A 67,961-nucleotide genomic window follows, 5' to 3' on the forward strand; every position below is an offset into this window, starting at 1 on the left:
ACCTCAGTGACTAGTCTTCAGAGAACCATTTTGAAGGTCTTACAAAGCGTAGGATTGGCTTTATTCCTACGTCTTATAATTCCGTAAGCGAGCTAAAGAAGGGCCTACCTTAAAAGCCTGCTTTCATGTTGATCAAAGCTGGGCAACTGCAGAAGAAGTGCTCTTCGGTTTCTTCCTCTTCCACATCTCTGCAACTGCTGCAATATTCTTGTGAGAATATTCCTAGTCTTGAAGAGTTCTTGCCAAATAGCTAATGACCGGTTTGTTACACAAGCCGTGAGTGACCATCCGTGCAATATCCTCTCTTGAGAGGCTGAGCAAGTCTTTCATCTTTTTCCTATCTATTTATGGCCATAGTAGCCTGATTGTTCTACAGGTGCCCTCCTCTAGTCATGACCTGTTGGCCTCTTGGATCATGCTATTTCTAAGTTCTGTTTTCACATATGGGGAGATTGGTACCTTCCCTTGCTAGTTCATCGGCTTTGCAATTTTCTTCAATATCTCCCGGAACCCATATGAGGCTGACCTTGAATACTGCGCTAATATTGTTTAGAGCTGCGAGGCATTCCTGCATAACCTTCGATCTCAGTATTACCATGTTCATTGAATTAATGACTGTCTGGCTGTCTGAGAAGATGTTAATCGTAGTCTTCGTTACGGCAAGCGTACTAAGATATACAGCCACCTTCTTTATAGCTAAAACTTTTGCCTGATAAACACTGCAGTAGTCCGGAATTCGAACGGATAATTCCAGCCCTGCTTCTGTATGAGCTTTACAAAGACATAGTGCAGCGAATTAAACTACCGCGGCTCCGCTCGCTTGGTAACGTCGACGCTCCAGCTCTGAAACACGCTGGTGGTAGCAGAGGAAGAGAGAGGCCCCTACTGCGATGGAAAGACCAGGTGGAGAAGGACTTGGTTTCACTTGGCATTTCCAATTGGCGTCAGTTAGCATAGAAAAGAAACGACAAATCCTTTGTTGAACTCGACCAAAATCGCTTAGGCGGTTACAGCGCCAAATAAGAAGAAGAAGAAGAAGTTCTTTAAAGAAAACTCCGTAGCCAACCCTATAGCTTAGATCCGTTCGTGCCGTCCGTGTAAAAATTCAATTCCCCTCTTCAACATGGTCTTGACGTTTGTCATTCTCTTCTTGACGGGATGCTCGTCTTAAAGAGCCTATCGAAGGTTGGTTTAGGCGCAGAGTAGTCCGCTTCTTGGTCGTAACTACCCAAAGAGTGAAGTATGGAAGCGTGACCGAACTGCCGATCCTTCCATAGCACCATACTTTTTAGTCTGAGCGCTGAAGCGGCCGCCACGTATTTTCCCATTAGGTTTATTGCGGGCAATTAGGTTAACACCTCTAGCGCTTTGTTTGGGGTGGTACTTAAGGTGACTGAATTGCATGGAAACGCTGTTGTTTGGACCTTACTAAGTAATTTTAGGTAACTTGCTTTTTGAGTTGTTGGCCACCATGCAAGTATTCCATATAATAGTATTGGCCTGACCACCGAGGTGTTAACCCCCACTTGACTCCGACCGCTTGTTTGCAAGTGTGTAATGCAACGTTGGCCTTCCTTACTCTTTCCTTTGTATTAGGTTTCCACGTAAGTTTCACCATCCTTACAGATTAGCTGGTGGACTATGGCAAGCCTGTGTTTCCTTACAACTACTAATGAAGATACAGTACTGTATTTGGGAATATTTATTTATGTACATATGTATGTATGAGTTTCCATGCTTAATATACTTAAATAAATACGAATGTAAATACATACTCGTATTTTTCATAAATCTCTACATACATACATATGTACATGTGTGCTGAGGTTTTAATTGCTTTCGTGTAGTTAAGAGTAAAATTATCCTACAATTAAAACCAAACAGAATAAAATAGTTAAAAGAACATAAAAAATATAATCTCAAGCAAAATTCAAAAAAAATCATGTTGCTGCCGTACCAACTTAGTTCAACGACATTTTAATTAAGTTATTACCACACACATTTGAGTAATAAACATTCTAAATACACACATAAATGCCATGCAACATATGAACAATAATTTAGTTTTAAGCTTTTTACGCGAGGTGCTCTTAAAATTATATAACTGCAAGTCATTATTCTCGGCGTGGTTAACAAACAGCCTGGCAAACCACATATGTACATGGAACCAGTAGTGGGAAAAAATTTGTACATATATTATAAATATACACATAAATATATACATATGTATATATGTATGTAAAAACGAGTATTTACAAAAACTCTTCAGCTATCCAAAAAACTGGCTTTGAAAAAACCCAAACGCAAGCCTCTGTGGCGCTTTTCTGTAACTTTTTTACCAAATGACAATCGTTGTCGTACGTACATACGAGTACATACATAAATACATAAATATGTCGTAACGGCTAAATTAGTTAGCATTTTTTATCGAGAATTATCAAACGAAATCGCAAAGATACGGCAATGTTTTTCAATTTTCAGACGTAAATACATATCAGAAAAACAAAAGAAAAACTATTTTACATCTTTTCTCAAAAACTACAATAGATGCGCCCATGCGCGCATGCGCATCAAAGGGCAGACGTAATCATAGCTGAAAAATGAACCCCCTTTCTATGCAAAGATGTGCTGAACATTGCTTTCTGCAGTTTTCTGGGCATCTTGGCACCTTGGCCCTCCGGCCCTCCTCCGCTCAGTGTTGGCAGCTCTGGTTGGTTACTAGTGAGCAGCACTGTTAATCGATTTACACTGCCGCTGCACAGTGGTTCAAAACTGGCATTTACTATTCATAACGCACTGGAGCGCTCATCTTTGACTCAATAAGATATTTGTTTTTTAATGAAAGCTTACAAAAAATACAAATGGTCAGTTGTATTTGATTGTGTTAAATTTTGGATAGCAAAGTGCAGAAAAAGTAACAATTTTGAAGAAAATCGATTCTCCAGTGGCAGTTAATAAATGTTACATGATAAAAACTAATTGAAAACAATTGTATAGTTCCTCACAATGAAAAAAAAATTTAAATGTTTTAAAAAAAAATTTCACCAACATAACATTTTTTTTAGTTGTATACGATTAAATTTTAGTATAATAAAGTGCAAGTTGCAATAATAATGTCTATATACGCGAGACAAATTTAGTGATCTATAAGACTTTATATCCAAACTTTTCTAAAACCTAAAAAAAAAAATATTTTTTGGTGAAAATATTATTAACATTTCTAATTTTTCTTGCGAATTTTTCTGCACTTTGCACTAAAAAATTTAACATAATCAAATAAAAATTCAAAAATCTGGTTCAACCGGAATTTTATAAATTTTCATAAAAAAAAAATGTATCAAATTGATTGAAAAGTTGAACATATAATCCCAGTTTTGAATCACTATGCAGCGACCACTTGAAAAATCGAAGTTATCAAACAAATAGCAGTATACAAATACTGCTGTGTGTAACATGAAATTATCGGTAACTGTGACGCATATCCTTTTGAATATTGATTTACAAACTTTTCTGCAATCTGGACACAATTGAAGCTACCCGTAGCAACGCTACTTCATAAAAAAGTTATACAACCCTTGGCCGGTTAAAACTTTTACACATACATTTAGATAATAAAATTGACGCTGAAAGGATAATAGAAAGATATGCGAAAAGGGGAAAGCACAAAGTTGAGTTTGCAATTTATATTAGTATAATCGAAGTTATGAATACTTTGCTAAAATAACGGCAAAACATAGTCCTCTCTTATTATCTAATGAAATCTAAAATGGTATTTTTGAAGTGTATTTATGATCTTTTTAATAGTAGGGGGTTATTGGTTTGGGGTGTTAAACTACGTGTCAGTCAGTGGATCCGCAACTGATGATGGCATAAACTTCCTCCCATTACCCCAGCATACTTGGACTAATTGGGTTCTCGTATTTAAATCCAAATGTCAATCATATATCTTGAGGTTTTCAAACAAGTATATGCGGTAGAGACTGCATTTATGAGCTGCTTTTTCAGATTCTAAACACTTCTATCCTTGGAGTTTTGCCATTGCCTGGCTAGGAGTGACCGGTGTTAGAAAATTTGTTTAGGGCAGCGGATGAAGCAGAAAACCCTCATGTAAGCAGCTAAAAGTACTCCATAGTAAGAGTGTACTAATCTGCTCAAGAATTCATATGCATATGTACATATGTATGTATGTTTGTATGTATATCCACCTGGCACTTCGACACAATAATTGCAACGCAATGACTTGTACTAATAACGCTTAAGAACATTGCAAATCTTCACCACACATCATCAACAGCAATCACTGACAACAACTTGTCACTTGTTATAATCACCCAGTTTAGTGCATCTTTTTTTTTCAAGTACTATATCAACAACGCTTTGTGTATACATATGTATTTATGCAAGGATTAAACAAAAGCAAATTTGATGAAAACATTATGTTAATTTGTTTATTTAAAGGATCGATGCTGTAAATACTTACGAGTGGCTATGGCAAGTAGTAAGTAAAGTGTAAGCTGATTTAGGCAAATTCAGGTGCTAAGCTCAGGCATTATCGGCTGTGAAGAGTCGTTTTTGCGAAACAAAAGATGCAAAATATTTAAGCAGGAAATGGTCAGTCATTCAATAGATTTCGAGATAGGACACTCTCTGTGTGCTTGAGTGTGTGTGTGTGTGTGTGTGTGCAAATAACTGCCTACAATTGAGTGGCCTTTTATTATACAAAATGTGGTGTTAGTTGGCAGAGAGATGGATTTATTTTTGTGTGTGTTTTTGTTATATAAGGAAATGTCCTGTGCCATTTGTTTGGCTGCTTTTGTGTGAAATAACGGTATTGGGATTTAGTGCTGTTAACCTGTCAAATCCTTGAAGAATATATTGAATGGCCGCATGGACGGCGAAGAAAAAAATCTTTTGGCTGACAAAAAACTTATTCACTAATTTTTTTGGTGTGTGCTATGTACATAGGTATGTATGTATGTAAATGGGTATGCATGCAGATATTTGACACGAGAAATATTTGTGTTGTTTGAATTACTCTTATTTTAGGGTTTTGTGCCCAAAATATTTCTGATCTTACTGCAATAGCAGCCAAGATTCTTACCGTTGTTTTTTTTCATGTTCATCGACGCTGCTGATTATTGTGGAAAAAATAAAGATGGGATAGGATAGGATTAAATATACAAATTGAGAAGCAATTGTGCTGAGACAATTGTTGAAATGACCAGTTCGAGTATTCGACAAAAAAAAAATTCTTGGCAGTTGGTCACTGGAGTGATCAGTTATCAGTTAAAAACGCTGTCGGCATCTTTAAAATTTTTTTTCATTCTCCATTTCCACCCGATTGGAAATGTGTCACACAGGGGTGAACAGTGCTGTCATTGTCTACCAAATTTTAAGCTGTTTATTGATTGCGTTCGAGTATTGTTGATGATCGTGCAAAGGGCCCATGTAAAATGGATGACACGTGCTTATAGGTATGTAAATATTAGGGTGGAGCAAAAGAAAAAAAATTCCGATTTCAAAATTCCAATAGTGCGGGAAAATTGCGTAACTTGATTACAGTGAACCGCGTTAAACCATAAGAGATCGGATAATATTTACAGTCGCACCAAGAGGTTTAATGTTTCCAAAAATTTCTCAAACTACACCGCGCGACAGTAAATTTTACGTACAAAACAAGAATACATTCGCGAAAGTATAGGTAAATTTCGTAGTTTGTTTCTCTCTCTGACATGAGATTTTTTTTCAAGGATATATGATTACTTCAAAAAGTTATTTAAAAAAATTCTCTGCAGGGTATCATATAAAATAAATACCTAAACAATTCTGTAGAATTATAACAGAATAAATCTTTTTGATGTATAAGGACGAATGGGTATGGAAAATGTCCTTTACAAGTTTTGTCCTTCAATATCCTCGAAAATTTGCAATAGTTTTTTTTTTAATTATTGTTTGAGGATTAATATACGCACGACCTCATCATCGATTTTCTTCCTGCAAACTAACAATTTTTAGATTCTACAGAATTTTCTCTCTCATTTGATACCATATTGGTATTCTTCAATGCACTGATTTTTCAAATAATTTTTTGAATTAACAATATCTTTAAATTTTCAAAGTCCTTTGAAAAAAAAAATCTTGCCGTCAGTTTCATTACATTTGGCCCATTATGTTTCGTGAGTACTTATATCGATTCTTTCGCGTGTTTTGAAATTTTTTTGTTTTTGTCGCACGGTGTTATGGGTCTATACCTTTCCCTCATTAAATTTTCGTACAACAAAGTGCAAGGTTCTAGGTGAAAAATTCCATTAAGTCTTGATAAATTTTTAGCTGGTGTTACGAATTTTTTTCATATTAAAAATTGTCGAATATACTTTGTAGGGAAAAGTGCGTGGAATTGTCAACAAAAAAATTTGCCAAAAACCATATTGAAACTTGCACTTCATATTAAAATTCATTGGGCTACAAAAAAAGATCTTACTACAACAAAAAGAATCATAATTTGAGAAATTTTTAGAAACGTTATCCGATGGGAGAGCGGGTTCAATATGATCATGTTGCGCAACTTTTCCGCGCTATTAGAATAAGGAATCTAAAAAATTGATTATTTTTTTCGCTCTGCCCTAATATGTACATACGTACGATTATATTTGCATCGATAAACGTTATTGTGAGCACGTTGTACAAATCTCTATATTTGCATGTATACAACCGTAAAAAAGGCGCACAGCCTACTCAGATTATAAAGTATGTATGTATTGCTTTTTCCTGCTTGAATAAAGAAGTGTCAAGTGTCACTCACTTAGGCATCAACAAGCACCCCTTGTACATATGTATACCTGTATTGTGTAAAAGTGTGTGTGTTCTTTTATTTTACATTCCGCTTTGTTGTAAGTCGGGGCTCTGCAAAGTTGTTTGAGGAATGTGAGTGCGACCACGTAACTGTACCTCGAAAATTTCACCAAATCAAAATTTGTTTAAAAAAGCAGATATATTTTTGTAAAGTACTTATAATCGTTATGCTGGCATACAAATATTTTGGAAAAAGTAGTATATTTGAGTTTTGCTTAGCTTTCAAATTATAACAAAAAGTCTGTATTCCAAGACGCTGCGCTGTGCGGCCCTAAGCAAAGTAACTTTTTTTTTAGGAAATCGCTGCTTCAAGTGACCAAAATAGGAATATTTTCGAAACTGGACTGTGAAAGAAAATGGCTCTAAGAACATTTTTCTTAGACCCGAGGTTTACCTATTTTCTAACTTACTTTTAAACTCTTGAAAGTTTTAGCGTTTCCACAATCAGCTTGAATTTTTTCACCTTTTAAAGCTAGTACAGGTATTAATTTTCACTCGTTAGCCACCAAATGTCTTGCCTGTAAAGTAATTGAAATCTTTTTAAATCGGAATAATTCAATTATGTTATTCCCCCTATTTTACAATGACTTGTTGTAAATCCCCTCGTAAATAGTTAAATAATAAATGCAAGCAACAAGCAATTTATTGTTTGTAAACAAGATTTCTGGTTTTCTTTTAAAGTTGTGTATCTTATTACTTAGATCGATAATCGCTGTATAATTTATACTCAATTAACCCGCCTTTTACTTACATCGCGCAAATCACTTTTATGTACACACACACAAGCCATAGCCATGGCTTGGGGATTGCTTTGAGCAAATGGCATTTCAAAGTACCGCTATTAATTATATTTATGTATTTGCATTACGAACACGTGAATGTTGGTATTATTGTTCTTTAAATATATACACAGTACCTAAGTAAATAAATAAATTAATAAGAGACACAAACGAATGTGAAGTAGATTGCTTGCATGAATTTTTAATTACGTACGATGTGAGTTAAACTTATTTGTACTTAATGAGCATTCCTATTGAATAATGTTTTTTTTTCTGATTTGTCTATAATAAATAGTTGTAATTTATTTTAAATTAGTACAAATCACTCACGTGCTAAAAACGCAAATAGATTAAAGGGAGGCTTGCAATATCAGCTCCAACCTACTCGTACATTGTACGTATGTATGTATGTACATATTATTTAGTTGCAAAATCTGTTAAAATATTAAGGTGGGACGATGTTGTTAAAGAGCCACCTGTTCAAAAATCCAATTCAACTTAATTCATCAGTAATGTGTATAGTACACTCAAACAAATGACCACGAGTTGTTTTTTTTTAATATTCGTAATATTTTTCCAGCTACATTTTTTTTGTTATTTTTATATAAAAATATCGTCTAAGCTTTAACCAAAACCGTATAAATCACAGTTTCAAACGTTATACAAAATTTAGGAAAATTCAACAAATTTTCATCAAGATTTCAACTTCTTTTATTTTAGTCTAATGAAGTGCATTTAGCTCGAAGAACATTACGAATATTTGAAGAAAATCAACTCGTGGTAAATTTTTTGAGTCACTGTATGTATATGTATGTCTCAAGGCCGGGGCTGGTTGTTCCAGAGATGACACTTGAGATATGGAGGAAAGTCTTCTGAACGCTTCTGAATGGCAGCATAGGTGGCGCGTTTGATGAAGAAGAACCCGAAGTAATGTATAGAGACGAAGCTCACGTTTCTCTACTTGACCCGGACGAGGTGAGAACAGCAATAAGGTGACTTGAAAACCACAAGACCTTCACGAGCCGACGGTATACGGCCTAAGCTGTTCAGAGCCTGCGGCTGGTCGGGCACATGTACCAGCTATTAAGCACAATTTGGTCTAACGAATACATGCCCGAACGTTGGAATCTCAGTGTGCTTTGCTCAATCAACAAGAAGGGCGATCCCGCCGTTTATACCAATTATCACGGAATAAGCCATTTTAATATTGCATACAATGTCCAGTCGTCGATACTGTGTGAAAGACTGAAGGTCTTTACGAACCAACTGATTGGGCCTTATCAGTGTGGCTACAGACCTGGTAAGTCCACCATTGGCCAGACCATGTCTAAATTTGGGATCCCCACAAAATTGTTACGACTATGTAGACTATGCATCATCAACGTCGCTGTTTGCAGTCATAACTTTGAAGTAGTGAAGGACTTTGTTTACTTAGGATCGAGCATAAACACCACCAATAATGTCAGACTGGAAATCAATATAGTTAAATATTCCGCCTTATTAATGGTTTTAAATACAAACAAAACTTTTTATTTTGTCAATTTTATGAATTTTATTTTTCAAATATTTCACTTAGTTCGCAGTTTTTCAATTGGAACGTGCAGTAATTTTCTTAATGAATTTACAATTTTTTAAATACGCTTAAAACTAGAGTACTCGTACAAAAATGCCTTTTTTGCTTAAGAAAATACTAATTTTAAGTAATACTATTTTTTGCACAAACCTACATATTTGCTTTGATTTGATTGATTTCATTTCTCTAAACGTGTACAAACGTACATATGTACATACATGCGTTATTTATAAATGTCTCTTAATTCTATACAAAAAGTACAATATCACAGCGCAAAAGCAAATGCAAATGAGCACTTGACTTTATGAATTTTATTACTATTTTGATTGTGTTTATTTTTAATTAAAGTTTTGTTCTTTATTGCAATAATAAATAGCTTAAATTTACACACGATACGTATATAAAAAGTTTTTAATTTATTTTTCTTATATGTAGGCTAAAATGTAAGAAATAAATTAAGAACTTTTTTAGAGAGAAACATAGAATGAGAGAGAGAGCTTTAGGTTAAAAACGAGTACTCGTAAACACGCTCACGTGCTTTTCGTTTGTAGTCTTTTCAGTGCAATATTTTTTGATCGATTTTGACTCTCAATTTTTACAAGTATACATACATCATATATATAGATACATATAAGTATGTGTGTGCTAGATATAAACTTTATGAGCAGAGGCGCTCGTGGGGTTAAAAAAAGTTTAAAGATATCTACTTTCACTTTTTTGGAAATTGCCAAAAAAAAATAATAATTTTATAAACTCAAAAACAAAAATTTTAACAACAGATTTTAAGACACATTTTCAAAAAAGTTTACCAATTTAATTTTAAAATTTTTTCCAAAACAAAGAAGTTATGTTTTCAAAAGTATTCTGAAAAATTTAGAAACTAATTTAATGCCTTTTTCTAGAATGTCCACACGTTACTAAAATAGATAAAGAATTTTTAAGTCTTACAAAAAGCTGACAAAAAATGGTTTCAAAATACTCTTCCAGGAATTAGAAAAATATATATAGTATCCAAAAAAGGTTAAATAATTTTTTTTTGTGATAAAAAGGAAACTGTTTTCAAAATTTGTCCAAAAAATTTATTTGCTTATACCTTTTTTTGATAAATAGTGAATTTTTTATAAAAAACATGTATTTTGAAAATCTGACAAAGATCGGTTTTAAAGATACTAGTCCAAGAAAAAGAAAAGAAAAATATTACCAAAAATTAAAAAATTATTGTTTTACAAAAATTTAATAGGGTTTAGAATTTACAATTTTTTATAAAACTGGCCGGTTTTATAAGCAGTTTTTTTTTTAAATTATAGAGATATTAAAATATTAAAAAATTGTAATTATTTTCGAAAAATTTATTAGTTTATATTTTTTCTTTGGCAAAATAAAAAGTAAATGTTTCAAAAAGCTTACATAAAAGTAATTTTGAAACTAATTTCCGGACAAATACTTTCAAAAAAGTTCACAAAGATGTATTTCTAAGTTTTTTAAAAATTGTTACAAGCAAGTTTTTCTATTTTTTTTAATCTTGATAATTTTGATTTGCTTTGAAAAATTGTAAAAAATTTTTTATTAAAAATATTTTTAAAAATTATATTTTTCTTAGATTTATTAATATTTATGACCCGGCAATTTTCTTAAATGTTGTTGAAATATGGTGAAATATATGGAAAAATGTCTAAACTTTTTTGAAAACATTTACAAAAAATCATTTTCTGCACCTATTGAAATAAATTCTTCTCCGCCTTTTGATAATGGCAATTTCTTACCACACCCGTGCCTTGCCTCTGCTCACGTGCTTATAAAGCTTCTGAAGATTATACACATGCTTGCATGTATATTTATTTATTTTGTTGGTATGTATGTATGTATGTATATTTGCGCACCTTTTCATGTGATTACAGAAACATACAACACATACACACATGTATGTAGTAAAATATACCCTACAAGACATTGCTGAGCACTTTAGGCAAAAATTCTCACACATTTACACTTTTGTTTTTGTAGTACGGCATAAATGAGTAGTTTGACTATTAGTACTGAGGTCTTTCTGATGACAACATTGAGGGGAAAGTACTCAATTTTTTCCCATGGCCTGAACGAAAATGAGGACTTTGATAAGCACTTTTGTGATTAGGGATAATGATAATATGAGTACTCATATGATACTCAGCTGTCTTGTAGGGTAGGAACAAATCAAGTTTTTTTCTAGGTGCTCACGGGGTGTAAAAGACGAGTCAAAATGTCATGTGCATGTGTGCGTGTGTATATGTATGTGGTGGGTGTGTACATATGTACCTGCTCCGTTATCAGAGTAATCGAGACTGCTTGATGTGTTGACTAGAATGCTACAACTATTAATTTGTGTTTAGTTAATTTTTTGTTGTTGATGTTTTTGCTTTGTTTCTATACTAGTTTTGCATGAAATTGAAAGTGAAAAATGCAAATGCAAATGGAAATCGAAATGAAAATGGAAACGAAAGGAAAATTGAATGCAGCGCGTCTGTAAACATACGGAATAGCAAAAAATGTAAATGTGTTTATTTGTTTTTTTTTATTGGATTTTTCATTAATTTTTGCTTTGCTTTTGCTGAATATGCAGCGCTTTGTTGTTATTTTTTTTTTACGACACTGAACTTGAACTTGCGCGCCTGTATGTAAACTGTTTGACGCGCTGCGCTTTAGCTTTAGCTTTTTATGGATGCGGAATGTAATAAATAAATATGTAGCTGGTGAGTTGTTGCTTAGATTATGTAATGCTCTTGTTGTTTTTGTTGCTACGTGTATGCAATTCCTAATTAAATGCAGCGTTTTTGTTTACTTTTCTTGCTTACGTTTAGTGAATAGTTGTAGTTGTACTTAATAGTTTGCGTCTAATCTATCAGTAAGAGTGAGGGCGTGTGTACGTATACTAGATATATGTTTTACATGCATTTAAAAATAAAAAAAAATAAAATAAAATATCTACTTAATTGTTTCGCCTTAACAGTATGCAAGCACTAAACACTGGCGATAGAGTGAGCTAAATTCCTAATAACACTTTACTCTACGAATAAACTAATTTAAGCTAACCCCCTTCACGAAATTAAGTAGCATATTTTTGTATGAAAGCGAAAAATTGTTGAGACTCAATTAAAAAAACAATATCTAATAAGAATAATAAAAATAAGAGAAAATGAAACTCTTAACTTCCTGCTACGCACACTGCTATTGCTCACCGCCTATTGGTGCGCGCATGCGCCGGCCGCCTTCTGCTACCACCGCCACCACCAGCACCCCCAGCAGTGCTCGCCGTAGTAACTCTTCGGTGACTAGCACCTTTACTACTACTTCCACTACCGCCGGCGTTGCCGCGCTTTAGTTGCGCCATCCGCCCGCCATTAGCGCGCTTTTCCACACTTTCGCTGCTGCCATCTACGCTGCCACTTGGTGCCGCCGCTTCATGCCGCGTCATCGCCGCCGCAATGCTACCAAAATGCTTCTCCACCTCGTTGTACGCTTTTGGATGTTGCGCCAATGCGACTTGACCGCGGCGCTTCGTCTTTTGACGCAACACCTTCCACATTGTTTCCAAAAAATCATAATAATAATATTTAACCCACATCAAATCGATGCTATTGGCTTCCTGTAACATTGTCGGATAGCGTTCGGCACGGCGCTTTGTATAGAGCTTTAAGCGCTTATTCATTTGATTACGCGTCACATGTGGTAGACGGTTGCCGCGCAGCGCTCGCGGTGTTGGCATTGTGCCATTGATAGCTGTCTCCAATTCGCAAAGCATACGCCGCGCGCTGAATAGCAACATTTTCAGTTCGCGTGCAGTGCTATTTTCACGTTGCAATTTAGCCATATCCCAGGCACGTTGAACGCGTCGCAGGTAAGCGAACGAAGCGACATACGATTGTATGTTGCGATACCAGCGTTTTAAAGCGATCTAAAATTGAAGCGGAAATAGATGTGATTTTTATGAGTAAAAGCTTTAGAAAGAAAACGCATTTAAATGTTTAACAATAATATGAAAAAATAATAAAAACGAATTTCCGACAGGAAAAAATTCTAAATAGCCACCCTACGAGTAACTCTCCTCAGTTTATTCATACAAAAATGCATGTTTGTGTATGCGACACGTATACGATCCCGACCTACCCCAAATAAAAATAATTTAATACTGAGTACTGAAAAGCGCTGAGCGCGCGTTTTATAGCAGCGGTGAGCGTATGTATAGTAAAAAATGCTCAACACCCGCGTAGGTTAGCGCGTTCGTTTCACATCACAACCGCTCCCTCCTCATACACTCAAAATTTCAATCGCAGATATATATGTACATATGTACATTGTATTTATAGGTCATTCGATCGTGTCGACAACAATCGTTTATTACCATTTAAGTAAAAAAAAAGCTTTTTAGCTATAAAACGATAATTAAAATCGCGCGCACATTCACACACTCTTTCACCCGCTCATTTGGCTAATTGGCCAACTAGTCAGTCAGCTGCTTTTATAAATAAAATTTAATGTGCATACTCGAAGATATATTTACACTTCATAAACTGCCTAATGTCGTACGTGACGTTGATAAGTAGCTGAACACAATCAGCACGCTGTCAAAGTCGGCTTAGAGTGGCAACTTTATAAGCCTACATGATATTTGGTAAAAGCCAAAATCATCGATATTTAATACTTGGAAATTAACGCTGTTTTGTGTTGTTTTGTTTTTCTTTCAGCGGTTTTTGTAAGCACCTGACCTGCAAATGTGTCGCATTATACTAAATGGTTTTGAAAGCTAAAACTTCTAACCTTTTAATTATATAATCCGTTTACAATTGCTTCAAATATTATTGAAAGATTAGAAAGCTTTTGGTATCTCAAAAATATGGCAAGAAATTATTGTAGTTCTATTTCTCATTTATTAACTTTTCAGGGTTTCCCTATTTAATGTTTCTGAGTCATTTTGCAGAGAGCTTTTAATAGCTTTGACACGCGTGCCTGTGAAGCGGCCAACTACTGTTCTATAAGCAAAAAACTTTATCTCGGAATATTCAACATCGTTGTCCAACGAGAGCTTTTGCCCTTTGCGGATCCATATGTATCTTACATATTCATCGGCGGCAACCAGTGAAGACCTTGACGTGATGTGCGTCCATAAAAAACTATATAAAGTGTAAAAAAGCTTCCTCTGCGTGATATTTTTATAGTGACTGAATTAAAATGTATATAATTAAAAAAAATGTTTTAAGTTTCACGAGTTCCATTAGTTGTTAACAGGCAGGGAAACTTTTAGTTCTCAGTCCCGAAAAGTTAATTAGCTATTGAAAGCTATTATTAAAGCTAAATGGATTTAATTCGCCAAGTAAAAGCAACTTTCAAATAAAATAACACATTTTTTCCATGCATGCTAGCTTTCACAAAATCAAAGCACAGCTTTCACAAATCTGAAGCTGAGCATTCGGCTACTAAGCTTTTAATTTTGTAGCTAACACCGGAAGCCAAAATTTGTATTGCTTGAATTATATAAGCTTTCAAAACTTTCACACACCCAGAACTATAAAAACTTTCAGTCTAACTAAGCTCACTTAAACACCATTAATCATTTAGTAAGTTCTTACAAAACTGTCAAAAAGCTTTAAAAGTTACTCGCATGGTATATGTTCAAGTTGCGACTGGCATTGCCGTAAACAGCTCTGGTGCTCGAGCATAGGTTTTTGGAAATCTCGAATTATTTGGATAAATTTACTGAAAACTTTTAAGAAAACTCTTACATAAGTTTGCTATTCTTATTAAACTATTTTTTTTTTTTAATTTGCAATATAAAAGGTAAGCACTTTTTATCCACTTATAGCATTTTTTCAAATTAGCACGGTCAGTAGGTTTTTGAGACTAGTTAACTTTAAGCCATCGAAGCTTATAGTACATATGTAATTTTTTAAATTCCATGACTTCGGCAATCATTTTGAGATTGAAGAATTTGGTTACATATGCACCCGCTAATTAGTCTATCTACGTCCTTTTTTTAATTATAAAATTATAAAACCGTTTTGAGTTTGTGATATTATGTAGAAAGCTTTTTTGGATTTTCAGGCATACCTTGCTACTTTCATGAAAGCTTGAAAGCTTGTCTAGATGAAGCGTTTCATAAATATATAATACTAAATCAAATAAATAAATGGCTTACTATAAGATGCATTTATGTTAGCGAAAGCTTAAAAATGCTTTTGGCAGGTGTACAGTCAAGCACTATCTTACACAGAATAAGCTCGAGATGCTTATGATTAAAGTTTAAGTCAAAGACCGGCTTTTTGCATCAGCTTTCTGGCGCATGCAGAGCTTATTCAAGTTCTCTATATATTTTATATGGACGTCCACGGAGTAAAAGCTCTCTTTGGCCAACACTGATATGAACTAACCAACTTTTAATGTGATCGCATAATATTTTAAATTTGCGGCTTGATATTTCTTTATAAAACTCGTAATAACAAATTTTGTAGCTTTAATTTTGCAGGCACTTACTTTATTTACTCTATAAAAAATTCTCTATTAAATTTCGCTTGGCAAAACTTTTCAAATTCACAGTCAATCTATTTCCATGCCCAACTACTGTATATCGTCTTCATATTTGTTCTGTTTTTTGTTGATTTACTCACTTGCTTTACGCTTTCTGCTACCACTATATGGTTTTTACTTATTTCATAATCGTTTTGTTTTGAATTTATTTATTTTTTCACTTGCTGCTATTAATCGTTTATCTCATTGATTTGCGGCCACTTATTTTTATACTTTCATATGTACATATGTATGCATGTTTGTGCATTAGGATGGTCCAAAAATGCACTGGAAAATCAACTTTTGGGAATTTTTCTGCTGTCAACGGCCTGAACTGATGAAAATCGAAAATAAGAAGACCGCAATTTTTTTTATTTATTAAAAACTATAGATGTATTTTCAAAATCGTTTAGTGAATATGGAAAACTTCAAATACCGGCGGCATTGCTAAAATGCTAAAGGAATAAAACATACGGATGTCATTTTCAATATTCTTCAATTCTTTTAGGTGGCTGGACAAAAATTTTGGGCCACCCTAATGTACATATGTAAACACAGACGCACGCCAGACCTAGTATGAATCACGCCAGGAAAAAACATGAAAATCAAAACACAAAAAGGCTTTGCCATTCGCTTTCTTAATAGACGTGTCTAAACTTTCCGGCCAATGTGCGTACATATGTAAATGGTACAATGTATTTACATACATACATACATACATATGTAATTGGATTGTTATCCATATAACAAAGGCGATTGGCAGTTTGTGAAGTCATATATTCTATTTTTTGTCATTTATGAGCAATAGGCCGGCTGACCATGCACAAACGATGTATGTATGTATGCCTATAAGTGCATATGTATGTATGTACGTAGTAAATATACATAACAGTCATCAGCTGTCCGCGATCGGATTGCACTTGTCTGCCTTTACTATATCTAAAAATACATATGTACGTATGTAAGTAGTTACGCAAGTTTTTTATTTAACCAACGCGCAGACATAAGCGCATTCTTTAAAGGCCTGCATTTGATAAGATAACATTCAGAAGCGCTGAATGAATGAAATTTACTAACTTGCAAGTATAAAATATTTATTATATTATTGCACCAATTAAGTCTACTAACTATTTTGTGGGACCGGTTTAAGATTTGCTATCGTTTCACGCTGACTAAGCAAAAAATGTTGAGAGAAAGCTTTTTGAGCCCTTTCAATAAGTGCGCCTCTCCCTTTCAAAATGTGACTACAAGTGCGCAAACAGCAACGTGCAAATTGTGTGATTAATGTTCAAAACTTTTTATTTATCTATTAAAATTTTTCTCTTACTCATACCAGTATTGATATCAACAAATTTAAAAAATTATAAAATAGCTGGCATTTATTTATGTACATATGTATGTAAGTACCAGCGAGTAGTACATGTGAAACATGAAATCTTCGCCAACGAAGCGAAACGGTGAAGGAATTGATGACTAGTTACACACAAATGACAAAGTGTTTGAAACTAATGCAAACAAAATTCCATATTGCTTACGCTAGCAGCCTTTCGGACAAACCTAATTGTAGCACTGGAAAAAATTTTGCGTTAATTTGAATTTTTTTCGTACCAATAGTATTTATTTACTGCAATACGTGAATACAAAAGCGAAGCTTACTTGAAATATTTCAAAACATTTTAAAAACAGAATGGGAATAAATACTTAGTAAGCTTTTAAACTTTCACCTACCAAACATTTTTTGAGCTTTCACTAACCAATCTTAAGGTTTGAATCAATCCATCTAATGTAGTGATGGGTAGAGAGAGCCTTTACTCTGCACTAGTCTGCGCAAAATGTATTGAAAGCTTAAAAGAGCTTTGTCCTGCATCACTGATATAGACCAGTGATGCTCAGAGAGCGTTTACTCTGTGCGCGTTCATACAATGAAACTTACAGAGAGCTTTGAAGAGTTCCGCCCGCGGGCGCTGTTTTGAGCATCAGTGATACAGAGGATCAGAGATTCGCTCTATCTGGCGAACGCTGGTGCATACATACCGAGTCTGTATTAAGCTTACAAATATCGTTTGTTTGTCGCTGCTCTAAACTTTTTATCTTCTTAAAAAATTAAAACAAGATAGATTAAAACTAGAAACTTCATAAGTTGTTTGGCGTGAGTTTTCGCCCTTATCATGAATATTCAAAGCTTTCAGAAAGCTTTAAAAAAGTTCAAAGAGCTTTGAGTTTAGAGTTGAAGTTCTTGAAATTGTAACGATTCGAGCTCAAAACACCATTATTTTACTCCTAAAATACATATGTATGTATGTACATATATTAAATTTATTTACATATGCATGCATGTACATATATTAAATTTATTTACATATGCATGCATGTATGTCGGTAAACATTGCTACTCCTTCCAACTCTTTTTTATCAAAGTTTTATAAATCCTTAAGTTTTATAAATCTTTAATCTTTATGTTTTTGAAGATTTTATGTGATATTGCTGGAAGATTTCAAGCTAGAAGCGACTAGACATAGCTAGTGATAGCGACATAGAGCTTTTTCTCTGAACACGATTATACAAAGCTTAGAAAACTTATTCGTGAGTTCCCTTTTAGGTGTCCCTGTTTTAAGTACCTACGTACATCTAAGAAGCCCCAAAAGTTTTTATCGAAAAAAGTTAAGCTTTTTAAAACTTGTGGTTATCATAGAGTATTTTTTTATCGAAGTGGTTTATGTGAAAGAAAAAACTGCCCCACTATTTCCATTATGCATTTTAAATTTTCTAAAGCTTTTCAAACCCCTTAAGCAGTTTTTGCATGCATTAAAGCGGTGGTGGGCACCAGCCTGCTCGCGGGCAAAGCTCTTTCAAGCTTTGCATATATTTAGTATAGAAAGTTTGAAAGAGCTTTATCCGCAGCTAGTTGATGCCCATCACCGCATTAAAGCTTCCATTAAATTCCTAAATCCGTTAGAAAAGCACACCCGTAGGAAAAAAAATTTTCAAAGTTTTCTTTGGAATTTGTATGGATGTCCATAGAATAAAGGCTCTAAAATAATGGAAGCCTTCTTTACATATTCTTGTTAAATTTACATGCGTATAAGTAATGTATTTGAGAAATTTTTTCAATGTACCTGTAAACGAAACATGAGTAACCCAATGAGAAACGTTTTTTCGTTTTCTTTGTTTTTTTTTGCTATTACATATAGCCACATTTTTGCATACATACATATTTATTAGCGTCACATCAACGGAAATGCCAAATTAATTTTCGCATTACGTATACATCGCACTAGGGTGGTACAAAAATAGGAAAGCCGAAATTTGAATGCTCTCACCTCCTAGGAATGTTCTATACCATCACATAAATCACAAAATATTTAGAGATGGCTAAAAGTTTTCCATATATTTTAAATGGGGAAAAATAAGTTTTCGTAGAAATGGTATAGAATTCTTTAAAATTAACATTTTTCGATCGGAAAGCTTCGTTTCCTAGTATTAACTATTTTTTATAGGGCCCCTAAAAGCCTCGAATGGGTTCCCCATTGTATTTTTTGAGGTTTTTAGGTGTTCTATAAAAAATAGCCAATAATAGAAAATTGTTTAATTAAACAGTTGGGTATTGTTATTGGAAGTCTTCTAAAGAAAAGCGAAGTTTTCCGATCGAAAAATATTGATTTTCAAGATTTCTATACCATTTCTACAAAAACTTGTTACTCCCCATATAAAATACATGGAAAACTTTGGAAAAGCGCTTTGAGCGGCCTCTAAACGTTTTATTTTTTTATTTTAAAATAAAAAACGGAGGTAAAGTTTTTTCGATATAGAACAATCCTAGAATGTGAGAGCATTAAAATTCCGACTTTACTTTTTCACATGCGTTTTTGAATCATCCTAATGCGTACACGCATTTAAAAATGCATACAAATGTGCATAAGAATATGAAAGAGAAACTTACTCTACTCAAAAAAAAAACAAGCGAGAATTATCTCGAAAACTTCGTTACAACAAGAATTGCTAACTTACCGTTGAATTACTCTTCAATTTGGGCAGAAATTTATAAGTCTTATTGTGCAGCGACCAAATTTGTATATTGCTTATATCAATATCCTGTTGGCCGGCTTTCAACATTTTATACTCATTGCCAGCTGACTTTTTGAGCATGTTAAAAATCTGAAAATTAAAAAAAAAATTAAAATTATAAGATGCATAGATAATAATACAACTTTTAATTACAATGAATATTAGTTACACTAAATAATAAAAAGTGTTAAATCCTTTTTTTCAACTCAACCCACCTGCTTTGGATGCTTCCGTCGCTTAGTGCGTACGCTTTCCGTCGCCGACGGCACATAGAAGCCACCACACGGATTCACCCATTCCAATTCGGTGGTATTCTCATTGAAATTAATAAAATCATACCAATTACTATGGCGTTTACTATGTCGCTTGCGCAGGCGCGAACCCTCAAGGGGTGCCTGCAACGCCGTATAGACAATGCCGCTGCTCACATCGATCGTATTTTGGGAGGTTTTTTTTAGCGAGGTTGTTGTTGCAGCAGCTTTTGTTGATGTTGCTGTCACCGGTACTGCAGCAGTTACTGTATGCTGTGCGGTGGAATGAGCTGCTGCTGCTGCTTCTGCTGTTTTTGTTGTTGTTGAGGTGGTGGGCGCCGCAACGGCACTTGTGAATACTGTTAGTAAAGTCATTATAAACAAAATGAGATTAGGTGTGAGGATGCGACGGCTACTTCTACTCCGACTGCTGAGATTTTTCTTTGTGCGTGTGTGTAGTATTTGTGTGGTTCTTACAGCTGTTAGTGTTGTTGTTTTATTTGTTGGTGACCGCACGCTATATTGCAGGCGTGGGCGCGTTTTGGTGTGTAAAAATTCGCTTTGGTTCGCCGTTTTGCTGGTTTTATTGGTTGCAAGTGATTTGCAACCACCTGAGGGGTGTAGAGAAAAAAGGGAGGGGAAATTATTGATAAGTGTTTGGGTTTTAATTGAGGTGAATTACGATGTATGTACATATGAATAATTTTATGAAATTTTTTAAAATATAAGTGTCGTTTCACACATTCCGGTTAACCAGATACTGGATTATGTGAAACCGTACTTAGGTATGGTGGTATTTTTAATTAAAAAATAATTCACAAACTTAATATTAACGTTAGTTTAAAGATTTTTTGTACGAATTTGCTAGAATTTGCGTATTTAAAGTAAAACTATAAAAAGTTTTAAATTAAATTTTTAATTTGATTTTTATATTAAAAACGCCTCTTTTATTTAAAGTATGTATACATGCATATTTTCAAATAAAAAAATGTATATCCAAAAAAAAATTTTTTTTATAAAAAAATTGCAACGGAAAAAACTATTAGAACAAAGCTGAAGAAAAACGCTTGCAGGTCATGTCACAGCTCACAATTGACTGCTTTACCAAATCCAAAGCAAAATGATTTTGGCTCTTTCATGAAATCTGCGCAGTCAGCAAGTATAACATTAACTAGAAATAAACAAAATAATCTCGATTCGTACCCAAAAACTTTTGAGTTTAAAGTCTAAAAAATAAACTTTGAAATTTGCATTATTCATACCATAAGTTGCTTTTATCATCAATAGATACGTAAAATTACTCATAAATATCATCACACCGTATAAGTCAACAACCTAAATATTTTTTGTTTGTTTTTGGAAATCTTATCAAAAAAAGGCCAGCTAATATTTCCGCATGCTCTTCTGTATAAATAAATAAAAAAATGTTTGGCGCTCACATTCTCGTTAAGTGTTTGGCCGAGCTTTTCCCCCAATTTGTATTAAGCGGGTTAAACTAGTAACACAACCTCCCCACCGGAGGTGGATTTTATGAGAAACTTTTTGATGTCAGAAATAAAGCCGGCGGTGTGTCATTGCTTGCCGATGGCGGAAGCTAAGAGGGAAACACGTTTTTGAATGTTGCTGATGCTAGGAATCGAACCCGGCTCCTATCGGGTGACAGCACGCACCTCTAACCACTTGATTAGGGCGGACGTTTTGCTTTTCTCTTTGCTTCCAAAAAAAATAATAAAGAAAATCAAAATTGATGAATTGCAATCGATGTAGTCCAGTCATTTTTCGGCAATTATGTCATGGAAACAAAACAAAATTACTTGAAAAGTTAACTCATTGAACAGCTGAGGCGATAAGCGATGATAAGCACAGGTGTATAGATAAAATCATAATAATACTACATCATCATGCGCGTTGCCAGAATGGAATTCAGGAGGGGCCTCGACACTATTAAGCTAGCATTTCAAGTTACTATTTTTCATAATATAGAAAACTTGGAAAATATGGGGGAGGGGGGAGCCCCGGCCCCTACCCGGCTACGCCCATGTACATAACAATTAGACATGAAGCTTCTTACTTGCTGTTTGTTAAGTAAAATACTGAAGTGGATATAGAAAATATTACCTACTTATTCAACATTAAAATGAGGCTTAGAGCAGTTATAATTGCAAACTTGTCCTTGAAGAGAAGAGATCTATTTTGGGTTTAGATTTAAAAGGTTAGCAGTCATGTGTGTCGTCGTATCTGACTTTTTTACGCATATAAAGAAAACTTGAAAAAAAAACTTTGTAACAGTTCAAGTGACCTATTTGGGAATTTCTTTCAAACGCTCTTAATATTTTTGAACTGTTACAAATTAATTTAAGTAACAATTGTTTTCAAGTGTCAAAGATTTTTCATCGATAATTATCGATTATAATCTATAGACTTTGTGCAAAACTAGATTTGAAAGAAAATCATTTGTTGCTAAGCAAGTAAATGGATAAAAGAGGCTTTTGTGTGTTCTTTAAATATTTTCGTTGAGTGATTTTGATACATAATGTTTAAAGAAAAAAGCTGAAAATTTCACATGCTCGCACTCACAGAAAAATGTATTATGTATGCCTGTATTCAGGCATTACATAAATAGGTCATGGTTGGAGTTTTTTATTATCCGATGATTTCCAAGTGGACTAGTGCATTTTTTGATGACAGGAAAGTAAATTTCATTATTTTCCCGGAAACTATTTATTATTTCTTATACGGTACTTAGGATAACTGAGTGCTTATCTTAAGTTTTTTTTTTTGAATATAAACGTAATTCAATGGATGCAAATTTCGATACAAATTTTGCTGGGTCCTTTATAATCTTATTGATAGAAACCGATTTGATTAGATACCGTACAATCGTTAATTTTTTGAATCGAGAACCAAGAACCATTTTGAAGAAAATTGGTAGAAAAGAAAGTACGCCTTATACATATATGTACACAGTTTGCTTTTAAGCAGCTTTTTGTTAGACGACACGAAAAACCCGCTTATAAGTAGGTACATATATGTACATATTTTACTTGATACACTTTAACTGGCTCCGCTCGTTTACGGCATTAATGGGATTTTTCGCAATATCTTAAGCCCAGCCTCATCCAAATGGTAAGATCGAGTAACAAATATGTATAACTGGAATTCGGTATCCTCAAGCGCATAAATTTTATTTATTTATTTATTTTAATAAAGTAATTATGAATTTTGTGTTATAATATTTATTTCCCTTTGTACCTTCTAACATTTTTCTGAATATAGAAAATCTAATACAATCGTGAAAAAAACTTTAAAATTATGTAACTCCATTGCCAATTTAAGGAGCATTTTTTTGTTATCGAATGCAAAAATATATTTGTGTAAGAAGTATGGAAAATGTTTTTTGTAACAACTTGAGAGAATATATGTACACTCCTCGTCGTTTTAATAGCACACCCTAAAATTTGTTATTTTTTAAGACTTCTGCAAAAAAAAATACTAAGATTTAAGTGAGATGGACGATTTGAAATTACCTCGAAAAATCTCTTCATTTTGCTAACGTGGATAAAATTTTTAATCATTTTTATTCAGACCATTTTAGCTTAAAATCTTATATTTTCTGGGATGATTTAAAAAAATATTTATATAATTTAATTTATATATATAAAAAAACTCTACTTTTCGATGTCAAGCTCACGTAAATCTTAATATTTTCCGCGCTATTTTGGCGGGAGTCGTAATCTATAATAAATTTCAAAACTCCCGTGTGAAAACAGCAACTTTTTGTACGGGGAGGCACCCTAATGCATGTAAATACGTTCCGAATATAAACCAAACTGGCTCATAACTATATATGTACAAATTTTCCAAATATCTCAACTAGCGCCACCAACTGTATCCAGCTGTAGCCTATATCCATCGAGGTGATTAATTTGGAAAGGAAATATACGAAAAGAATTACACCAAAATTTTATACATAAAGATTTTGCCTTTTTTATATGTAACTATGGATCACAATAGATATTATCTCCGAGAATCCTCGTATAAGGTTGCCACCTATTTTAAATTAGTCACAAATTAAATAAAACATCATAATGTAGGTATCAAATGGAAGCTATTTTAAAAATACCCAATTAACAGATATTTTTCAATAGGGTTGCCACCTTTTTGTACGTACGCTCAAGATATGTAATCTTCATCACAGCGTATTTTCCAAACAGCGTTGCCACCTAATTTTTAAAGTAAAACATTTACTTATTTTATAAGTTATAAAAAGCCAAATCATTTTATTTCATTTGCGAAATATTCCCTTTAAAGCTATCCAGATAACCCGTATTTGATACCTCAACCTTGAAAACTTTAAAAAGGATAAATATGTATGCACTTCGAGCACTATGTCAATTTTTTCTATTTCATCATGGTTTAATGTTTTTTATTAATTTTTTTTTTTATAATTTATTTATTTAATTTTATCTACATAAATATATGATTTTTGTTAAATTACCTTAAGTTTTATTTTATTTATTTTTTGTTCTACTAATTTATTTCTTTCATTATCATTTCATTCATTTTATTCTGTTATTTTTTTATTTAATTTGATTCAGTTTGGTTTTATATTTAAAATATAATGAATTCACATTTGGAGAGATAGGGCGTTCTTGAACCATTTGCTGATACAGGGCGTTATTCAACCAAGTTCTGAGATAAAGCACTCTTCAAGCAAATTCTGTAATAGGGCGTCCCTTAAAAATTTGCTGAGATAGCGTGTTTTCGAACCGGCTGCCGAGATACATAGGTCGATCTATCTTCCTCTCAGCCATCGATATGTACTTCAGCATTTAATTTCCATATCATAAAAGAGATTTTGATGAACTTTATTTTGGGGGAAACTCCACTTCACAAAGGCTAATGACTTGCTACATATACGCACCTAATTAATAGATACAGCTGCTTATCAGTGACAAACCGCTAAATTGGTAAAAAGATATGTCATCAAAGAAAAACGTGCGTTATATTGTACTTGGCTTATACATATGTATGCATACATACCTATGCGACTATAAAATCACCTAATAATCAGTTGATAAAAAAATACGCTCATAGCCAAAAATAAAACGTCAACTGCTACTTCAGGCTAAAGTGACTCTAAAGCACTTGAAAACATTAGTAATTCGGATTGAGTACTCTCCAGTTAAATATAACACAAAAGTATTCTATCTCCTATACCCAAAGCTTAAAATGTATTCTTACGACACTAAGGGCCGTTTTCTTAAGTAACCTGTAACTTTAAAGCTCACTTTATATCTATTAAAAGGTTGTTGCATTAAAATGTATGATTGTGTCTAAAGTAAAGCATTTTATTATCGGCATCGGTTTTAAATTGGTTTACAACCAAGAAACCTACAGACGTTTTTTTAATCAAAACTTTATATATAAAGTAAGCTTTAAAGTTAAAGGCTATGTACTTCAGAAAACGGCCCTAAAATAAGGTAAATTAAAATGTAAGCAAATCAAAAGCAATACACACACCGCATACTAATCCAAGTAAATTCGATGAAATCCCACTGAGCTTATCCACGTGAGTTGTTTAATTGTACGGCTGCTCGCTCAGCTGTTCGTACGCAATTAATCACGCCGACCGATGATTTGCTGTTACGATTATTACAGCCAGTATCGATCGCGTCGATGGCAATATGCCTGCAATAAGTCACTTAGCCAATTGTTTGTTGTGCGATTACACTTCACTTCAAATGGCGGCAACAACAATAAGTATTGGTATTAAATATTTTATTTGTTATTGTTTTGAGTTGCAAATCTTTTGAGTTAGCCAATTTCACAAGAATGTGTTAATTTCGATGTCCACGCATGGAACGCGCAACGACGGCCGGCAACAAAGTGGTTTTTAATTTATGTATGCGTTTACTTTCGCCGATTGACTTTAACACTTTTTTTTTTGATTCAAATTAATTTGTTGACAAATTCGATTTTTTTGTTCTACTTTACGTGCCACTTTAACACGTAGGTACGCATGTATGTATGTATGTACTTTGATTTAAATTCCCTTTAAATTTTATTTATCAGTCTTCGCATCGCATCATTTAAATATGTATTCACAAATTTTTAATTTGCTTAAATTTTTAATGATTCTCAAGTCCAATCAAAATTATTTCGACGAACTACCTACTGACGTTATTTTGCGGTTTTTATTACATTTGAACTTTGTCACTTCGCCTACAACTCCATACTGTTTCTTTCTTTGTTAGTTTATTACGTTAGGCTTCGCGCGTAGCTTGTGTTCTTATTCAGCGTTTATACAGTAGGTATGTTTGAATAACTTGTGTAACTCAAGTCTCAAGTGACTTCCGTTCAGTAGTGCACACTTCCTTACGGCACAAACTGTTGAATCAGACTGATCGAACCGTAGCCATAAACTGCGACCGTAACTTTTCTTCGCCGTCACACTGACAACGACAATACATATGTAGCAACGACGACGACCACGACTACCGCGGAGCAACAATAACACCAACAACAATATCAACAACAACAACAACGTTAACAACGACTGACTATGATGACGTTAACGATGTTATGTTTGACTCTACCGGCCAGGCCAACCGACTATTGTTGATGACTAAGTTACCCACACACACATCCGCAAGCACACACACACGCATTGCGCGATCGGTGAGATCCGCACACCGGTCATCACGAAAGNTACATATGTAGATTTTTACCTCACACAGGTAAGCACAATTTGTTCGGCTTTCATTACATTGCATTGAAGGTGGTTGTTTTGTCTTGAGTGATGGGCTCTCTCTTTCCTCCCCACCTACCTACATATGGATGCGTATGGTATCTCCTATTTCGATAGATTTTGTCTGCTCACCTTGTCTGGCGCTTTGTCTCTTCACGTTTAACTTTTCATTCTACATGGCTGCAGTCAGAATATTTTCATGTTTTTCGGTGTTGTGGGTGTGTGCTGTTTTGTTAGATATGCCTACATAAAAAGCATTCTCATACAAGGGTAATTAGAAATGATTATTGTGTTGTACATAAAAGATAATAATACATGCATAGATATGTATATACAGTACAACATTTGTATGAACATCACCAAATATAGCTTTTACGTTAAGGTAAATACATAATTCATTCATTCACGCGCAAGTTATTCAGGGTTCTTTGCTTGCATTCCTATGTGTGATCGAGTTTCAGCGCCTAGCAACATTGAGAATATCCGCGAAGGATTAAATTTGATTTCCAGGAATGCATTCCGCACTAAAGATTTCATTTTTTTTTTGCTGATTTAATAAATCAAGGTTAGGAAGGCGCCTACGAATGACTCATACTTCCACTCGGAGGCATATTTGCCCATTGTGAATGCCCCTTCTGAGTGCCAAAAGGAGGCGCATACTTCAAACCGAGTTTAATCCATACTTTCGGTCAGGGGCGGATCCAAAAAAAAATAAAGGGTAGGGGCGGGGTTTAGGAAAATTACTATTTTTATTACAATAAGTAGATATGTATATTTACTTTATACATTATATTTTAGGGATTGTCTACTTACACGCGCCACGGTAACTTTTGCAATGTATCCAAGGTAAAAATTACGCCGAAAGAAGTTCTGTCCCACTTCTCCGGCAACACAGAAAGGAGAACTCTGAGTAGTAAGGCTTATAATCCCTAAGCGAGCTCGTAGGCCGCTTACGCAGAAAAAAGTTCTGTCCCACTTCTACGCTTACACAAAAAGAAGAATTCTGATTAGTAAGGGTTATAATCTCTAAGCGCGGCCAAAGCCCGCCTACGCATAAAGAAGTTCTGCCCCACTTCTCCGGCAACATATAATCCACGTAATTTTGGCAAAGAAAAACAAGGTGGATTCCATTTTCAATTAAAAAATAGGCAGTGTCTACACACACGCGCCACGGTAACTTTTACCGTAAGTCCACGGTAATTTTACCGACTCTTGCGTCCTCGTTCGCGCACTCGCGCGGTAACCAATCCGAGTGAAGCCTTAGGTCACGGCCGAAAGAGAGATAGCTTCGGTGGAGCCACTCCGAATTATTCGGTTTAAGGGCTCACTGAAGTCTGCAGCGTCTGTTCACCAGTAGGGGCAGCTGCAAGCGGGTGTCTGCTTGGAGCAAGCGGCTCGCTATATAAACGTGTATTTGGTTGCGAAACCACCCCCGTTCCAGCAATAGGTTTGCGACCCGCCACGTAAAAACCACTTTTAGTGAAGAAGCAAGACAAAGCCTCAGATGAGACCCCCTCTTATGATGACGACCACGGAAAACGTTTAAAGGACAACGATTTGAGGGACGGTTGATGTCCTCGTAAGAACAAAAGCTGACATCACCGTCATCCAAGAAATGCGTTGGACGGGGCAAGGCAAGCAATGTATGGGACCTTGCGACGTTTACTACAGCTGTCATGTAAAGGAGCTCAAATTCGGAGTTGGATTTGTGGTGGGGGAGAGACTCCGTCTCCGAGTACTATCGCTCACCCCGGTGGACGAGCGTCTAGCCAGAAACCGCATCAAAGCGAGGCTCATCTGCGTCCATGCCCCGACAGAAGAGAAGGATGAGGCATTCAAGGATCTCTTCAATGAGTGCTTGGAGCGCACGTACGAGCGCTGGCCCGTCATGATATCAAAATCGAGCTTGGCGACTTCAATTCCAGGGTGGGCAAGGAAGGAATCTCTGGAACTACCGTCGGAAAATTCAGCCTCCACGACGAAACGTCCGACAACTGATTGAGGCTAATCGACTTCGCCCGGGCCCGAAACATGGTAGTAAGCAGTACTAGGCTCAAGCATAAAAAGATCCATCAAGTAACGTGGAAGGCACGCTTCCAGCGTTTTAGACGTAAGCACACTCCGAGGCCCAAGCATCGACTCGGGTCACTATTTTGTTGCAGCCAAGATATGCACCCGCTTTCAATTTTTGCATTTACCATAAAATCATTAAAGAGGAAGATAATATTTAAGATTTTGTTTCAAAAGCAAGAAGAAAACGGGCCAAACAAGCACTAGAGCTGACAAGAACAGAAAGGAGCATTTATCTAGTTCAGCTACCACTGGACAGCAGACCACCAAAGTTGGTAAAGTAAAAGGACAAAGGTGCAAACTAAATACACCAAATCGGTCAACATTTTAGGTAACCTGCTGCGTACTACTCTGACGGTGCAACACAATTGAATTGTCAAACTTCAAATCTCTATTTACAATTTGCTAAATGGTTTGTACAATGGAGAGTGGCATTAGAGCAGAAAATTTGCACATTTTTTGGTGAAATACAAAAGCGCAAGATTAAACAAACGTCAGCAGAAAACATGTCAAATATCGGTTTAGTGTTTGCCCTGTGACCTGATTAGCAATAACTCATTTGTGTTAATGAGTCTAGATTATTAAAATTTTGATCTGTCAATTTATAAAACTTGAAGATCCATTGGATTCACCGCCATCTGTGGGCGTAGACAAAAAGGTCCCGCTTCGACTTCTGATCGCTGTTGGTTTAATGAGTGTACGCAACCAACCACGTACTCATTTGGCACTTAGCTCCTCATTGGGCCTGCCCTCATCGACGTCCATATTATAATCATTAGGTTATATTTTAACGAAGGTGCTAAGAAAACTAAAGATGCGGTCTCGGTTTTGTAGACTTTGCAGGTAATCTTACTGTACACATTATTAACTTTGTTGTCCTCTCCGGTAGAGTATCTAGACTTCTTTATTAAGCAGTTTATTTACCACACTCCATTTGTGTGTGGCTACCTGCGTTGAACTCTTGGAGGATCGGCAAGGTTTTTGATTGGTCTCATGGTTTTGCCGGTACTTAAGCTCTCACGCTGTATCAAGATAAGATTTAACGGGCTTCAACTACGTTCAGACGAGCTTCTGGTTAAACATCGTCTAATTTGTCGATCTCAGCTGTCGCCACTGCCAACTAGCTAAGAGTTTCTGTGAAACCAGCCATAATCTGTTAGTGATGGGGCCAGACCTCAGTTATCTGGCTTCTCCTGTATCGCTAGTTTTGCCAATGTGGCTTGGTGCGACTTTCATTGGTTCCTGGGTATCCTGCCTTCCTCATTGTTTGCGCCTATGATACCAATAATCGTCCGGTCTTTTGCTATCTCAGCGAAGGGTCGAGTCCATGCAGCGCACGTCTTGGTCCTCTTCAGTGCTTTTACGGACCATCGATTGTTACCGCTGAAGAACCAGAGTCGTTGTTTAAATTCGGAATAAAAAACCACGCTATGTATCACTTGATGGGCGGCTTTAAAAGAATGTGTCCAGCTGAAGTCCTTGGTCCCAGCGCAGGTCTACAAGCAGGCTTCATATATCCACATTCTCTTCGGTGCATGTTGGGTCCACTACTGAAGAGCACAAAAAATTCGGTAATCCGGCTTGTCTTATGACTGCCCGCAAAAGGTTCACCACCGCACTGGAGCCTAAATTCTCCACTCCATTTGATCTTGTTTTTTTTTTAATGAAAGCTTATGAAATTTTCATGATACCAGTTGGTACCGATTTTTAAATTTTCATTTCCTTGTATGTATTAAACTTTTTAGTGCAAAGTGCAAGTTTCAAGTTAATAAATGTTACATAATAAAAACTAATTGAAAATAATTGTAGGTTTACCCCACAACGAAAAAATAATACAGAAAAAATTTTAAATGCTCCAAAAAAAATGTTCACCAAAATTAAAATTTTTATATAGCTATGTAAACATATAATAAAAATATAAGCTACACAACATGCAGATGTGCCCAAAAATGTAGCGCAAAAAAATATTAAAAATCAACGCGTACTCTTACCCACTTGCAACCCGCACTTTGTTATATTAAAATTTTATGATCTATAAAACTGCATACACAAAATTTTTCTGAAAACTCTAAAAAAAAGAATATTTTTTTTTTTTTTTTGGGCGAACCCTTCAATTGTTTTCAACTAGTTTTTATTCTGCAACGTTTATTAAATGGAACAGGAGCATAGATTTTTTTTCAAAATCTAAAATATTTAATATAAAAATTCCAAAATCGGGCTCAACTGATCTCTTACTAATTTTTTAATCTTTCATTTAAAAAAAAAATAATAAAATTGGTTGAAAAATGAAGGCTCCAGTGAGTTTTGAACATTAAATTCCAATTTGAACCACTGTGCAGCGTACTTTAATACCATTATTGGTGTTTTTTTTTTTTGTATTGTTATAGGGGAGCTCGTTTAGTCCGCAGTTATGTATAATTATTAAAGCTCGGCTGAGATCGGCTGTTTCCAGTAACGAGTAGGAAAGCTTTTGGAGGTTACCCGAAGCATTTTGCTTTCAACCATATTTTATGAAGTGCCCCATGCAGACTGATTCTCGGTTCGGATCCTAAGAGGGATATTTAAGTTAACTTTGGATTTGGGAGGGGTCCTCGCGGTTCGAAATAACCTCAAATCCGTTGCCAGGCACTACTACGAGACCATTTTTTTAATTTCTAGGGGGTTCGAGCCACACAAGCGGCAACACTTACGAGTTACTTTATTTTATTTTCTTTATTTATTGGTAGACTCGCATGATAGTCACTTAGAAAGCGGCATTTTCATTCAGCTCCTTGTCAAAAAGCATGAAATATTACAGCAATTTCTCAAAATCAGTTCAATTGCAATTATTTCTCTTTTCTCTGTTGCCCTAAACGTTGAAGTTACATACTACATATATGCATAGGTATGTATATGAAGAACTTTAACCACCGATACATATGTATGTATGTATATATGTATATATGTAGATGTGTACATACGCTATCATGCCATCAGCGTTTGAGCCATTTTTTTGACCATAAAACATTGAACAGTGGGGCGCATCGCTTGATCTCCACCGCCAAAATGCCACCAAATGGATTTGGTATCTGCCATCAAATCTGCAAATCTCAGTTGTCCATTTCAAATTTTATAGAACTTTGTTATTTAGTGAAGGTATTGCAAAAACAACAACACCAACGGCAATCAACTATGCATTGGCACACAACAATAGCGAAACAATAAGCGAAAATAAATAAATTTGGCATCTTCCTTTGGGAAAACAAAAAGCAATTAAAAAAGAGTACAAAACAACAACAACAACAACAACAACGACACAATTTAATTTCACACAGCCAAACGGGCAGTCGTCAAAAGGACAAACAAAAAAAATGTGAATTTGGATTTTCTCTTCTTTCAGGTAATTTTTGGCCCGAGCGGATGTGCACGCTGCACAATAGTGGCAACGTCAATATCTAATAACAACAACCACAATACATACAAATAGATATGTAATTTCGAGCAACAACACTGATTATTGCATTGATGAGCTCCTGCTGCTGCTGTCGGTACACAAAAAGTACGCAAACGCCACAGGACATCGGGCCGGCCAGCAGTTGTCCTTTTTCGACTTTGCTGCAGCAGCTATAGCCACAGTCACAGCTTACCACCAAAATTCACATACTATACACATTTGGCATTTTGCATATTTAGCCTACGCGCCTACAAAATTCTTTTCATGCCTGTAACTGCATAAGTATGTATGTATGGGCGTATGTATGTGCGTTCCTGCAGAGGTGCGACTGTGTGCCAAAGTAGGCGATCGTAAAAATGCACAAACAACAATATTTGTACAACAACTACAAACAAAGTAGGTGTAGAGTCGTGCGATAAGAATGTTGTCAGCAGCAAAAATAAAAACATAAAATTCCGTTAAAAAAAATAAGAATAAAATTGAGTTGTCAATTTTTAAGTAGTCGTAGGCGGTGGTTGTTGCTTGTGTTATTTTGTTGTGCCTCTGTATTGCTTTATTACAATAGTTTTCAGTAGGTACATATGTATGTATGTAGATACATATCTGCTTACTTACATACATGTAGAGATACATACATACATAGATTACTTGCTTGTGCACCGTCACGGTGTTATTAGCCAGACAAAAGCCAACTAAAAGATGACTGATGGAGGATAATAGAAAACAGAAGATTTCTGGTTGCAGCTTTACATCAATACAATAAAGGATTTCAACTGGCAAATGCATGTTGACGCCTATTTAAGGATCCTAAAGGATATTTTAATGAGTCTTATCATATACAGCTAAGCTCTAGCGAAATACTGGGCTTATGTTCACTTAATCGCTTGATTTTATTTATTTTACAAAGAGGAGCTTCACTTTTCTGATGTTTTGGACACAAGTGTAGTGACTAAACTTAAGTGCAGATCCTACAGGCCGATTATGGCTAAGATAGTTGCAAGTCTTTTGTTAGACAATTGAAAGCCAATAGACAAGATAGTTTGAAAGACTTTGTTTAATATGGCACAAAAATCTCGCAACTTTGCAACTTTCATGGCGAAAACCTCTTTTGGCATATGCCAAATGGAGATGTATGTATGAATGTATCTAGGTATATCATTTTGCTTGCACTGCTCCAACAGTCGCAATGGCCGAGTGAGGAAAGAAATGAAGTGCTATTTATTCGAGAGATCCGAGGCTTGAATCCTAGGGAAGCGGATTTTTATACCCGAGCGCACTTGTGCACAAGGGTATATTAATTTTGTTCACATAACGGTTGTTTGTAACAGCCAAAACGAATCGAGATAGATATAGACAAATGTATACATAAATGATCAGGATGAAAAAAGAAATCGATTAAGCCATGTCTGTCTGTCCGTCCGTCTGTCCGTCTGTCCGTGTACACGATAACTCGAGCAAAAATTGAGATATCTCAACGAAATTTGGTATGTAGGTTTCCCTTAATCCAAGGTAGGTTGGTATTGAAAATGGGCGAAATCGGACTGTAACCACGCCCACTTCCCATATAACGGTAATTTCCAGAAATACGAAAACTGCGATATTTTAGTAACTACTGAAGATAAATCACTCAAAATTGGTATTTACAATAATTTTTAGACAAAAAATAAGAATATTATACATTTTTGGAAAATGGGCGTAGCCACGCCCACTTATGGTTACATGTGTATATCTTGGTAACCGCTGTACCAATTTCTACCAAACTTGGCACAGTTGTCGGCCTTCGTACAGCATACAAAATCGCCTAAAATTTTTAAAATCGGACGATAACCACGCCCACATCCCATATAACGGTAATTTAGAGAAATACAAAATCTTCGATAAATCAGTAAATATTGAAGCTAATTTATTCAAAATTGATGCTTGCAACAATTCTTTACCAAGAAATACGTTTGTGATAAATTTTTGGAAAATGGGCGTGGCACCGCCCACTTATGATCACATATATGTATCTCAGTAACCGTTCTACCAATTTGTACCAAACTCGGTGTGGTTATTGTGCTTGCCACATATAAGCAAACCGTTGAAAATTATTGAAATCGGACTAAAATAACGGCCGCTTCTCATATAACGGTAAATTTCAGAACTGCTTGAAACTTCAAAATTTCGAAATCTAAGGACTCTAATTTACTCAAAATTGATACGCCCCGGCTTACCATATAGCCGTAGCTTTCGGTAAGGCGAAAAACCTATATTTAATACGTGCGCCGGGTATTTAATGTTCGGCTCTGCCCGAACTTAGGCTTTCTTACTTGTTTTAATTAAATCTTTTTCCCCCCTTTCTTTGAATTAAATTTTCTTTTAATTTTTAAAATTAACTTTTTTTGAAAAAAAATTATTTTAGCATTATTTAATTTTCAAAACTGATTCAGGTTTTTTTTTAATTTGAACGTTTTATTTAATTTTCCTTTAAGTTTTAGATTTAATTATTTAAAAAAATAAATATTTTTGTGTAATTTTATAAAACTTACTTTATTTACTTTTCTAATTTATTTTTTATTTATTTATTTTTTTTGAAATTTGTTTTGGAATTAAAAATATTTTTGAACTTCATTTACTTTTTTTCTTTTTAATTTAACTTTTTTCTTTAATTTTAATTGAAATTTCTTTTAATTTTAAGATTTTATTGCTGTAATAAGATAACTATATTTATGGCATTCCATTAAACTTTTAGAAATACTTTTTTTTCTGTTTTTTTTTAACTCACTTTTTTCTCTTTTTTATTAAATTTTCGTTTAATTTACAGTTACAGTTACAAATATAGTAAAATTGCATTTTTCGTCTTTCACTCTGACATTGGTAATTTAAAAATAATTTAAAAAATTCAATGAAATGTTCTTAGAAAAGAAACATGGGTATTAAATTAAAGAGGAAATCCTGTAGAAAAAATTATATGTTAAGGACTTTCGTGGAATGTCGTGCTTCTAACTTTATCAGCTTAAAAAATTACCTATTCGTCCTTGTGAATCCAAAAAATTATTTTTTTTTTAATTCTTAAGGAATTTCCTCTTGCATTTGGTACCCATATTTTTATTCTACATTGCATTGAATTTTTCAAATAATCTTTTAAATTAATCATATCTATCTTTGAAATAAATCCTGACGTCATAGGGAGAAAATAAAAACGCAACTTTAAATAAAAAAGTAGGTTTCCAACCCATTTATTTATTATTTATTTTATGGTAAGAGAGCTTCGAGTAACGAGTGCTTTGAGAATCGAGTACCTATGTATGTGCTTTAAATAAACATATGTTGGCAACATTTCGATGCTATGTATTAATCCCAAATAACGACGATTGAATGCTACTTTGGAGTACTCAGTATCGATACTTTTAATAATCGGGTACCGTCGATCCTTTTGAGAATCGAGTACTGAGTACTTTTGATATCCATACTGCCCAACAGTAATATGTATGTACCTATTTCTTTTTTATTACACTGAGTCAAAGCAAATGATATAAAGATTGTATGTAGATACATATTTTTCTACTCAGATTCCTCACAAAACATTTCATAATAAATTAATAAGTTAGTATCAGTACAGCAGCGTTTGATCTTTATTAATTAATAAAATAAAACCCCATTACTCGCATTTCATCACAACTGTTAATTTCTCTTAAAAACGACTGCGGCAGTCGACTTGTCTTCACATTGCCAGCGAGCATAACGCAAATATAAAGGTACTCTATGTATGTACAAAATTATTTTTATCTGAGCACCACAGATTCCAACTAACACAACCACAAAATTAAAAAGAATAAGTAATCAGGGGAATCACTCAAAATTGCATAAAAAGTGGGTGTAACCTCGAGCATAAAATGAGATAGTATGTGTAAATTGCTGACTTCTGATTTGCTGCCTCGCTGAAATGAGTAAAACTCATAAAAAGCACTCAACTCAAATGAATTTGAGTTAATAAATTAAAACATTGAATGAGTGTGAGATAGATAAAGTCGTTTCAGTGTGTGAGTACAATGAATGAGAGTGAAAATGGCACATAGTACGTACAGTTAAACAAAGCAACAGGTTTCTCTTGCTGAGCTCAATGAATGGCGCTACCAAACGAACGAATGAGTAACTTTGACGCTGCGTAACAACTCGTACATACATAGATATTACATGCATCAATGTGTAAGTGTTCTCGTGTATTCATTCATAAAAACCGTTTTATCAGCTGTGCGACGACGAATGCCATTGTAAATTATTCATTCATTAACTAAGCGCTAGCGGTGGGCTGCCGATTTCTGGCCAAATTGGGCATCTATAAATAAATACCTACCTACCTGCCTATATATGTATGTACTTGCATTGTTATCGTTGAGATTATTAGAATTAACGATTATTTTTAGACGTTAATAAGCTTTTAAAAATTTGGAACAACTTTTTTTTTACGCTCGCAACAACCACTTGCCAATTTATTGTGTCGCGAACATTGCGAATGCCCGATTCTTCTTCGTTATCACTTCTTGGTAATATGCAGTTCTCTGAGCGCCATGAGCATTGTGCGAGTATGTAGCGTTGTTTGTGAATGACGAAGACTACTTCAGTGCAATTTCTGTGCACTCGTCTACCCCGACATACCTACTACTGCTCCTGTGCATCTACTTGCTTTTTGAAATGCGGCGTGAATCATGCACTTAAAAGAGTCATGTGCCTTAACTGGCTAGTAGAGAACGCACTGAACGCTAAAATAGAAAAAATGCATTACATTTATTATTTAAAAATTTTGGGAAGAAAGTTTTAAATATTTCATTAGGTACTCCCTCACACTAAAAATTAAAATCAATCAGTGAGCTCGGATTCAGTTTACGGTTGAAACAATATCCAAAGTGGTATCGAAACTTTTGTCCAATAATGGTTAGCACTAATTCTATCTACTACCTATAAGCCTATCATAACCATCTCAGCCAAACACTTGGCAAAATGTGTAAGTAGCAGGAACGGAAAATAATCATTATTTTTTAAATTTGAACCAAAAAAACAACAAGTTTTAATTGTCGCAAAATAATTTTATTTATAACCACGCATTTGTTTTCGTACGTCCCACTGTATTTTACAATGGTTGTTATTTTTCGAGTTTAACCAATAAAGATTAAAAATAATAATTAATATTTGAGTTTTAAGTTTTCGCTCAAAGGTAATTATTATTACTTGATTTTTATTTTTTCGATCAAAAATAATGATTATTTTACAATTTTTATTTTTTCGCTCAAAGATAATAATTATTATCGAATTTTATTTTTTTCGCTTAAGATTAAGTTAAGATAATGATCATTCAAACAACTCAAAAGCATGATTTCCGCCGTATCCTTTTCAGAGGTAGCGACAGCCAAATTAAAGGAGCAGATAAGTCCCAAAATTCTAGGTCAAAATTTCAGTAAGTTGCGTCTGTAGATATAGCATTTTCAATTTTATAAATAATCATTATTTTTAAGTGTAAAAATAAAACTCAATAATAATTATTATCTCCGTGCGAAAAAATTAAAATCTTAAAATAATTATTATTTGTGATCGAAAAAAAATCCAAAAAAATTACACTTCATTTCCGTTGAGCAAAAAAATAAAAATCAATAATAATTATTATTTTGAAGCGAAAAAAATAAAACTCAAAATATAATGATTAAATGCTGATTTCAATTTTAAAAAATCTCTGATATCTTTACTACCGGTTTCACGAAAGCAATTCAAGTACAAAATGATTTTTTTTCTGCCAGTTTCCATATAAAATTCAAATAAAAAAAGAATGTGCGCCTGAGCCCTACTGAAGAAGTGAAACTTACTTTACATATCTAACTATATCATGATTTTTGAGTATCGGATAAATATATTAATACCAATATCGATTGCAAAGCTGATAAATTTATCGATAAATATATCGATAACAACATCGATTATTATATCCAAAGCAACACATGAAAAAAGTCAAAAAAGCAACAACAGTTTACGTGGCGAACTTAGCTCAGCGGCTGGGGTCGTTGTAAAAATTCTGATGAGGAGATGTGGCGATCTCTGAAATATCAGCTATAACTTCTGCCACAATGTTGGTAAATTGTTGTTTTTTCCGCAAAAATTTTCATTAATAACGGTCTCAAGCTGTTGAATAAAGTAGTAATAATAATATATGTAATAGATTGGCGCTTACACATATGCTAGTGTTTGGCAATATTGCTTAGAATATCGATATAAATATGGATTATTATATCGAAAACAATATCGGTTATTACATCGATAACAATATCGATAAAAGTTTCGATAAATATATAACAATATCGATTGGTGTACACATACAAATTTTGATAAATATATCGATAACAATATTGATTATTATGTCGGTAACAACATCGATAAATCTATCGATAAGTATAGCAATAAACTAGTCTACAAAATCTCGAAACAGTCCCGAGAATCCAGAAATAGTCCCGAGAACCCCGAAATAGTCTTGAAAATCCTGATAATTTCTAAAATCCCGAAGTAGTTCCCAAATTGAGGTGAGATAAGTTGAGGTGTGATAAGTTTACATGGGTTGTGGTGAAAATTGAAGTGATGAGTTCAGTTGTGGTGAGTCATGGTGTGGAAAATTAAGGTGTGATAGAATTTAGTGTCGGTGAGTCTCTGTGTCTCTATCTATATCCTGTTCTTTATAATTACCTTTGTCTTAATCTTTCCTTCTCTTTCTTTATCTTTACATTTATTGGTATTCTCATCCTCATCTTTTTCTCCATATTTAACTTTATTTTTACCTTTATGCTTACTATTTTTTACATCTATATATTCCTTTTCACCTTTGCTCTTAAATAAGTAATAATAACTTTGTCTACATCTTATTAAATGGCTTATCAGCACGTTTCTGTTAAACTGTTAACATCACGAATAATCTTTAGTGATTTATATCTATGTGATGCAATACTTCCAGGAGAGATTATTTCCATTCCTACGCTTAAATGAAGTATACCATTTTTAACCGACTTCCAAAAAAGGAGGAGGTTATCAGTTCGTCGGAATCTTTTTTTTTTTTTGTTTTAGGTATGTTACCGCATAACTTTGGACCACGTCAACCGATTTCGATAATTCTTTTTTGCATCGGAAAGGTAGTGTCTCAGAGATGGTCCCATACTAATCTGGTTAAGATCCGATCAGCGGATCATGAGATATATATATATATATTTTTTATATGGGAGTTGAAGTCGGTTTTTTTTTTGCTAAAAATTACTTGTTTTTTATCAAGGTATCGCATCATGTTAGTGTGCTAGAGCATCCCTAGAATGGGTTTCAAAACAATAACTTGAATTTGCGGCCAAGAGAAGCCCACCCAACTCAAGAACCAGTGCACAAAAAAATAGTGCACATTTTTTGAACAATTAAAAACTAATAATAATAAAAAATAAAAATAATAAAAAAATCTCGATTTTTGTAGCTATATATGTATTAATAAGTTCTATAATTCCGCTGGAAAAAAGGACCGATTTTTTTCATGGATCGCGATGCACCGTAATGTACAGACTTCAAATCGGACTTGCAAAAAACACTGAAATTTTATTAAAAACATGCTTTTTTTTAAGAGGTAATACCTGTGTATATATTTATGTGCTATATGAATGCCTTAGTTACCATTTTGTAATTAAACACCGAACTTGTGCCCAAAGCCTGCTAAGTGCTTGTGATTCCTGCTATTCGTTAGAGCTGAGGCTGTGGTTTCATAGTCCTTTCTTTGAAGAGTATGTATGTATATTTGCAATTCATATACGCTTAAAATTTAATCTTGCGGCTATGGCTTTTTACCGCTATGGCAGACGTCTAACTGTTTTTGGCGGTTGGAATCAACAAAAACAAAAATTCAAAAAGATCAGTTATTAACTGTATGTACTTATAAAAATATACCTACTTATGATATAAACTTGATGCACATACATACATACATACATACGCACATACTTATGGCGCCATATCGGTTTCACCACTTGTAGTGAAAACCACTAAGCTGATCCTGCAAGGCAAAAAACTTATACATTTTTTTTATTTAGCTAAGCAAAATGGTGTTAATTCATTTTGCCTTATTTAGGTAAATTGAATTTTTTTGCCCCGAAATAAGAGAAAAAGGAATAAAATATGTCGGCGTGTAATCAATGTCACTCCTAGGGCGTTGTGATGGCTGATTGGAGGCGAATCAAAAACTTCTGATATTCCAAACGTGAACACTTTTTTTATGATATGTATGTTGATCCTTCTTTAAGAGGAAATGTTTATATCACAATAAATTGAAAATTTACCTACCTGCGATCAGAAAGTTATTGTGTGTGTGCAAAATTGAATTGAATTTGATATGTATGTATCTTCTTTTTAAGAGGTTGAAAACTAATCTCAGTAATGAAAAGAATTTGGCAGTTATATATATGTAAAAAAAATTCTTTACTCGAGTATTGCCCTTTACTATTTCTACAATTATAAAAAATAATTCTTAGCATTTTTTGAAATTATCGCTAAACGTTTGGTTTTTAAATTATACCTATTTCATAAGCTTTCGCATGAAAACCTGAATCAAACTCCTCACCTGTGTAGTTTCGCAATGCAAAATAAAATCTCACATAATTTCATCATTTAATTCCAGTATGGGATTAGCTACGAAAAAAAGTACCGTAGCGCCTAAAACCCGCAATAAATTTATATCGCACAAACTATGCATGCATACCAAGTGCATAGATAGATTCATACATACATATGTATGTACATACGTAAGCAGCTGAATGGGCGCGGGTCAGTAATGGGGTGGTGATGTTAAAAACTTGTTACTTAACTAGTAAGTAGTTGCCGGCGTCTTTATATTGAAAAACGTTTTGCCGTTTTTCAATGAAATCGTAGTTGGGTATATCCCCAACAACAAAATCCTAAGAGTAATTATTAGATGCTTGCAAAAAAATCTTCCAAAAATCACAGCATTTGAAAAGTGGTTTTAAGTTACATATACTTACATGCATACATATGTATGTATGTATATACTTAGTAAGATTGAACATGCTTTTAACCCGCAGTGACACTTGCTTAGCACCTCAACCAGTTCTCCTTATATTTTTATGGATATACGCAATTGGTATTTTTATATTGAAAATTTCCTATGGAATGTCTGTTGTCAGCATAAGAAGCTGTATGAATTGTTTTTCATGAAAAGTGTACTTGAAGTATTAAATTATTATGTCTAATTACACTGTAGGGACGCTAAAATGGCACAAAAAAACGCCGAAACTCATAAACTTTATTTTAGGTCGTAAATTACGGCCCTGGTTTCGTTGATCAGGTAATTTTCGCAAGTTATTTTCATTTTAAGTTTGCATTGTGAATAAAAAATGCAAAATTTAACAGGGAAAAAATTTATACATAAAAGATTTTTTATAAATTTTTTTTTTTTGATTTATGTTAGCCTGTTACTTTACAAAAGCATCAAGATATCAAAGAAGAACATTGATTCATAAATAAAGTTGTAATTGGTCAAGTCAAAATGCGTAATAATTTCTGAATTTTTTTATTTCATTAATATCTAGTACATACAGTGGCGGTCAAAAGTGGATGAATGGCGTTTCGTTTTTAATATTTACGAATTGTTTCTAGTTATAATTGTTTTTTGATATTTTTTATAAAAATGTGGTTTATGTTTTAACAAAAACCATTTAAATCACACTTTCAAACTTTATAGTGAGTTTAGAAAAATTCCACAAAATCTTATGTAAATTTTTAAAGTGATTTTTTTTTTTCTTTTGAGTATGCATTTACATAATACGATTATGAAATTTTAGTAAAATTAGTGCAAGTTTGAGTAGCTAAAAAATCGCATTGATTTTTAATATTTTTTTTGCTGGCGGCTTTTGCGGTTTTTTTCATATAAACAGCGAAATTTAGGAGAACTTTTTGATTTGCTTTTTTATCTTGCGTATATTCTTCCACAAAAAAGTCATATTTATATGGAAAAAAGGACGAAACGCCCTCAACAAAACAAAATTATTAAAAATCAATGCGATTTTTTAGCCACTCAAAACTTGCACTAATTTTACTAGAATTTTATAGTCCTCTTAACTGCATACCCAAAAAATTAAAAAAAAATTAAATTGGTTAAATATAAAAAAGTTATAGCTCGGAAAACATTGTAAATATGAAAAACGAAACACCATTCATCCACTTTTGACCGCCACTGTACATACATGGCGTATGAGTAACATTCTTTCCTAGACATATTTCATAAAAAAGAAATTATTACACAATTTCATTAGACCATTTACAACTTTATTTCTCTATAAATTTTCTTCGTTGATAGCATGTTGTTTTCAAAAAGAACCAGGCTTCAACACAAATCAAAAGATTTAGAAAAAAAATCTTTTGTTTTTTAATTTTTTCCCTGCTAAAGTTTTTTTCATTCACAATGCAAACTTAAAATGAAAATATCTTACGATCTACGATCAGATCTAGAAAAACGGTATACAGGGCCGTAATCTACGACCCAAAATCAAGTTAACTTCAAATTTTCCTTAAAGTCTAGTGTCTCGACCAAGGCTTCGGAGCGTAGCGGAGCAAAGGAGCAAGGAGCTAAGGAGCAAAGGATTTTAGCAGGAGCAAAGGGCTAAAAATAATCATTTACTCCTTAGCTCCTTAAAGAAAAATATTAAATATTTTCTTTTTTGTTATTTTCTGGCCTAGTAACGATTTATTTTGAAATATTTTTATTGTTGTTTTTCCACAAAAGTTTTCCAATAATAACGTTCTCAAGCTCAATGAAAATTAAAAAAAAATCAGTTAAAAAATGTATTTAAATTATAATTTTTTGCCACTGAAATCAACCGTGTTAAATAAATTTCCATTCTACTTAATTAACTTTTTTTTTTTAATTTTCTTTTGGATGCATAAGTTTTTCTAGAGCATCTAGCTCATGGAAAATAAAGCGCTCATTGCCTCGCGAGGCGACTGGCTGCCTGGCACTCTATTAAACTGGGCAGATGTCCCGTAGTCTTAACGCCGAGGTACTGGCAACTCCGATGTAACCTCAAAAAGGGTTCAACCTCAAAAGGGTAACCTCATAAGGGTAGACAGCCGAGGGAATGAAGTGGCGACACAGCCAGAACCCGTTATTTTTAGGAACTTTTGTACCAAGGTGCAGTGAGCGCTTATTAGAGAAGCTTATATGGTCTTGGGTTGCAGAGTTAGAAACTTATTCTAGGGATACAAAATATCTTCTAGTTCTCAGCGTCCCTTGTTCTGTTGCATCCAATTCATTAACTACTCATAACTAAGTAATAATAGTCAGCTAAGCTTTCAAACTAGCCGTTGTTTTTGTTTTTGTCGGAACTAGCGTGCAGGAAACAGCACTCAGATTACCAGCCGTCTATTGTAGTATTTTCGTAAATAAATTCGAGCAGATTGTTGGGTGTTAAAGAGTTCTGGTGTTCGTCTATTTATCAACACCTCGCTGCCAAACGTCTCATACCTAATTCTTGCAAAGCTGGGGCGGAAGCACAAAGACTCTTCCGCCATCTCATCCTCATCAAGACAGGAAAGGAAAATGGAGTTGTCATGTGTACCTATTAAAGTTCCACAAGTTGTCTGCTAATGAAAGCAAATACCTAGCAAGACCCTCTAAGATTGCGGGCAACATGAGTTTAGCCCACCTGTAGTGCTTCGTAGCCTATCAAAGAATTCACCCAGTTACCAACTGTGGCTTCGATGACCGAAGGTGGGTAGGCTATAACTACTTGCGGACCGTGGAATAACTGGACCGAGCCCTCTCTTGCCATATAATCAGGTATCTCATTACCAGGTACTCACGAGTGACCTGGTACCCAGTGTGAGAACAGCTCGTTATTTTATGGAACTATTTAGAGAGCTGGCCAACGCATAATTTCTTAAGGTGCAATTTTAGTTGGCCGCCGAGATCCAACGGCTTGGTATAGTTCGATATTTTTATGAGGCTACTCGATCTTCAATTTCAAAGCTGACGAATTAACCTTTTCTTGTCAATTAGATGACCTCACACAACCTTTCGCAAAAGTACATGGCAGGTATAGCAATAGCCACTTTTAAAAATTTTGTTAGAGATCAAACCATTCTAGTAGCCAATAAATGCTGGATCAACTTTTCGCCCTGTGAATCATGTCAGAATACCTGGTCTTTCTACAACAGAAAGCGCGATGCGCGTTGCTCTTAAGTTTAAAGAAAAAATAAATATATTTCCCAATGAAGACTCTTACGGGCAACTTGCTAATGCATAAACAGAATGGGCCTGCATTGACCTACATATATGAGGGGAGTATCTAATCTACTGAACAATCATGTATCACATAAGTAATGAAAAAACTAACAAACTGAAAAATAAATTACCAAATTTGATAAAGAAAGAAGAAAATAATCAATTTTGGTAAACAAAATTACCAAAACGACAACAATGTTTCTGAATAAAAGCCAGCAATTAAATATATTTTACTTTTTAATTCGATTTATTGAATTTTAAGTTTAAATGTATCTACAATTTTTACAATTACTTTTGGCATTTAGGGTTATCATATTTTAGTGTTTTCAAATTCTTGGACATACATAGATATGTACATAAGTGTGCTTCTTCTAATTTATCATAATTATTTATTAGGTATAATATTTGTTTTTAAAATTTTAAATATACATTTTAATTCTTTTTTAAATTAAATTAAGTTGGCAGAAGTTCTTTTATATTTTTTTTAACATTTTCTTTCAGTTTTACTGAATTTCTTTTGTTTTTAACAAGAAAACACAATGAATAATTTGATTTTAATTTGCTATTAGATATATTTGCAATAAATAAAGTATTGTCACATACTAAGAATATACAAAAAAAAATGTTACAAAAATTATTACCGTTATGATCTTGTATTTACTTATTTTAAATGCATATGTTTCAAATAAATATCTTTTTAAATTATCATGATGATGAGTAAAGGTTTTTGGCTTTTTTCAGAATATCCCCGGGCTTACGGGTTTTTTAAGTGAGTCTTTTTATAAATTTTTTTACATTTAAGGATTTATTTTTTTCCGTTCTATTTTGTCTTAAGTACACATAGCCATATATTTTTTTATTACTATTTTGTCCTAATACATAAATTTATACAGTTTGAAAATTTTTTAATATTTTTTTTTTATATTTAGTTGCATCCAAATTTAGTATTTGCAAGTATTTGTTGTTGCCATTTAAACAGCATACATACAAATCGCTATATATGGTTGTACATAAAAATATTTTGTACAAATCGAATTAATAAATAATAAGGTTTTATTTAATAAATATTTTTTTTTATTTGCTGGCATGCGCGTATTATCCGATAACATTATGTAATATTAAAATTAAACTTTTGGGAAAAATAAAATTTAAATATCTTTTACATACACATGTATGTATGTATGTAGTCCAGATTCTATGATTCCTAAAAATATACATATCCAGATAAATGCAGTTGTAAGTACATATAAATACGCCTGCAGGTGTCAGTTCGGTGTCAACGGTCGATGCTACGCCGTCATTTGTAAGTACATTTATAATCGTTTGATGCAATGTCACGTCAAGCCATGTTGTGATGTTTCCAATTATAGCAACTAATTTGATGTCATGTCGAAAGATATTATGTCTGGCCTTTGTTTTTAAAATTATAGTCTTATGCAGCGTGTATTATTCATACGTCATAATGGCGCATGTGATAAAACATCATGGTAATACTGTGTGTTATGCCATCATATCTTGTGATGTGATGTGATTTAATTTTATAATATGAAAATAATATTTTATTATGACTTCTTTATATATGCATACATATGTATGTAAGTTCACGCATTGTGTTACATCACATGATATCTAAAGGGCAATGTGTGGTAAGAAGTGATGGCACATCAATGCCAATACACGATGAGACATCATTCGTTAGAATGCCAACACGAGGTGGTAAAATTTTTCGGCACATCAATTCCAGTATGCGATGAAGCATCATATGATATTATCGCTTGATAATCATCGTATGATGTTGAGGGCCAACTTGTGATGAGACACCAATTCTATTTCATCATGAGACGTCATACGCTATAGTGTCAAATCATATGAAGAGCGATACATAGAATGCGATTTAACTTCAACCTCCTGTCATCACATGATATGATCATGACATCACACATACATTGCTAGCATAAAACGTTGTGCATACTATTACGTTTTTACTGTTGAAGTTCATCAAGTGATGTCTGATTTCTGATATAATGTAGTTTCTGTTTTAGCAAGTTACAAATGCTATAATTTTATAACATAATCATAATATGCCAATAGCACGAAACATGTGATGTTACATTGGTTCAAGCATACATATGTATGTACGTATGTATGTATACTATAGTGTCGTATTGAAATGTGATTTTATGTCATGCTATTTGAAGTTCCACTTTGTTTTGAGTAGTCAGTCATTTCTGTATATAATGTGTGTTATTGATATCGTTAGTTGTAATGATTTGATGGCAATATATTTTATTTTTTACTTTTTACAGCAAATATCATTTTTTTGTTATAAATAACTACGCAGTTTATTTTATGTTTATAATAAATGTATGTATATATATATATATATGTAATATAAAATTAATAAATAAATAAATAAATAGATAAATAAAATGTTATATATAAATAAAATTCGAATAGCCAGTTTCACGAAAGCCAATTAAATGAAAAATTAAGTATTATTTTCGAATTGAATATGAGAAATGGCAGAAGAGAAAAAATAATTTTTCACTGAAATTGCTTTCGTGAAGTTGGCTGTAATTATCATTGGTAATCTTAAGTAACATAATGCATATGTACATGTGAATGCTATTCGCTTGCGTTACATTGTTCAGATTTTTGTGTTTTTTTTTTGCAATAATCGTTTTGGAGTACTTGTAAACAAATTTGCATTTATAGAGATTGTGTGAAATTTGAGATGAGCAGACTTTAAAGATATGAATACATATCGAGCGCTTATATTCGATATGATCTAACTGCGGTTTTTCACAAAAATAATTTAGACTTAACTGTCATCGCCTCTCAGAAGAATTAACTACTGTATTTACAGAATTAAAATTGCGACCACTGATGAAAGTTAAGCCTCAAAAGAGTTCTAACATCAAAAAGGAATTTTTGTATATAAAGAGCAGGTATGTAGGTCATATTGAATATAAGCGCTCGATATACATAGATACATTTTTTTATTTATTCGAATACACAAAAACGGAAATCATAAAAGAAAGCAAAAAATACTACTCTTAAATTCCGCTTTTATTTATGCAGTCTACGCATTGTTTATATAATTTTGTCTGCGCCTTCTCATGCCTAGGGCTGCCAACCACTTAACACGTTCGCTTCTATTGAGATTTTATTTACATATACATATATGTATACTGTCGGAACAAAGTATTGACACAGCAAATTTTTCACAATGTAGGGAACAATTTTTATTTCGCCAATTTTGTAAAAAAAATTTGTTCATTCTACAACAAAAAACATAAAAATATAATTCCTAAACTTTGTGCAAAACTCGCGAAAATTCAGCAAATGTTCTTGCAAATTTTCAACCTTTTAATCAGATTTTCTAGATTTTTTTGAGTACTCAGTTTTACAACCAATTAAACTCTATGTAGTAAAAAAATGCAAGTTCGGAGTTAGTCAAAAATTGCATTGATTTTTGACAATTTTTTTTTTGTTGAAGCTGTTTTGCATTTTTTCCATATAAAGTATTTTCGAAAAAATTTTAATGTATGGAAGAGACTGTGTGAAAAAAACTTGTACTTTATTATAATAAAATTGATTGGACTAGAAATCTGCATACCCAAAAAAAATTCTAAAAAATCTGATTAAAAAGCGGAAAATTTGCTGAATTTTCGCAAGTTTTGCACAAAGTTTAGGAATTATATTTTTATGTTTGTTTTTTTTTTGTAGAATGAAACATATTTTTATACAAAATTGGCGGAAAAATATTAGAATAAAAATTGTTGCATATGTTGTGAAAAATTTGCTGTGCCAATACTTTGTTACGGCAGTGTATGTATTTAATAATATGATTGTTTACTAAGACACAACATATGTATTCTTTTTTTTTGTTTGTTCTCTATTTAATTTTCATTTTATATTTTATTTTATTTTTTCTTTAAAATTTTCAATGCAATTAAGTCGAAACATATTTTTTAGCGAAACAACACCATCAAGTCTGTCACCAGCTGCGCTTAAAACACATTTTTCAAATAAAATTATTAATAAAGGTAATACATAGTAAGTAAGTAGTAAAGTATTGTCATGATTAAAAAGCAAAAGCTTGGCAAACTCAGAATAAAAATAAAGTATGCGTGTACATATATAGTCTCTAGCTGAAAAAATAAAAAATAAAATAAAAAATAGCACATCCAAATTCACTCACAACCCGTTATTAAGCAACGCCATCCGCATCTCTTGCTCCTTGCATGGCATCCACATTGGCCCGGTTTGCGCTGAAACGGTGTGACGACGGCCTCTTAGGCTTATGTATGTAGGTATGTATTTATACCATAGTATCCTTATTTACATATTTCCTTCGTGTAAATATCTTGGCGCACTGCACATTTCCATCAATTTCTCATAGAGTTTATCGAGATATTGAAAGAAGCTGATACTTTCGGCAACTACCAACCAATCTAACACTTGCACCGTTTCATTGTAAGAGATGCTATTTTCATCAAAGTCTTCCAATGCAACATTGAGCGTTGCAATCACAGAATTTGTAGCCTTTATATTAGCACTGAGGTGACTACCCGTGTGATTGAGGTATTGTGTTACATTTTTGTAAGCGTCGTCTTGCCATTTCTTATCGAGCGCATTATAGGTGCGGTTATGAATAACTTGCAACATTCGGATAGTTTTATAAATTTTATTCAGTTCAGTTTGAATCTAAAATAATAATAATAAGAAGCAGATAAAGAGAGGGAAAATATGGAATAATTAGTTTATGATTTATTTGTAAGTGCATTTATTTAGGCTTCAGATTTAAGGAACGTATTGGAGACGTCCAATTAAATATGTATTTGCGATGCTAACCAGTTTTTCATTCAAAGTTGTGATTCCATTTTCCAAATGACTTATGTCATGATGGACCTTTTCTTTGGTGAATTCACGATCCATTAACTTTGTATAGGGATGTGATAAATTCAATTTGTATTTACTCCATTCTTCTAATGCTATTTCTGGTGTGAGATTGAAGCGTGGTTCGGTCTGAAAAGAGATGAGAAATTGATTATTTAAATGATTGCAGAACGTAAGCAACTATTTATTAATTAAAATTCTTAAACTCCATATTAGGAATAGGCTAAATTCCGCTTGAAAGGTTTGCAAAAGGCTTTTAAGAAACCGAAGGCCGTTGGAAATGTGTATATAGGAGGGCATTTGAAATATTCAAAAAGGAAGCACGATTTTATTGTAAAATTAGAATGCCAAAAAGTGTTTTGATGTCTTTAAAAACTCTGGAAATAAAAAACCTTTAAAGCTTTTGCAAAAAGTTTGATTGTTATGCAAAAAAATTTTATTTGAAGTAGGAACTAAAACATTAAAAATAGTTGGATATCTTGGAAAGCTAAAAATCAAAAAAGCTTTGAAGCTTAAAAGCTTAACAAATTTTGCCTTGAATCAAACTCATATACCGCTTTATTGCAAGCAGTCGCAACTTAAATGAGGACCGTGAGCAGAGCATTAGAAAAAGCTCAATATTTTGAAAACTTTTAAACCAAAAAGCTTAAAAGCCTGCAGTTTTTCTTTTTTTTTGTTGTATTGAAATCCACATAGCATTTAATTTAAAACAGTTGTAAACAGAAGTAAAATGCATGGTATATTAAACCAATGGTGATCTAAAAGGGCTTATCATATGTGCTTTTCCAGCGCTCCAAAAAGAAAAACCTTACATAATAATTCAAAAGCTTGAACCTTGAAAAACTTTAAAACCAAAAATGCTTTAAAACTTAAGAAAATTTTGATTGCAATGAAATGCATATAACGTTTAATTGAAGATAGTCACAACTAAAATTTAGCAGATCGGCTCTTTATAGATCATAAATATTAAAAAAAACGTTTACTTTACAAAGCTGTCAAGACTGTTATAAATAGCCGCGTTCTATAAAAAGGCTTCTCTGGCAGTCACTGCACCTGTTTATATCTGTGACGGCCAGTACCAGAGAGAGTACGATGACCAGAGAGAGCTTTTACAATGTGAGAAAGCTTCTTCTGCTGGTCTACAGTCGCGTCCAAAATGGGCGCGTGCCGAGAAAAAACTCTCTAATCATCATTAATAGATGACCATAGAACACTGACGAGCACAGAATTTTTCGCATACAAAGCTTTTCAAGGGTTTCTTTGAATCGCTCTACACGTATATAAAATGTTTAGAAAGCTAAGGCGAAATGTTAGAGTTTATTTATTGGGGTTTTGAATTTTGCCAAAACGTATGTATGTATGTAGTTCTAATTTCTCATATCAATCAGTTTATACAAATTTACTTACGAATTTCTTATACACAAAATTATTAAGTGCATTAAAAGATGTGCGCGCTTGTTTTCTCAACATGGAGATATGTTCCACCACCTTCGCGCAGTTCATATCCAGAGAACGAGTATTTAAATGATGGCGATGATGTACTGGTGCAGTTTGTACAGGCGCAATTTCGCTCTCGTAGCGCAACAGATTCTTATGATGAAGCATACGATTTTCGAGCGTATGAAGAAGCTTTCGGCCGCGTATAGACCGACCTGAAGCACCGGAGACAAGCGCGAGTATGGCAAAGCAAATGATGGGCAGGAATGCAACGGATGCTGTAAAGAGAAGACGAATTTAAAATTTAGTAAAAAAAGAATTTTAAAATTTAATTTAATATCTATTTAAATTTGATATGTGAGCCGTTTTTTTTAAGTGGCATAAGTCACTTCACATTTTTGTGCTTAAGTGACCGGCTACTTGTATCTGAACGCGTCGGTTATTCGTTTAACTTCATCAAGCAAAGGTAGAAAGGTAGGTTTTGTCATTTAAAGCTGCTAAAAAACGATGATGACCTTGCTAAAAAGCGTTAGGCTTTATTCGATTATAGTCCGGTTAACAAATTAGAAAGTTATAGGGGATGCATAAAAAAAAATACACAAAAAATTTTTTTCTCGACGTACATATGTAAATATTTATATAAAACTGACGAGCCAAACTTTTTTTCGTGATACGCCTTAATGTAAGTACACATCTATACATTTTTAAGTGCATTTAAATAATCCAAGCTGCTCAGCACTTTGCCTTTTCAACTTCACGACCCACCTGCACTATTAGCCAAGCACACAACGCACCTATACATTCACATAAGTAGTTACACAAATACAAAAGCAAAATGATGCATACACATGCTCACGAAAGGTAAAAGCCGTGTACACATACATACACACACTTATAGTTGGGGGACCTCTTTGGCCAACTGCACTAAGCGCCAATGAGAGCTGCGTAATTATCGCACACTGTAACAGCTTAAAAGCTAATGCAATAGACACATACATATGTATGTATGTATGTACACGTGTATGTAGTAATGTTAGCTGTGACAGTTAATGGATAAATAAAAAATAAAAATAAAAATAAACATTAGCTGATCTTCGCTAGCTACTCATAGACGCAGTGCAGCAAATGCACACTTTTTCGTGCGCATGTTTTTTTGTTGTACTTTGCGTACTTGTGCGCAATTAGTGCGGCGCATGCGCGCACATAATAATTTGTAGAATGTTTTAAAGATCTCAAGTTGTCACAAAGTAGTTAGGCTAGCACGGTGGCATGCGGCATGATCGATTGATCGATCGATCGAATGCCATCGCTTTGGATATGTACATATCTATGCATGTGTAGATGTACGGTATATTTCTGTACGCATGCCCCGCACTTAATAGATGATCGAATCTAGACATACATACATATGTACAAACTTAGACTTAATCTCTTTAGGCGGGCAATTCAAGATCAAGGCAAATACCGCCACCAATAGACATTTGTTGCTGGTTGGTGGTAACAAAATGGCAATGCCAGCACTGCTGCAGGAATTGTCGTGTAAAATGCATACCACGCATGCGTCGACTGCAATTTTCATTTGTCCGCCCGCTTGTGTGTGTTGGCCAGCCATAGCTGAGCATTAGAAATTTGCTAATTATCCTTAATTATTAAACAGTTCGATATCAAAGTAGAGTGATCTTGGTGAGAGATAGTAGTTAGTTACATACATACAAACATATGTTTGCTCGTTTTGTTTGTGGGTTGCACGCTTGCAATGTGTGGTGTATGTATGATCATCGTGTGAGGTCTAAGCAGCACTTTCTAAACAAAGCGGCCGCAACTGCGACGGGCCAATTAATCGATAATATGAGCATGAGCGAGCAAGTATGTAGTGATCGCGACTACGGAATGCGCTTTACAAGCGGACTTTTTTTATTAGTTGAATAGTAGTGTGTGTGTGTGTAAAAGCTTGAATGAATAAAATTGATTTAAACATTTTTTTTTCAATAAAACTATCCAAAGTAACTAAACTAAAAGATCTTAAAATTTTTTTAATTTCCACGAAATTTTTATTTTTTTTTATTATTTTTTTAATATTTCCTTAACCTTTAGTTTCTTTCAAATTTCTGGATCTGAATGTTTTTATAACATTTTCAAGGTACGAAAAATTCAATTTTGGCCAAAAATAATTTTTAAGTAATTTTAAGTACAAAAACAAAATTTTAATAATTTTTTTACAAAAAATTACTTTATCCATACATCGATTACTTAAGGTTCGCGTAAACGAGAAGAGTAATTCTCATAAAAATAAGTAAGAATACATTCTTATACTGGTAAAATACGAAATTTCATTACTCATTAGACGGTGAGAATTAATTCCTATTCTCATGAGAAGTATTCCCATTGTTTACAAGAATCTTTAAGCACAACATTTATGAAAGTAAACAAATAAAATCAAGAAAACTTCATCAACCTCTAATACCATGTCCACACCGGAGCTAATCACGTGAGTTGGTTATCACGATAACCCACTTCATTTAGCGTAGTTTCGCCATATAAAAATGACAGCATTTAACCATTTCACTGAGATGGTTAAAAGCTAACCAACTCGAAACCACGTCGAAAGTCTGATACAACCCTGTGTTTTGCCGCCATCTGTTGGTCATTAGCGTTAAAATGTAAAAAATTTGTTCCCTACTAGTGTTTGGACTTCACTAAATCAGATCAGATTTACTCCGATTTTTGAAAAAATTGAAATCTACTCCTCTACTCCGCTTGACTTCAAATCTATTCCATCTTTTTTTTTCATTCATGTTATACCCCTCTTAAGGCCGTTTTTTAAGTGTTCACCACCGGTTTCAGTAAAAAAAATGAAAGTTAGCCAAATCTCACTGTTAATAAGTAATTCTTTCATACCAATGCGTCAATAAAGTAACCCCGTTTGATGTATGGTTGTAGAATTTGGCGGATGCAGAACGTTACTTAAATTGTTAAGAAATATATCGTCGATGTTTTTGCAAAACCGCCCATCGACCGGTTGCAAAACCGCCTAAATCGCCGTTGTGGCAAAATGAATAAAAATCGGTAAATCGTTATTAAAACAACAGATTTGTAAAATAATAGCTAGAGAAAATACCGCCTATCATTGCAATGCCTTCAAACAATAAATGGTTTATTAGCTCTCCTGTAAAATTTTAGTGCCGTAAGATAGGCGGTTTTGCAACTGGGCGATGGGCGGTTTTGCAAAAACATCGACTATATGTAGAATGAAATTTATATAAAGTAGAAAAGGTTTAGATCCTGTTGCTCTTTAAAAAATTAAGTGTTAGAAATGTTCTACTTTATAGAAAAAAAATTACCTAAATATGCAATCCTTGCATTGCCTCGCGTTCTTATTTTGCATGAATAGAAAACATTTAAGTCAAACAATTAATGTAGGAAACGAAAATAAAATATTCAATCTAATACGGAAAATTTGCTTTTGCCCCGATTTTTGCAGCGATTTAGTCCTGAATCGAGTTTTTGAGCTCCGAACACTGTTCTCTGCATTTGTACTGTTTTATAAACCTCAAACCGCAGTGTGGACAGCAATAGTTAGTGATGTGGTTAAGTTCGATTTGAGATGGTTAACTTTTTGGTGGGGACTTGGTATAAGGCTACCAAATCGCTGCAGTGTTTTCCCACATACATTTGACACTTTGATGTTACGCTCGAAAATTGTCTGGAAGTATTCAGACATTCCTCTCGGCGGCATCAAACTGCTTTGCTAATAAGCTCATTTGGCTCCCAGGCCATAGAGATATTGCTTCTGGGCCACATTTGCTCTGTTGCTATGTAAAAAGGTGGGCGCCCAAAACCTTGGAATTTAAAGGGGCCGACAATTTCTCTTCACGGGCAAATCAAAGTTTAAATACCTTGAGGCACACTGTTTTGAAGTTCGACCTATCTTCCTTATTACTCATTCCTATTTTACTCCTTTGCGAATCCTTAACAGTCAAAAGAGATAAGGCCTAGCAACTCTCATTTTAAAAGCCCCTCATTCTAAACATTAATGTGGAGGTCTATCGTGTGACACTGCTTTAAGACTTCTTGCTATGTTTTGTTACATATGTTTGAATCAAATATTATAATATTTTGCTAAGTGTTTGGCCGAGCTTCTCCTCCGTGCGTCTTGATGTTGTTACAGACATGGAGTATCTAACCAACAGTATTACGCCGCCTCCGAACGGCAAATGGATTTCATACGAAGCTTTTTCATACAAGAATTACAGCCGGAGCTTTGCCGTTGCGAGGAGCGAGCGCTATTAGACAAAATTCTGCTCTTATTTAGATGTTGCTTGGACTAGGTGTTCGATACACAGGTCGTGCGAAATGGTAGCACGCACCTGTAGCCACTCATGTAAATATAAATATTTGAACGTAATCATATCTGTGTGTGTAAACGCGTTCACCTACAGCATGCGCTCATCAACATTTAGTTGCATTCAGCATTCTAATGAATTTTCATTCATTAATTAGTTTCATTGAACACTCACTCGCGTTGACTTGTTCTTGTTGTTGTTGTTGTTGTTGTTGTTGTGGTGCTGTATCAATCGCTAACAATTTGCAATAGCTACGGTAATGCGAGTGGGCGGTTGCGCATTGACCTGTAAAGTAAAAATCATTCAAGAATATCCTGCTGGCTCCCCAATAAGCTCAATAACACATACCTATTTTTTCATTTGTCTAACATCTGTTTTGCTTTATAATTATGTATATAATTGACTGCAATTATACTATTGTCATTTTGTTATTAATTAAGAGAATATATATGTACAATATCTACTTTTATTATCCACCTTTTCGATTTTTCTTTGGCTTGCATAGGGCAGCAATTGAAAAGCGTGTAAGGCGGGTTACTCTTAGATACCAAAAAAATATGAAGCTAATAAATATTATATGTACGTACATACATACATACATACATACATACATACGGACTATGAACACTTTTAGATGCCTGATATAAAAATATATTTATAATTAATTATATGTGAGGAAAGGAAGAGTAGATATTGAGCACTAAGTGATTGTGTGCTTGTGGATTGATCTGAGGCGTTATGGTGTTATTTGCTAAGATATAACCCAAATGTGACAGATTGTAGGCGTTGGCATGCGCCAGCCTTGCGTGAAGACAGAATTTAAAGAAATTGTGCTAATATTGTAGGGAGAAAAACCTGAAGGAAGGAAGGCTAATCGAAAGGCTGATAGGGGACCTTAAATTTATGAAAAAAAAAATCGTGTGCATTTTATTGAAATGGACTAAGGTTTGCTTTCTCTGGAAGAGTAGTCAGGTTAGAAGATAAAACACATTACGTGAAAAATTTTCAGGTGCATTTTTTTTTGGTGCGAAACTCAGGATAAGACATATTATGTTTCATAGCATTGTTTTTAAATTTGTTTCGTTACTTATTTAGTTTAAAAGTGGCATCATACTTTTTTTCTTATAATTTTTAAGTTGAAAAAACACATTTTAGTTTTAAAGTTTTACTTAGGGGTTGTTTAAAAATTTGGTATATAACACATGCTTTTTTAATTTCTTGTACACAAATTTTCTAAATTTAGTTTTTAATAAAATAATTTTATTTTTAACAAGAAATTTTAGAAAAATTTGTTTAATACAAATATATGTAATTTTAAAATAGAATGAAAAAATATTTTTTTTCTATACAAAAATTTAATTATTTTATGCTCAAACAAAATTTTTTGCTTATTTTATTCCAGATTTGTTTTTGCAAATATTTTGAAATAATATTTAAATATTTTTTTTTATAAAAATAGACTCAAATAAAAATTTAACAAACGTAAGAAAATTTATTTCGCTTTTATAATTATCTGCATTCTGCACTTAAGTGCAGAAATCTCACAAATTTACTTAACTTTAATTATTTTGGTAATTAATAATGAATAACATTCAGAAAATTTATATTAGCAAAAAAATAAATATGTACATACATACATATGCGTGTATGTAAATACATAATTTATCTAAAATTCTTTTTCGGCGTAAATATTTTTAAGGAGCATACATACAAAGTAAATTTATGTATTAAATTTTTTTAGCAAATTTTTTTGTTTGCCTCAGATTTAAAAATATCGTCTTTATAACCCTTAAAACGTAAATTAACGTATATACCAAAATAAGCATAAATTCGAATGAATACTATGGAACGAGTATTATGGAACGATTTTCTGTCATCCCTTGTCAAATTTGGTTTGTAAGTGACAAACCGGTCGCTTCTCGATGGGCAATACTTTAGAAAAATGAAAAGGCTTCAAATTGAACCAACTGCCTCTAAGGGCTTTATAAGGTCGTCCAACAGACTTACTAAAGACCGCAGACCCAGCATAAACCCACATAAATTGACCGCAAAAGTCACACATATGTATGTATTTTATTTGCAATTCTTGTGATATATTTTGAATTATAAATTGCAGGAGTACTGTGCAATTTCGGAATTTCACTGTGGTTCTTATTGGAAAATGGTATGTGTGAACAGTTGATGCATTTTTGGTGGTTTTTCTCTAGGAAATTTAGTGACTTTGTGAATTCGGGGATATTTGTTTGTCCACTGACAGCGGTAAAGAAATTAGCTTGTTAAAAAATGTCTTTAGGAAGGCAATGATAAATTTCTGAGAAATAATTCTTTCTCTTATACTTTTTTGTTTGTTTTTTTTTCTGTCCAAACCTTTTAAGGAATGTTTTTTTTGTAAGAAAAGTATGAAGCTCAAAATTTATCAATTTAATTAATTTTTTTACGAAAATTAAATTTAAAAGCTTTTATAATCGAAAAATTCAATAATATTGTGAAATTTTTTAAATTAGCTTTTTAAACCAAATATTTTTTTTCATCTTGAAAATTATTTTCTTAATTAATATTTTCCTAATAATATAATCGTATCTTATTAAGCTTTAACTCAGAAATTTCCGTAAAGGTTTCAAAGGAAAATATTTATTAACTTATAAGATTACTTTTCGAATTTTTTTATGACAAAAACAACATTTTTTTCTATTTTACTTTTTAGTGCTCATAAAGTGTGTTTACTTTTTGGATTCAAAAATTAAATTTTATAAAAAAGTTTTTTTTTATAAATTTGTTCAACTTTTGTTGCGAAAAATATATATGATTACTCTTTTGAACTTTTATTTAATAAGGAAATATAAAAAAAAACTTTTATTGCTGTTAAAATCAGAATAGTTTTCCCCACTAAAAAATTAAAATTTTGTTTCAAAAATTTTATTAACACAAAACCGCAAAAATTAGTTAGAATATTGAGCTTTTAACTCAGGAATTAAAAAACTCAGATTTTTTTAAATCTGTTATAAATTGGTTTACACGCCAAAACTAAAAGAAAATATCTTTTCCTTTTTCATTTGAAAAAAAAGTTTTAGTGCTACTGAGTTTTTTCATCGTTTTTTATTATAAAGAGATTAAAGTAAATTTACAAATATATAGTAAAAGCATAAAAACAAATTTATATTTTAAATTTTCCACTCAACAATTTGAGCCCAGATTTCCCAAAGAAATATTTATAGTTTTAACCTTTGTCAAATTTGTTCAAACTGATAAACTTTACTTAAATATTTTAAAACTTATGTTGAAAAATTTCTAGGTTTACTTTTTTGATATTTAGTACTTAAAAGGACATAATTTCTTTTACGTGATTTTAAGCTATTAAAATTCAAAAGCATTTAATGTTGCGTTTCTTATTCTCCAAAGTTTCTAATGAAAAATAAATTTAGCATGCAGGTGGTTTTTTCGAAATTGGTTTCTCCAATTTTTACTTTTTTTTTGTATTTTGTAATTCAATTGCCAGCAACGGAATAAACAAGTTTAGCGCCGCGCTTTTTTTTTTTTGCTTAAGAAGATGAATAATCTCACCAAAGTCTAGTCATTTTAAAAACCCGAAATAATTATTAAAAGTGAATACACAAATCATTCGCGCCGCAAAACATAACCAAAGCACATGCACACTTACATATGAATGTATCTGTTTATACATACTATACATAAGGGTCCTTTATTTGTTTACATATTAGACTATTGTTTTTTTTAGAATAATTCGAATTTTGTCATATATTTAAATTTTTTTAATTTTTCCATGACTTACTCTTCAGCGCTACCCTTTTCGATGAGCGCGTTTTGCCGCTTAGCCGCGCGCTTTGCATTGCCGTTAATGTGTTGGCGGTGAGGGTGTCTGTTGCAGCTTTCATCGCTGGCAAGCGCTGGCAGGTGACATTGCAATTGTTTGTATTTCCAATGGTGAAATTGGCATTACACAAATGCGTAACATCAGCTGTAGATTGCACATTGGCGCTGCTGTGCACTAAACTGGCGTGATTATGCTGTTTTTGTTGTTGCACTTGTTTTGTATTTATTGTGCGTACTGTGCGCGATTCAGTACAATCCAATGAACTATTAATGTTATGGTTGTTGCTATTGTACACTTGTGGCCGATACATTTTGGTAAAGAGTTTTAAACTGTTTGATATTCGATTTTCGAAAATTTCTTTACGTTTATCACAGAGCTGGCCAAGAAAATAAATGTGCGCTTTTTAAGTTGCAGTGGACTTGCACGCGTTGTTTTTTTTCACAATTTTCACAATTTCCAAGCAAACTATTATCTCTTTTGAAATTTGCAAAGTTTTGAAAAGCTGGTATTTTCTAATCTACAACTTTTTAGTCACACAAAAAAATACTGTTGTAAAATGCTTTAAGCGGAGTAAGCCGAGTTGCGAGAACAGAACTCAAGCGCGCTTATAAATAGTTAGGCGTTTTTTTTCATATATTTTACTTAATACTTCTTTTACTGGGTTTTATTTCAAAAGCTCTTAATTATATCAAAATTTCTTTTGATTTATAGCGCGCGATCTCCTTTCAATTTCACAAGTTCGCTATTGAATTCTGATTGTAAGCAAGCTCAAAATAACTTGCCTTTTATTTGAGACCGACTGGCGTATGAATAAAGTCGCAACGCAACGATAATCGTACGGCAACACACACATAGGCACTCGTGTCCATACTCGCAGAGAGAATCACACCTATGTATGCATACAGCAGCAGCAGTGGCACTGGCAGTGGCAGCAGGCTTAGGCAGCGTCTTGGCGGCGCCTGCAGCAAGTGGCGCGACGTCAACTGTAGAAGACGCGCATAGTGTAGCGAGAGCGCCCGCGTTCGCGTCAGCCACCGCCAAAAGCTTCAGTTAACGACAGCATTGAGTTTTTGATATAATCGTTAAAAATACGATCTTGACCAATAGTGAGCGCGTAAGCTAACAACTTTGTATCGTTTTGTTTTATCAATTGTGTGTGGCTGCGCATGTCTCAGCTTGGCTCACGGTAAAGGTGTTAACTTCAGAGCGCGTTTTTTGTCAAACAATTGAATGAAGGCGTTAAGCAGCATAACTAATATGTAACGATAAAAAGTATATGTCGCTAGGGATATTGAAGGGTGTGAAAGGAGGGGGGGTTAGAAGTGCATTAACGGCGTGCGAAATAAGAAAATAATAAAGGAATCCCAGTCGTGATTTTAATAGCAGCTGCGTCTACGTCAGGCCTGGGCAGCAAAACTTTTGCACTTTGTTATGGAGTTCTGCCTGCGCTGCCCATCACAAGTCTACGTTGACATTGTAGTCAACGCTAGCGCCAGCAGCGTCAGCTACCGTTCTCTTCATTGCGCGCGTTGCCATCGTAATACGCGTCGATGCGAGCGCTTAAAACAACGACACTCTTTAATACAAACTAAAATAGCACTTGTGTACTAAAGCACAATATAATCGCTTATATGCGCAGCATAGATTTATTCTACGCTCGTAGCACACGCACACAATCCCACTGGGCGGCTAGTGCGTCTGTAAGTGTGTGTGTGTGTGTGCGCGCGCTAGCCCACCCAGTCTACCAATAATCGAACGGACAGCAATACCATAAGCGTTTCATTAAAAGTGCGCACACATATACAGGCTTATTGGCGCGCGCCAAACTTGCAAACTTGCCTACATATATACTATGAACATATTAGCGCGCGCGCGCGCTCAGTTTTACTATAAACGATTACATTGTTTGTGTTCAATTGGTTATGCTCACAAGCAACAGCGCGCTCAAAGTTTGAGCGACGCTTGTAAGTCGAAAGGCACGAAGACCAGTGCACGAAGCTGACCGGCTTATGCGCGCTGCATTTGCAAGTTGCAGCGCGTGCTAAGCACACGCCGCCGCTACTGTTATCGCAAATAGCCGCGCCTCTGTGCCATTTGTGCGGGCTTGCTGGCAGGCTGCTGTTCGCAGGTGTATGCGCGTAAGTCTCGGCTGCGCGCGCGCTCGATCTTTTTGGGTTTTTGGCGGTAGGACCCAGCGCCTTTCATTTACTGCTCCACCACTTTCATTAAAATTGGTGTGAGTCAATCGCGCGGAGTTGCTGCTGTGCGATCTATCGAGGCTACTGCTGTATCAGCCGCTGTCCGCATGATCATTGCCGGATATCCAGGCGGCTGCGTTTAAGAAATCACCAGATCGCATCGGTGACAAGTGGTTTTAATATGTATGTGACGTCAAAGTAGATATAAATATGCAACTACTAGCGCCTGCAAGCGCAAGCCATAATTACAAGCAAACTTTGAATTGTTGCGATGAATCACGACGATGCGTCCGCGAGTAAGTTGCGCTCGTTGTGGCGCGCGCCGCTACTTGCTTGGACAATGTTTCTGATTCTTCTTATGAAACACACTATTTTTATATTTGCTTCATACATTTTTCGTAATTTCGGTACTTGCGGGAAAACCCATGCATACATACATATACATATATTGTAAGTGCGTAGATATGTATGTAAATATGTGTTTATTTTGGTAGATGGCTGAGTGAATGTGTCTCGAAAGGCAATCAAAATAATATTTGTGAATGTAGTGAGAAATAATAAATAGGTAAAAAAAAAATTAATTGGAGCGAATATACATACATACACGCTTTGTATGCGAAAAACGTGCGCACATTACATATATACATATACGCACTTTCGTACACTAAAAATCTACTTATTTAATTTACATACGGATCATACTTGTTTATTCATACACACATAGATAAATCGATGAGCTAAAAATAGCTATGCTGAAGTATTTTTAGAAAACCCAAATGTTTTTATTTACTTATTTGTACATACATACATTTCGACTACGTTTTGTTGTTGGTATAAAATGCGAATGGGACATCACAACTCAAAATGTAAGGCAATTATAAAAAAAGGAACAAAATTAGATAATTATTAGACCGAACCCTAGGAGTTAAAGGAGTTAAAGGAATTGAGTATGTCTTACAGTTCTGAAACTTTCTAGCCCCGAAACCACCGAGAACCCAACACCAGCCGAATAGGTATTGCTAGCTGAGCAGTAGAAAGTATTCCGCTCCTTTATAGAGCGCGGTGTTTTAATAGGTCGTTTCTTTGCCTTTGCCCCAAGCCCAACATTTTTGGGGCTACTTAACATCGGAATCATCTGTTACAAATTTCTACTAAAATAATTGCATTCACTAAATCGCACTAGAAAAAAAAATTCATCTTGCACAAGGCGCGTGTGAGCGCGTCTGAGAAAGGGGTGTCATAGACCAAAATAACATTTTTGAGAAAAACGAGTTTAAAATTTTGAAAACGAATTATTTTTGAGTTTTACCAAAAATATCTAGAGCAGAGCTGCTCACTCCATAAGCACTTGTTGCGCATTTGTTTTGGTTTGCACTGAAGTATAGGCACATACATATACAAATTTACACTTCAAATATACAAAAAAAAAAAATAAAATTCCGCCTTCCTGTATGCCCTGACGTATGTATAAACACAATTAATCGAAAGTGCCTGAGTTTCATATGGAAGGGCAAAAAAAGAGGCTGTCAAAGAAACGTTTGAGCAATTGAAAAGCGATGAAAATCTATGTCGGTTTTCTTATTACTCACATTCGAAAGAGGCCCCAAATTCAATCGAAGATGATACCTTTTTACTGTCAAAATGTCGGGTGTTGAGCACTCCTCTCACAACTGAAGTGAATTGGATTGGAGCTTTATGAAGAATTGAAACACCTAAGACGCATTAAACCTGCAGCGATGAAACGGCCATTGGGGGTTCTCGAATTTCGTCAAGTAAAATGGCTTCGATGTAGTTCCAAATGTTTGGGTTTCTCTCCGGATTTTGTTGACTTTGCTAATATATGTTGTCAGCAGGGAACGACATTTTTCGAAGTCGCAGCTCATCAAAACGTATCTAGGATCTGCTATGTTCCAAGAAAAAATAAACGCTTTAGTTATCGTATCTATCGAAAGCGTGATTGTTACACAGATTGGCTTGTCGAAAGCCTTCGAAAAATTTGCTCAAGCCAAAGCACGCAGGTAAACTTGTTGCAATTGATATCTGAAGATCTTGATTGTAGTCAAAAGTGGATTTGTTTTTATTTGCACTATTTTTGCAATTGATTATCGTATAGGAAAAATAAACCGAGGTAATAAGCATTTTTATCAAAGGGCACTTCGTTCAATTTACGCCCCGGGCGTCATTGCTTCTAAAGCCGGCCCTGCGCAGTACTCTCGCGCTATGCCAAAAGTATGGCTCTTCATTGATTTATACATTGGAGAAATTTCTCGTATTTTTCGTACTTTTGATTTCAACACCTCTACTCAATTTTTGCATTTGTCGTTTACGCTACACTCGGAGTTGATTTTGTTTGGCATTTCCTTTCATTACATATGTACATACATTTGTACATTAAGGTGCCTCACCAAACAAAAAAATTGGCGGTTTGTGCACCGAAATTATAAAATTTATTATATACATATTAAGGCTTCTGCCAAAATAGTGGGAAAATATGAAAACATAAAATGTTTCAAAAAATCGTGTTACTTTTATTCGGTTGATAAAATTAAAAATTAAAAATAAAAATTATGAAACCATTTACTGACTATTTAAATTCTTCTAGTTATCATCTGAGGTGATTTTTATGAAATTCTTTTTAACAAATTTTTTTTAATAAAAACTCGACTTTTTTGAAATATTTTTAAATCGGTCCAGTTCACGAAAATTTCACTATTCTTCCGAAGTATTTTGGCGCAAGTTTTAAAGTACCGATGTTTTTTTGTATGCGGAGTGATGCACCCTAATAATAATAATAATATATTCGCGCTAACATAATATCGAGCCCTAGCCGCCAAAATAACGTAAGCGACATTTTTTTCAAAATTTTGTTTTTGATGTAGAAGTATATCTAGATGGCCTAGGAATATTTCTGCATCAAAAAGAAAATTTGGAAAAAAAATATCGCTTACGTTATTTTGGCGGTTAGGGCTCGTTATGTACATATGTGTTTGGGAAAGCTTCTCCTCCTATTTGTGGCGTGCGGCTTGATGTGGCCGCACAAAGTGGACGCACCTACAGTTTTACGCCGACACCGAACGCCGATTGTATATTTTTGAGAAGATGTTTTTCATGGCATAACTGCACTCGGAGGTTTGCCATTGCCAGCAAAGGGGCGACCGCTATTAGAAACACTTTTTTGTTATTTTATTTTTTGACCACCACAGCACACCCTAATTTACATACAAAAGTCGCAGAATTGTTCCTTCATTTGCAGTATTTTACACACTTTGTTATTTTACTTTTCCATTTTTATTTTGCTTTCAATATTTCGCAAACTCTTTTCTTTATTTACATACAAGTATGTATATGTATTTCGAGCTTTTTTTTTATTATTTTCCACCTGTTTTAGCGGCCGGCGTGTGTGGCAGCGCGTCAAAACGGAAGTAACTCCGCCGCCTTTGCGGCTGCCACAGCAGACGTAACATAGTAGTGGTATTCACCAAAGTGAGCAAGTGGCCTGGCAGCCTAGCAAAATAACAGTCGTTGCTTGAGCTCATCTGCTCTTTTGCCAGAGTGCCAGGCCACGTGCGCAATTTGGTGAATACCACTAGTGATTATACATTCTGCCTTCCTGCTTTGCTCACCCGCCTAGTCACCTACATAGTATCTTCATATGTACCTATGTGTATAAAGCGTAGGTGAGTTTTCTTGTACGTTTGTTCATATGTATGTATGTATGTAACTGCTGTTGGTTACTTTGCAACGCGCGCATTGCATTGCACATTTGCGATTTGGCCGATAGGAAAATATCTATGCAATGCAAAAGGGAAGGTTTGGTGGTGCATTTTGATTGAAAATAATATGTAATTGAGACTTCCTATATCTGGACAAAAACTTAGCTCTTTCATATGGCGCGACTTTAGTAGAGGCGTTACTGGAACAACGAAGCGTTCACAATAAAATGATCTCGGAGAGGTTGTCCTAAATGTTATTTTAGAAGCTTCATACAACGTTTTCAAAATATTTTGATGCCTACTAAATAATTTGATATTCAGCCCTATCAAAGCTGCTTCATAGGTTTCGTACCACTCTCCGATAACAAATTAAATGAATGGACTTTTTTTTTTAACATGTATACTAATAGGCTCGTCTGATCTGAGTTTCAAGATGCGAATAAAACTAAGTTACTCCATGGACTTTTTGACAGCTAATTCCTCCACGTAATTTTTCATTGAAAGGCTTTATGTAAAAAGGCTTCCTCTATCGACTTCACGTTCGTGTGACGGGCATTCGCGACCAACCTGCCCTTGATGTTGGGCTTACGATGAACGCGGTTCCTACTGTATAGATCAGTTAGGTTTTTAGCAGAAGCGAAGAGAGTTTAGTTAGCCTAAAGTCCTCGGGAAAGGCGTGAAAGCTTTTGCCTTCCTTCAGTGTAAACGCCACCCTGTCCAACTTCCGTAGCTCTTTGAAAATAGGCGGGTATAATTCTGTCCAGTCCCGCTGCGTTGTAGAGCTTGAAATGAAAGGTTTTATTGCCCAAGAAAGGCCACGCTTATTGTAAAGTCACATGAGGCGGTACCGGCATCTTATGTCCCCAAATCGAAATTTTCACCTGAGGTTAGATTGCATCGAAGGAAGCTTAAGTTGTAGTGATTTCCCCAGACAAGGGACACTTGGGCAATTAATAGATTGCCCTTTGTGATAAGACGAAAACTGAATTGAGAGTATTAATTTAGTCGTCGAAATGCTGCGTGCGTATTACGAAATTGCGAATGTATCTAATCTTAATGCCTGAGAGCTCCTCAGGGTTAGTCAGGAAGTGCGAGCCAAAATGTTTCCATCTTAGTCTACAGAAAAGTGCTGAGCTGATTCCAAATAATCATCCTCTGGATAACTGATACAAAAGGAATCAGGTAAGATTTTCAGCCTACCGCGTGAATATTGTTCGCCCAATGGTCTGCCAGAACCGGCACCAATAGCGTTATCTGAGCTTTTGCAAGCATAAGGAGCTTCTTTGACCGCCACCGGTCCCCTCCAGACCAGACGGATCTTGCAATTGCGCATATTCTAGTTTTAGTCCAGTGCTTCTTGTGCTTACATGAGGGCTAAACTTGCAAGAGTGAACCGCAAGAGGACAGAGGCGTCTCCATACCCGGCGATGACGCTTCTAGGGTGCCTCTCTTTGCCAAGTTATAAGCCGTGCTGTGACGCGGAATGTCACTGTGGCCCGGCACTCAAATAAGCCTGATTAGGAAGTACTGCGACAGGGTTGATATAGAGGTATACCGGTTTCGAGCGCACTACCATAGCGTTGAGAGCCTTGATATAATAATAGTCGCCTGGGTATCATAGTATATGCTGACTTCTTTAACTGGCGTCACACTCTCAGTCACGTATTTTTTCGTAAGATCCGCCGATACTATTTCCCTAATGTATTAGTATTATAAAAGTGTGTTTATTTGAAGCGATAAAAAAAATCCATTACACAAATATTTAAGTATTTAATTTTATGAATTTGGAAATATTTTTCATCGGCCGAAGTAGCTCCCTAACCCAGTAAACAATTGAACAAAGAATTCGGCCCAAAATAATAACTAAACTCGTTGTCTTGATGTCCAAAAAACCTTGTGAACTCCCAAATATATTTTTAATTTTCTCATATATTAATTTATTTTCTTCACTTCACTTAAAGGCTTTCTTATGTTACAAGTCAATTGTTTAGCTATATAAAAATTTTTAGTATTTCACAACGCGATCGTAATTTAAAACAATTCTTGCTCACTTGCTTGTTGCAATGTTTTTTAAAGGTCAACAACAACAAAAGTCACAACATATGCATTACTTAAGATTAAACCACCGACGACCGCGTTGAAAAAGAGTTAAAAATTAAAATTATTTTAATTGCTACCGATCAATGAACTAACTGATCAGTACAAAGCGGAAGAGCCATAGAAACTAACGACGATTGCATTCAAGAATTTACACTGAGCGATTCTGAGGTAGACTGAGCCAAAAAAAAAGTACATGACAAAAGACACCAAACGTCAATAAAAGTAGCGAAGGTGTTGCAATAAACGGATATGAAATCGCAACAACGGAAACAAGGAAAGAAGTAAAAGCAATGAAATGAAAAAAAACACAACAAAATGTGTTTACATGACGCAAGGTAGTGTAGCAGAAGTTGGTGATCGCGAATTTTTGATGTGAGGTAATTACATAAAAAGAAAATAAAAAAAGTGCGAAAAAGAGAAATAATTTGCATACACGCTGATCTTAGTTAACTAATAGCTCTCTGTAAATTGAGTAAATGAGTGACACTAGCGAATTTATTTTTAACAAATGACAAAAACGGCTGCAGTCTCTGTTAAACAGCCGCAAAAGGCCGGAAACGGAATGTTTACTGCTCTTTGTCGAATGCCTCCTTATGTTGGAATACTAGACTAGTTCTCACACTTTTGCATGCCACGCCAGTCTGTACTGAATCCCTTATGGTTATGGTACAACATAAATACTGCAATAGAGAAAAGAAGATACAGCCGCATCCCTTTGAGATGGAAAGAGAAGTGGGACAGTAGCTCTAAAAGGAAGATACACGCATACTCTTATAGCCAAAACCCATATTTTCAGGGATGGCTCCAAAATGGGCATTGAAACCGAGTCTGGCGTCTTACCTTAT

At 34.3% G+C, this 67,961-nt stretch overlaps 2 protein-coding genes across 2 annotated transcripts; both read right to left on the minus strand.

Annotated features, from left to right (window-relative positions):
* Positions 1-12,419: 12,419 nt before the first annotated feature.
* On the minus strand, positions 12,420-25,741 carry LOC108367072 (uncharacterized; the record flags this gene model as incomplete). The annotated part of the gene is made up of 4 exons (XM_017621607.1): positions 25,581-25,741; positions 20,022-20,668; positions 19,750-19,896; positions 12,420-13,135 (listed from the first exon to the last, which is right to left on the minus strand). Coding segments are annotated over exons 2-4 (1,274 nt in total), but the record flags the coding sequence as incomplete, so codon positions are not given.
* A 23,194-nt stretch (positions 25,742-48,935) lies between these two features.
* On the minus strand, positions 48,936-59,415 carry LOC108367074 (uncharacterized). Its single transcript, XM_017621608.1, has 4 exons — positions 59,064-59,415; positions 50,901-51,208; positions 49,449-49,622; positions 48,936-49,301 (listed from the first exon to the last, which is right to left on the minus strand). Exons 1-4 carry the CDS (start codon positions 59,413-59,415, stop codon positions 48,936-48,938), a joined length of 1,200 nt encoding a protein of 399 aa, XP_017477097.1.
* Between the last annotated feature and the right edge of the window lie 8,546 nt (positions 59,416-67,961).

The sequence above is a fragment of the Rhagoletis zephyria genome, unplaced genomic scaffold (genome assembly GCF_001687245.7).
Source record: "Rhagoletis zephyria isolate East Lansing unplaced genomic scaffold, Rhagoletis_zephyria_1.1 Rzeph_scaffold_02526, whole genome shotgun sequence".
In the NCBI taxonomy this organism is placed as follows: Eukaryota; Metazoa; Arthropoda; class Insecta; order Diptera; family Tephritidae; genus Rhagoletis; species Rhagoletis zephyria.

Coding starts and splice junctions, on each gene's coding strand:
- LOC108367074 (XM_017621608.1), bottom strand. CDS start 59,415: ATGTATCGGCCACAAGTGTACAATAGCAACAACCATAACATTAATAGT. Junction 51,209..59,063: donor GAAAAGGGTAGCGCTGAAGA/GTAAGTCATGGA, acceptor TTCTCTTTACAG/CATCCGTTGCATTCCTGCCC. Junction 49,302..49,448: donor CAACTTTGAATGAAAAACTG/GTTAGCATCGCA, acceptor TTATTATTTTAG/ATTCAAACTGAACTGAATAA.